At 42.6% G+C, this 72,089-nt stretch overlaps 1 protein-coding gene across 1 annotated transcript; it reads right to left on the reverse strand.

Moving 5' to 3' along the window:
- Positions 1-7,429: 7,429 nt before the first annotated feature.
- On the reverse strand, positions 7,430-20,871 carry LOC114083590 (KN motif and ankyrin repeat domain-containing protein 4). Its single transcript, XM_027924871.2, is given in 8 exon segments — positions 7,430-7,507; positions 10,410-10,552; positions 15,635-15,742; positions 17,004-18,272; positions 18,275-18,445; positions 18,448-18,590; positions 18,592-18,898; positions 20,817-20,871. Coding segments are annotated over 8 exon segments (2,274 nt in total).
- Positions 20,872-72,089: the final 51,218 nt, after the last annotated feature.

A 72,089-nucleotide genomic window follows, 5' to 3' on the forward strand; every position in this document is an offset into this window, starting at 1 on the left:
TGTGTGTAAGACCCTGGGTTCAATCCTTGCAATTTATATTGCAAAGCATGGGCAGAGAATGTATAATTGTAGGTTTTTGCTCTAATGTGTTTTGTGGTCAAAATAAATCCATTTAAAGCAATTTTCCCCCTCATCATTTGCCCCAACCTCTTCACCTCTGAGCAGCATCAACCAGCATGAATGCTCTTGCTCTGAGACTTAAAGCAATAGCATAAAGAAGTTTTCCACACCATTTCTGAGGACAGCCTTTACGGGTTATAAACTGGATTCCAAAACTTCCATCAGCAGTTTGTTGTGCAGCACCTCCAGGAGGTAGGTTGTAGGATGATTTCTGCTTTGATGATGAAACCGGGGTCCCAGGAAGATTTGTGACTCACCCAATGAGTGCCATGCAAGTTAGCATTCCAGCCATAAGAAAAACTCATGCTTTCGCGTTTTCAGCAGGAGGCTCACCAACCTGGATGTCTCTTTTCTTTTTATATAAAGGGGAGTTTTGTGGGGGTTTTTTTGGCATAAGAGATGTTCAGAAAGAACAATTCATATATAATCTATGTGAGCTACTGAATATGTACCATGCATGTGTGGGGCTAGAGAACAGGGAATTCTCAAGAAGGAATTGTCCAGTGGAGAGAGGTCAGTGCGGGGAGGGCCCTGCCCTGTGCACCCACTCCTGCTGCAGCTATGCCTCAAGGGCTTTTCAGCTAGGAGCCCTGACACCTCAGAGCAGATACTTGCTCACAGGAACAGCACTGGGGATTACTGTGAGGCTATGGATGAACGTGGTGGCTTCTGAATGACAATAATCCATCTCCAGGATCTCACTCAGATTCGTTTCCTCCATGGGCTGGGAATAGCTGATAGAACTGGACCCTGCCACTCTGTGATGCACATCATTGACTTGGACTTCCTGATTAATTCCATTTCTAGGGGAAGATTGGAGCCACTTGATGACTCAGAAATGGTCAAGAGTGTTATAGCTGGCAATGATGCCAATATGCTTCTTCCCACCTTGTCTGAATTCAAGATTCCTCTGTCAAGCCCCAAATGGGACTTGCTCATTTTCACCTGACTTCATGGTGATTTCCCAAAGGTCCTCTTGAGAATGATTCAATCCCTTGCCATCCTCTATAGACATGCATATTCAATGAGACATATATGTATATAGTTGATTATAAACAAAATGAGAGTGCATTTTAAAACTCCTTGTAAAAAGTATTGCTTTTCTAATGTGCGAATGTGCTCCTGCCTGCCTGCCACACAGTGTTGCCAAGGCAGAGTCACAAGGAATTCAAGGCTGAAGATGTTTGGGATTTGGGTCAAAGCTAATGCACCTGTACTCTGCACCTTGCACCCCACTCTGAAACCCATGTTGTTCTGGGGCTTGGCCTTAGGCATAAACTACAAAGCATCCTAATGAGCAGAATTACACAACAGGAATGTATGTGCATATGACATAGTTTCTTCTCTTGAGGGGCGACCCTCAGGCTGTGACCCTGTCCTCTCCAAGGGCAGGGAGGAGTGCAGAGAAGGAGCCTTTTCTTCCTGGCTGCTGGTTCCTCTGCAGCCTCTACAGTCAATGCAAGTAAGCCAGGTTACAGAAGCGGGACAGTGCAGTCAAGCGGAGGGAAGCCTAACCAATCACTGTTAGCCCAGTCACCCCAGTTACAGAAACAGAGCCCCATTACCCCAGTTACAGAAACAATACCCCATTGGGTAGTTCCGTGTTCCTAAAGGTTTCTATAGCAAAAGGAAAAGAACATCTTGCTCCAGTCATGACTCTTCTACTTGGCATGGTTGTTTTACAGGATGAAGTCATAAAACAAAATGGAGTCACATTTGCTCCTACTATCACATTCCCCACTTGTTTTAGTAGGCTTGATGTCAATCTTGCACATCATTAGGCCTCAGTTTTTGTTTCATCCTTCTGTGTCTAAGGGACTATACTGGGCTCGCAAGACCATAAGTCTGACCCCATCTACATTCTTTTGTGTATATGGTTTAGGAGGGTTTTTAAGAGGCAGGGTCTTACAGTAATACCAATCAGGTGAAGGACTAGGAGACCAACTATGGCTGAAATGATGGTAGTCAACCAAGGGGACCATAAGAATAAGTTTTAGAACCAATTGTCTGAAGTTTCCAGTGCTTCATCTCTTTTCTTTAACCTGTTTCTCACAAGCGCCAAACTGCTTTTTATTATCCCAGAATGGTTTGCAGAGAAACAAGTTTCTCCTGGAGCCATACAAAGTCCTCCTTGTTTCAGAAAGAGACCATCTAGACCTCATCTGTTTTGTAAGACTATTTCTGTCAGAGAGTCTAGTGAAACCTCTAGTTTGGAGATTGACCTTTCTAGTTTTCCTAAATGTATATTTATTTGATGGCTGAGGGACTTAAAATTTTTAGAGCTTGTGATAAGAGCTGTAGTTCCCAAAGCAGTAGATACCAGCCAGGAGGGGAACTAAAATGGGGGTAGCCAGTCTATGTTGATAAATCAGTGGGCCCTGGCCTTTTAATAAGTCCAGGTGTTCTTTTCCCTTTACTCCACCAAAATAGTAGGTTACATAGTTCAGAGTTATTGACAGTTTGGAGATATAGGCAAGGAGTTCGAAGTGGGACCTGGGAAGCACAATTTTTGGTGAATGGGGAGTTTTCCCACTTATAAGTTGGGTTGTGGAAGCAAGTGTCTCTTTCTGGGAGATCACCCAGGGTAATCTTGGGAGTAGTTTCCCAGGTACATCTTCCTGAGCTAGACATATTGGCAAACATCTATGTTGATCGTAATTTTTCCTCTAGTATTAGGGACCTCCAACTGCCATAAGGGAAAAGGGCGATGACCGTTCTTGCTACTTCCAGCTGAAAGAGGGGCGATGTGCAGTGGGCAAGCAGTTTGGAGTCCCTTTTTAGAAACTGAGTGGGTCAAGGAGTCCATGTTAAAAATCTGGTTCAGGAAGAACAGGATGTAAAGTCACCTGGGGTGGGCACTTCTATGAGAGAAACAAAAAGACATGAGTGCTGAAGTAAGATTAATACAAAATAGCAGTTTTAGCATAGGGAACCTGTCCATGAATATCATGAAAATGACAGAAATTAATAATTGTTTACCAGGAGGTGGAAGACCTGAGAAAATGTCCCAATAAAAAGGCCTAACAAAGCCTAATAAGGCACTTTTTTAGGAAACATAAATCTTTAACATTGTCAGAATTATCAGGAATGTAGACACAACATTTAGTTAAATTAGTTAATGTCATTTGGTTTTTGTAAAAATATCTTTTTGGCATGACCTCTGTGTTCAGTAAAGATCCCTTTGTTACTTAGGGCTAGATAATTATATTAATAAACATTGATTACATCTACGTGTGTAGGAAGTTAGGAAGATCTGTAGGCCTTGAACTGACAAAAAACTTCTGGCAGTTTTTTATTGATAGTTATCAGGCATTTTTGCCTAAGAATTTTTCTTTTGTCTCCTCCAGTCTTACTTATTTTGGGGATTCTAACACTAGGGTACATTTTAAGTTACATTAAAATAACTGTTGTTTCTTTTTAAATGCCCAGGAATGGCTGTGCTTTGGTTTTAACTGTTTTTGCTAGGTGTTTAAGACCAAGCTGGTCAAACTGACCTTGTTTCTATCTATTGGTAAGAGTCAGCTGAGTTTCCTTGGAGGACATTCTTGGGGAACGTGTGAGTAGCATTTTAGCTCTGTTAGTGTCATCTGCATTAGGATGGGTCAAGGTCTTGCTTCCCTTGGAAGCATCAGGCATGTCTCCTTTTTAAATGACCCTCCTCTTTTGCAGCATGTACACTCATTGGCTTTCTGTTCTCCATTGGTCTCATTAATCTCCCTTACCGGGAGTTTATGTGGCCCGGAGTTGCAAAGCTTTTTCCCCTGTCCTGGGTTCAGGCTGACTTAGAGGGCAAGAGCCAAATATTGGTTTCTTTGGCCCTTTATTTTAACCTTAATATTTAAATTTGGCCTTAAACATCCAGCAAGTCAGTTTTACCAGTTTTAACTTTAATCTTTATAACTTTACAGTTTATTTTAATGCTGAACATCTGCCTGAAGGCAGAAGATGACACCTTAGTATCTACTGTATGATCCAATCACTGTACACCAACAAGGCAGCTTGCAGATCCAGAGAGCCCATTAGATTTTGGCTATAAAAACTCTCTCTTGCAGGTCCTCCTCTCTTGCTCTCTCCTTTTTCTCTCACTTTCCCTGTCTCTCATTTACCTCTCTCTCTCTCTCTCTCTCTCTCTCTCTCTCTCTCTCTCTCACTTTTTTCTCTCTCTCTTGCACTTTATCTCTCTCTCTCTCTCTTTGTGTGTTAATCAGACACTGTCACAGTAAAGGTCTCTTGGTTGCTCTAAGTGTACTGGTCACTTTTTTAGTTATAATGAAAATACAAAGTAAAATTAACAATAGTAAAAACATATTTAGCTTGTATATAATTTTGAACCTTGGCTGAGTTATACATTGTATTTTTTATTTGAGATCACAGTAATCTTTTTAATAAATTAATCTTTGAATATAACTTTAAATTAACTGAAATCTGGCCTACTTTGAAGTTATTTTGACATGCTGTAAGGTGGGAGGCAGAGCCTTATCTCAGGTAAGGCAGGGCTCTTCACAATCTTAAGTAAAGTGTTTTAGTTCTAAAGCTGATCTTTGTCTCTCTTTTTAGATATCATTTTATAAAGTTTACATATATTGTTTTTTACTCTGTATAAATTTTAGCTAGCACAATATGACATATATTTGAAACATTAATTAAGGAAAGGCTGAGAGCCCTTAACATTTTTTTTTCCTATGTGGAAAAGTGGCAAAATGTTTTATAATATTAATTTTTAAACAGATCAGGATTTTATTATCTTTTAAAATATCTTTACATTTTTATATCTTAGTGTAAAAGTTAACATAAGTTTTGGTTATGAAACATCAAATAATATAAATAAATCCCCAATAAAATCTATTAAATTACCATTACAGACAATTTTATTTTGGAGAATACTCACTTGATAAAATGTTTCTTTAAACTTTTTACCTTAAAGACTTGTATACCTGAAAGATATGAACACATTTAATCTGTAAAGAAGAGTAATGTTCCACACTTTTATTGATGTTTTTTATATTAACCAAGGTTAGCTTTTAAAGGAAAATCTAGACTCTGTGATGTAGGACAATACTTTAAAATAACAGTTTCTGTTTAGCCACAGATGTAAAAACCTTAGTTTCTCCAAGATTACTTGTTCTAGGGGATAAAACTTAACAGACATAATGTAATTAATATTTTTAGAAGTTTTTGTCAATTTAACATATAAATATATCAGTACATTATTATTTGTCCTTAGGGAACAACCTTGAATAGTTTTAACTATTTGTGTTACATATATAACCAACTTAGTTACATATAAATATTTTAATATTTGTCTTTTATTTATACACCTTTATATTACTTAATTAGACCCTTTTGTTGTTTACTTAGATGTATTATAATTATACTTTATCACATAAAGACTTTTTACCTGGAAACGTTTTTTTAATTAAATATATTTTTATATTTAGAACTTTTAATAATTTTTAACCCATTGATCCTTTTTTTAACCTTGAAATAACCCTTATAAATTTCTGAATTTAGATAAATTAATTTCTTTTAATAATATGAAATTTTTGTTACATACAGTACTTTAAGTAAAATACAGTTGAAACTTTTTGACTTCTTGTATGTAGAATTATATTGTTGGGACTTTGTAATTTAGAGTAACCTTGTTTTTATAATATCACAAAATAATTTTAAATTTCTTTTTTAGTTTACTAATTTATGAAAACACCAACATTGTTTAAATATTTTACCTTATGGAATTTAAGGATTTTAAAGTACTTGATATTTTATTTAACAGTATTTTAACTTTGTACCAATTAGATGTCTCTAATAAACAAATCCATGATTAATTTCATGTATGTTTAGATGAAATTTACATATCTTTTTTTAAAAACAAGGTATCACACAAGTGTATTGAATAGTATTAGTAATCTTTTTGTTGTTGTTGTTGTTGTTGAATAAAAATCCTAGAGACAATGGATATCAGACACATTATAGACATTAACATTTTAACAGCTGTTTAACCATCTAGAAACAAAGCTGTGTATTAGTAACTTTAAAGATATTTGTACTTTTATCTATTTCCCCAATTTAAATTGAACCTTTTAAATTATATTAACCAAAAGTATTTGGATCCATTTTTTAAAATTTTAATTTATGAGCTCATATGTCAATTTTTTGTACCAAATATATGTAGACTTGGCAATACATATAGACAGACAGTACATTGGTGCACCCACACAAAACAAACAGACAAACAAAAGCCTTGTAGCTTATTTTTAAAAACCTATTAGATTGAGAGTTAACCCTTGTAAATTGGCCTTAGAACAAAGCAGAGTGTAATCAGAAAAACATATTAACTTAGGCATATTGGATCAAAATTATGAGTTTAACAAATATAGAATTTTAAAAGTTTTCTGACCTTTTTCCTGAGGTGGTCCTGTTCATGAAAGCTGAAAAGAGTTGAGGGAACATAGACAAATGAAGGGGGTTTATTTTTCCCTGGAGGAACTTCCCAAAGACACAGCTTTATTGGTTTCCTTGGGAGAGTCCCTCAGGTTGGGGTCCTATTTTAAACTGGTTTTTCCGGTTTCTTGGATAGTGGCCACCAACTTATTTAGCCTGACATTGAAAAATCTTTAGACCACTTTTTAATAGTTGGGAGTTATTCATGCTTGTAAATACTGAGAGACAAAAGCCAAATTTCCTAGACAAAATTATGCTTTTTGTTATACACTTTAGGAATAATAATTTTATAAAACACTTTAGTTTTAATCTGTCCTCTATAGGAACTGACATGATTTACCCAGTTGGCCATCTGGCCCAGTTCCTAAATGAAGATAATCTCTAGAATGCCTTTTTCTTTTTACCTTTAGCTTTTACTTTTGATAATTTTTTAGTCCTGTTGGCAGCACTTTACATTTTAATGCAAGCTGTAGTGAGCACAGTTAAACCATTTTAACCATTGTTTTTCCATTAGAAACAAACTGAGGTAGAAATTAACACAGAACACAAAGGGAACAAACAAAAACAAACCAACAGACAAAGTCCTGAAAAGTGTTAAGAAAACAAGTTAAAGGGGTCCAGGTAGAGATCTCTGTAGCACTTCCTTGTCTCTGATGTCGGTGGAGCGAAGGAGTCCTGGTGAAAGAAGAGCAGTTATGAGAACAAGCAAAGGGCCCCACGCACAACACTCAGACAGATAAACACAAGACAAACGGCTGGGGAACAGACACAGGACAAATGACAAACAGCAAGAAGATGCTGGAGAAATGACAAATAGCAGAACAGACACAGGACAAGCAACAATTGCTGAGATCACCTAGAGAGACCTCTAATGGGGCAGAGACCCTGCAAACAGAACAAACAGCCGGCGAACTGACACTGGACAAATGACCAACAGCAGAAGACACTGGAGAAATGACAAACAGCAGAACAGACACAGGACAAGCAACAATCGCTGAGGTCGCACAGGAAGGCCTCCAGTGGGACAGAGACCACATCTCATCCTGCCCCCAGACAGATGAGGCTTCCCAGGGAGGCCTCCAGTGGGCCCCAGATACAGACAGATGAGGTCTCACAGAGAGACCTCCAGGGAGACAATGACAATGTCTTGTCCTGTCCCGGGGAAGGTGTAAGCGACTGTGTCCAGTCTGACCTTTTTCCCCAGAAGAGTCCACTCACCAGAACTGACAGCCTGCAGGAGGCTTTTCAGAGCATCCTAGGACGGATTGGAGTCATCCTTGGAGTGAGGCTGAGGAATGTCTCTCAGGAGCTCCCCTCTACTCCAGGGCCGAGGTCCAAAGGCCCGTTGTTGGAGGCAAATTTGGCATGAGGGTAGGGAAGAAATGGATCCAGGGTGAGCCCCCAAATGTTATAGTTAAAGCTTGTCCCAGGGTTTCATAAACTGACTTCCAGACCACTCACGTATAATCGAATCAAGCCTTTATTGAAGCACACCGGTGGCGGCTGACCAGAACATAAAGCTGTTCCCCTGATCAGCCCCGAACAATTGTAAGGGCACTCCTTATAAGCCTGAAAACTACAAAAGGGATGTTCAGGGTGTCTAGCCAATGCAAGCAAGCCAGGTTACAGAAGCAGGACAGTGCAGTCAAGCAGAGGGAAGCCTAACCAATCACAGTTAGCCCAGTCACCCCAGTTACAGAAACAGAGCACCGTTACCCTAGTTACAGAAACAATACCCCATTGGGTAGTTCCGTGTTCTTAAAGGTTTCTATAGCAAAAGGAAAAGAACATCTTGCTCAGTCATGACTCTTCTACTTGGCATGGTTGTTTTACAGGATGAAGTCATAAAACAAAATGGAGTCACATTTGCTCCTACTATCACACACCCAGTTTATATGATGTTTTTAAGGGTGTTTTTATAGCAAACAGTCCTGGAAGATAGAGGTGGTATCTTCTTCTAAGACATTGCCCAATATAAGAGATAAAAGGATGAAACAGGAGGATCTCAAATATGAGGTCAGCCTCAGCAACTTCACAAGATCCCGTCTCAAAATAAAATATAAGAAAGGACTGGGGAGGGGCTCGGGTTGTGGATCAGTAGTAGAGCACTTGCCTTGCACATGTGGGGTACTGGGTTTGATCCTCAGCATCACACAAATAAATAAAATAAAGGTACTGTGTCTATCTACAAGTAAAAAAAAAGAAAAAGAAAGGGCTGGGATGTGGCTTAGTGGTTAAGCATCCCTGTGTTCAATCTCTGGTATTAAAAAAAAAAAAAAAAAAAAAAAAGGATAAAATCTCAGGCACTTCACAGTTCTTGACAGTTATGCCATCATCTATATTCACTCCAAAGGGACAGGAAAGGGCTGGGGTTGTGACTCAGTGGTAGAGTGATGGCCTAGCATGTGTGAGTCCCTGGATTCGATCCTTAGCACCACATAAAAATAAATAAATAAAACAAAGGTATTGTGTCCAACTACAACTAAAAAATAAATATCTTTTTTTAAAAAAAAGGGAGACAGGGGAGTTGAATGTACCCTATTCATTCCTGTGTGGTCAAAAGTGCAAGTGACCTTTGAAGGGCTCCCCAATATTCTATGCAGAACCTTGTCCAATTCAAAGCCCTGCTAGGTAAGACCACTCCCATGCCCTGTGTTCTCAAGAAGAGGATTCCAGGCCCCAAGGCTCTGATTGCCTTGAATACCTTTGTTGTTCACAAGATCTCTCTTGGTGTGAATCTCAAACAACTTCTACCTAATCACTCTATGAAAAGTTCAGAACACTGATTTTGGGTCACTTTAAACATTTATCAGAGTTGCTTGGGGTAACAGACAGGCTGCTTGAGAAGAGCACAGGGTTTCTGATATTGGAGGTCATGGGCTCAGAGAGCATTATAATGAAGCTGGAGGCTGGATGCCCTGGCACACGCCTGTAATCCCAGCAGCTCAGGAGGCTGAGACAGGAGGATATGAGTTCAAAGCCAGTTTCAGCAATTTAGCTAAGCCCTAAGCAACTGGGTGAGACCCTCTCTCTAAATAAAATACAAAAAAGGGCTGGGGATGTGGCTCAGGGGTGAGTGCCCCTCAGTTGAATCCCTGGTAATAATAATAATGATGATGATAATAATAATATGAAGCTGGAGATCATCTGGTATTTTACAAATTAAAAAAAAAGGGGGAGGAAAAACACTGAGGTGACTTTCAAGTGTTGTTCTTACCAGAGGCAAAGGTACCCAGTGAGTTAGTGGGCCCATGTGTCCTAGTAGACCCTAATGTCCTGACTTCCTGGCTACTATCTTTGTTGTAGGGCCCTTTTGGCTCTAAATGGATGAATCGACACTATCGTGTTAAGTGGAATAAGCCAATATCAGAGAACCAAAGGTCAGATGTTGTCTTTGATATGTGGATGCTAACTTACAACAAGGGTGGAAGGAAGAATGGAAGTTCAGTGGATTAGACAAAGTAGAATGAAGGGAAGGGAGGGGAATGGGAATAGGAAAGACAGAAGAATGAATCAGACATCACTTTTCTATACTTATGTATGAATACATGACAAATGTGACCCATATCATGTACAATCTCAAGCATGGGATCCTAATTAGAGTAAGCTATACTCCATGTATGTATAATATGTGAAAATACACTCTACTATCATGTCTATCTACAAAGAACAAATAAAAATTAAAAAGAAAAAAAGAAAACCAAATATTCAGGCTTTGGAGGCCTAGCCTTCTTGGGTGAAAAATTCTCCATGAATCTGTATGGAATTTCGTGCCTTACTGGCAGACTAAAACTTGAAGGTTTCCCACATCTATTAAACAGGAGAGAGATCTCCTTCACGCCACCTACCTGAGTTGCTTGGATGTTCACATTTCCTTCTCTGAAGAGCTTCCAAACAACAGCCTTGTCTTCATCGGTCTCCGCAGACGCCAAGGGAGTGATCATCATGGCAGTATAGCCAGCTTTGTTCTGGTGGTCGACATTGTAGACCCCTGCAAGATGAGCAACCAGGGATGGAACAGCCCCAAGGGGCCAGAAGCCAGCCTCCACTTTAGCCTGGTCAACAAGACGCTGCTTGCTGGTTAATAATCCAAAGAATAGAGCCACGCCATCCACAGCAGGAGTCACTAGTTTACAATTCTGGCAGCATTTAAAGGTGGCTACCTTTCTTTAACAAGTTTTCTGAGGATACCCAGGAAAGGAGGTCCACAGTAGGCCAGAGATGGCCAAAGGGTCAATGACCATGACTTTACTTCCTAAACCTGAGCATATTACATTATTCTCATTTTACAGATGAGGACTCTGAGAGGCTAAGAAGATGCATAAACTATTCATGTGCAGGTGAAGCAGAACAAGGGCTCAGGACTGTCTGGGACCTGAGCCCATCTGTCACCAGCCACATGTACCCACAGCTGTGCACTACAGGTCTCACTCTCACTAGCTCATGTCTGTATGTAACTCAAGCTGGTGTCTGGGCATGTAAGTCCTTTAGGATAAACATAGAAACTCTTCCAGAAATGACCATCTCACTTGAAAAACAGGGAGATAAAAACACTATAACTTTTGAATAAAACAAGAATCAACCTTTCACAACATAATGAAACACTGTGCGAAAAATTCTCCAACATGCACACACACATTTTAAATTTTCTGTTTGTTTTTAAAAATATAACTGTTTTTGAAAAAGGGTCTTGCCAAGTTGTCCAAGCTGGAATTGAACTTGTGATCCTCTTGTCTCTGCCTCTCCAGTCACTGGGATTACAGGTGGGTGCTACTGTACTCAGCTAAAACTGGTATACTTTTTGAGATGAAGTAGTAAAGAAGAAATGAAAAGAAATTCTTGGTTTGTGGTCCTGAGGCTCTCCAAAGGAGAGGTAACGATTGTGAGACACAGATGTCTCTTACATAAATGATGTCACTTCTCCAGGGTAGTATTGTGTGCAAAACCAAATTGTCCCTGTGCAGTTGCTCATTGGAAAAGCCTAGGTGGCTCTTTTGGGCAAAATAACAAAATTATCTCAGTAGATCAAGACAGTCTTTCTTAGGCTGCCCTCCTCTGTGGAAAAGACTGAACTACAGAACCTACCTCATAGGTTTATTGTGGAATTTATAGTTAATGTATTTATTTATTTTTATTTTTTAATTTTTTTAAAGAGAGAGAGAGAGAGAGAGAGAGAGAGAGAGAGAGAGAGAGAGAGAGAGAGAGAATTTTTTTTTAATATTCATTTTTTAGTTTTCGGCGGACACAACATCTTTGTTTGTATGTGGTGCTGAGGATCCAACCCGGGCCACACGCATGCCAGGCAAGCATGCTACTGCTTGAGCCACATCCCCAGCCCCTAGTTAATGTATTTAAATCTCTTAGAGCATTCCTAACACATAGTAAAAGCTTAGTGTTAACAATGGTCATTCAGAATAGTATTCTTGTAGATTAGGAATTCATCAGAAGAAATCTAATTTATGGAACAATGTCAATTAGGGCTACTTACAGGTTCTGTGCAAGGAGAGAACCCAGCATTTGTTTGATATTCCCTCTGCTCCACCCCAAGCATTTTTAAGAAGTGTGCCATTGTTATACCTGAGTGCCAGTGGATCTGCAAACCTTGGTGTGGCTGACTCATTAGCAGTTTTTCCTCTCAAGCCCCTCTGACCATGGCTGTGATTGAGTGGGTTACGAACCTTGAATGATAACCCAGTGCACCACCTCAGAAGCCTGTCCTGATTAGGAGTGAAGGTGGACACTGCTGTGTTAACAATTTTTGTTTTTACCCCTACTTTAAGTTTGCTTTAAGATGTGTGAATAGGCCTCAGGTTACCAGTGCTCTTATCTCTTCAGAAACATGATGTGCCCCACCCTGGAGTGAGGTCCTCACCAGGGTCCCAGAAAAGGGCTGAGGATCCACATTCATGCCACATGCTTCTGAAAGGCTCTCCATTGAGCATGCTCTACCTCAACAAACTTGCACCACTAGGGACCCAGCTTATGGAGGTATACTCTGTGGTTCTATTCTCAATAACAATGAGTCACAGCCGGGCTGGTGGTGCACACCTGTAATCCCAGCAGCTCGGGAGGCTGAGGCAGGAGGCCCGCGAGTTCAAAGCCAGTTTCAGCAAAAATGAGGTGCTAAGCAACTCAGTGAGACCCTGTATTTTAAATAAAATACAAAATAGGGCTGGGGATGTGGCTCAGTAGTTGAGGGTCCCTCAGTTCAATCCCAGGTAATAATAATAAGAAGAAGAAGGAGGAGGAGGAGAAGGAGGAGGAGGAGGAGGAGGAGGAGGAGGAGGAGGAGGAGGAGGAGGAGGAGGAGGAGAAGAAGTCACTTTCTGTACAGCACTTTACAGTTTGTAATGTGCTTTTCATATGCTTCACAATGGCCTCTGAAGGGAGCCCAGGTTTGAGAGTGTGACAGATCTATCATTCTCAACACCCTTTCTACTGATGAGAGAAAGTAATGGCATTTTGGGCCTGTTCTCCACAACCCTTTTCACCCTCTATGCTAGTATATCAAAGGGGAAGCTTCCAAACCACCATAAAGTTGATGAGTATTGGCTGGATGTCTAATCAATGGTAGCAGAAATTTACAGCACCCAAATCTTAGGGTGTCTGCTCGCTGTCCTGGCCTAGCCCACCTAGAACTCCTAATAGGCTACAAGTCTGGGAGCTACTTAAGACAGGGCTCCATGTTACTGGTCTTTGGATTCTTCACACACATATTAGGTGCTCTCAAAGCCTCAGAGTATCCCTGTAAACTACTTGAGGGTAGTAGAAAAAGTCTAGATTGGGAGAGTGACAGATCTTGGTTTGAATTCTGGCTTTGTGACAGATTCTGGGATCTCAGCCAAATTTACTGACATCTCTGGGCCTCAGTTTCCTCACTTGGAAAATGCAATTAATATCTGTTTCACAGTCTCCACAAGGATTGTATATGTGAACATGCATGTCATACCTAAACCAGTTTCTGGGATGGGGAAGACACTCAAAAGACTCTAGCTACTGTTCTTCATGTTCTCAACTGAAGGCCCAGAATACTGGAAATGGTAAGTGGAATACAGAGGCATGCTCCACTGAGCCATGTGCCTCCCTCAACTGAGCTACCATGTTGATGGTACCCAGGAATCCATGAATAACTGAAATCAATAACATTGACTCAATCTTAGAACTGAAATTTAATTGCTGGGGATTGAATCCAGGATCTTGTGCATCCGAGGCAAGCACTCTACCAACTGAGCTATATCCCCAGCAACAATGGAATTTAATTTCTTGATGATGTGAGAATTAGATAGAAGTTTAGGCTATTTTTACATATGTCACCTTTCCGGTTTGGAAGAGCCTCAAGGCTGCTTAAAAGAACAGTGGAGAACTGGAATTACACTGGAGTTTAACTGAACTCCGCAAAGTTAAAAAGGGCCATGGGCTAGTGATGGGAGGAAGAGCTGCTTCAATTAGGACATGGGTTCTTAACCTCAGCTGCACATTAGAGCACTTGGGGTGGGGGTTAGCATTCCCAGTAGGTGGACTGTCTCCCAGACTAATTAAACCTGAGTCTTCAGGATGGGGATCAGGATTATTTATGCTCCCGCACCCCAGGAGGGGCTCAGTCTAAGCAGGGGAAGCAAATACCAGGGCCTTGAGATGGGCCTGAGCTCAGCATGTTGGAGGGAGGTGAGGCAGGAGCTGAGGTGGACGAGAAGGCTGAACCATGATCTAGTTCCTCCAGGTTTGGGCACAGAGGGGGACTGTGAAGGGCATTTAAGCTGGGCAGCAGCGTGACCTGCATTAGGCTTGGAGATCAGGCTGATCCTCCTCCTTTGCATGTGAACTGGTGAAAGCACAAAACATGGTTCTTCATGGACCAGAGGGTCACACACCAGAGGAAGTGAGAGCAGCAGCCCACCTGACAACCTGCTTCATCATTTCTGACGTTTCCTTCACAGAAACTACAACAATGATGCCACCCCCATTCGCGACTAGTGTTTTGTGTGACTTAAGTTTGCAGGATCCCCACTTTTTCTGGGCAGTCTCCCGGACACACCGCCTGCTGGGCTAGATGCCTCCTTGGGCTTCCACAGCATCCTGTGTTTCCTTGACTAATACAACTGGTCTTGGCACGTCAGCATTTCTCCCTTGTTTCTTGAGGTATCTGAGAGCTAAAGGTAGGGACCTTGATCTATTTGACTTTTTTTTTTTTAATACCCACCACCTAGCATATCGTTGGCATTTAATAAATGCTGAATGAGCGATTTAGAAAATACAGTCATGTGCTTAGTGACATCATAGATGTTTTGACTTTTGTAAGTACTTTGTGGTGTCCCATAGTGACAAAAATTGTCTAATGCTGCATTTCTTAGAGGTATCCCTGGTTGTTAGGTGACATGTGACTGTAATTTTCCTTCTTTCTTTCTTTTTGGCACTGGGGAATGAACCCCAGGGCATTTTAACACTGAGCTACATCCCAGGTCCTTTTAAAAAAATCTTTTCTCTTAAGACAGGGTCTCACTAAGAAGCGGAGGCTGGCCTCAAAATTGCAATCCTCATGCCTCAGCCTCATGAGTTGTTGGGATTAGAGGCATGTGCCACTGTGCCCAGCTGTATGACTATATTCTAAATCCAATGTTTAAGTCCCTAGACTACAGAAGGCTTGGTTCATGTTCTTTATCAATAGACTGGTTGTTTCCCTTCATTGCCCAAAACTTGGGTTTGGTTTGCAGAAATTAAAGGAGAAACATTTTAAACACATACAATTGTACTAGTTTCAGTGTCATGGTTCAGGTTAAAGACCTTCCTCAAAGGGTCCATGTTCCCCCAAACTCCCAGAAACCACCCAGAGTCCTGTCCCTGGGGGAGACTAAAGCCAAGTATATTAAAAGCAGAGGTTCCAACAAACCAGCACGTCTGGCAAAGAGCCAAACATGTGCAAACCCAACATGGAGTTTTAAAGGACCTTGGAGATTAATTCCCTTGCAGAAGAACAAAAGCCAGATGCTTCCCCCTAGAAAAGAGAGCACCGAGGACAACAGCAGGAGAGGTAGCAGGGAAGGCAGTCAGAGCTTCACAAGCGATGCTTACCCACCGTTAACCCCAACAAACTGAAGGTTCTTTTTGGTCCCATTACCTCCTGCATGGAAGCCATAGTCTTTCTTTTTCATTATGGATTTAAGGCTGGTCGGCGGGGAGCTCTCTAGGTAGATACAACATCACAGGTTAGAAAGATCTTGGAGTAGCAAAAGCAGGGCTTTTCCTTTAAGGGGATACAGGTTACAGGTATGTGAAAAGGTAGACAGGGACAGAAACCAGATAATGCAAGTCAAATGTTTTGGGGACTTTGGGCAGAAGTCTGGCTTTCTGATGACTGTCAATAGAATGGTTCCTGTTAATGATGCCCCTCTCTATGTGGATGTGTAGAGAGACTGGAACATTCTCGCAGGGAACCACATGCACATGTCATTGTTGTCCCTATGTTATGGCTAGGAAATCTGAGACTCAGGCTTCCTTGGGGAATGGCAGAGCAGGAATAGAACTGAGGTCTGTGGACTCATGGTCCAGTACCCTTCTCCATTCAAGCGCACCTCAGAAGTCCTTTCTAGTTCATGTGCACATTGACATTTGTGATATGGGGGTAGTGATGACACTGGAAACATGTGAGCAAGAGCACAACCTCATGCTGTGCTCAGTGGTATGGGAGGCATTTCCCAAGGGACAAGATAGATGGGAACTAGCACCAAAATGAGAAGGCAGCCAACCTGTGACCTGTGGCAGGAAGCAGACTTGCATGCTGCCCACTGAGCCAAGCATGGTAATGGCTCCACTCTCCTCAACAGTGAAGAGTGTGAGATCGGTCAGAAGAGGAGGAGCTGCTCTGGCCCATGTGAGCCCCTGCCCCCATGCATGCGCACAGAAAATACTCAGTGAACAATTCCCAATCTCTATATAATGCTCATCCAAAACCAGGCTAGAGAAAACCTCTGATGTGGGAGGGCCAGAAAGGGTTTTTCCTGTTCCAGCAGGAATGCTAAAGCCCAGGAAACCGGCAGGGAGTCTGGGGGGAGCACCCAGGGCAGGACCACCCTTGGCCAAGTCTTTGCCTTTGTGTGATGAAATGAGAACAGCGCCCCCTCTGGGTAGACCCAGTGCTGCAGGCACATGGTTTGGCAAAGGGAGCGTGGGCTGGATTTCAGCTGTTATTTGCCCTCCCTGGCTGGCATCTTTGTGGCTGACACTATCTGTACAGCTATATGTGGTGGCCCTGCAGTCAGCCTTACACCTACACAAGGAGAGTAGAGGTGCGGCCCCCATGCTTACATAGGTCAGTTTTTATTCCACTAGGCTCCTGGAGGTGCTAAAATCTTTTTAGAAATCTACTCATGTAACCAAAACCCCCTTTCCCTTGGATTTGTCATATAAAGGAGAAAAGGTTCCCTGCCTTGGGCACCAGTATTTACCGGTTGGAGGGGAGGAGGGCGGGGCTGCAGGCTCCTATGGGGGAGTCTGGGCTGAGTAGGCAGACAGCAGCTGGTTGAGGGAGCTGAGCAGCTGGCTCTGGATGCTGCTGAGCTTGGAGGCAGGCTGCTTGATGGCGCTGGCCAGCTCCGGGTACCCGTGCTCCAGGCAGCTCCACTGCTCCTGCAGGAGCTCCTGGATCTTTTTCACATATTGCCCAATGGTGGCATCTGTTGGAGAGCTTGGTGGCCTTCCTGGGTGCTCCTTCCCTGGGAGCTCCTCCCTGGACCCTGGGGCAGCCTCTCTGTCACTGCTCCGTGAAGAACCTTGTGCTGCCCTGGCCAGGCTCTCGCCTCCTGCCTGCAGGCCTCCCTCGTGCTCAGAGCCTGCTTCTTCAATCCTGAGTTCAGTGGGGAGGCAGCAATGTAAAGGGTTGGCAAGGACCTTCTCAGGTCCCTGTGGCAGTGAGAGCTGGGGCGGTAGCACAGGCTCTGTCAGTCTCTGACCCGCTCGAGTGTGACCATTTTGCCCCCATAGGAAGTCATTCTCCTCTCCCCCAGCCCCCCGGCTTTCAGAGTCTGTGATGCTCAGAAGGTTGACCCCGATGCTCTTGTCACATGACTCCCCTGGGAAGAGGCCACGGGGAGGGTCAGTGTTCACCATGGCATCAGCCTGGCCCTGGGCATCTCTGGACGTCTCTTGGCTAAGCTTTTCTTTCAATTGGGCTACAGTGCACTCCAGCTCTCGAATCCTCTGTTCCCGCGTCTTGATTTCCTCTTCCTGCTGCTGAAGGGCAGCTCGGACCTGGGTCAGTTCCTTGGTTCTGCCAGACAATTCACCCTCAAGGGCTGAGACCCGCTCCTCCAGGATGGAGATGCTGTTGGGGTCCACCAGGGCAAGGCCCAGGCTTTCCTCAGTTACCCGGATGCCGATGCTTCTCACATCCAACTCTATGGGCGGCGGGGGTGGGATCTCACTGATGTTGAGCTCGATTTCCTCAAGAGGGAGCTCATTCTAAGGGATGGGAGATGGCAGAGGTGGGGGGCTGGGTGTTGAGGAGCAAGGAGTGAGAATGCCCTCTGCTTCTCTGGTTTGGGGTTCGCCTTCCACATCCTCTAGGAGTGCGTTCTGGAATGCGGGAGGAGGCCCTGGGAGAAACAGGTGATTTGAAGCCTTCACTTCCCCCACTGCAGGCTCAGCCCCCTCCTGGACTAGCTCTGGGAGCCCTGCCACCAGGTCTCCCAAATCCTTGACTGTCACTTGGGCGACATTCGAGGGCTGGAGCTGTGAAAACCTGCAAATCCTTCCGCTGGGCCAAAGGTGCCATACCAGATGCTGCTGTCCCCCTGCAGAGGAGGGAAGGCAGGAGGTGCTGGAAGACCCGCGCTTTAGTTTGGCTCCTCCGAGGCCCTGTTTTGGGGCAGCGTGGCTGGCATGCTGGAGCTCTCAGAAGCTGGGGCCGTCCACTCCCAGAAGTGTGCTCGGCTTCCTCTGGAGCAGCAGCCTCCAGCTGCCTGGAGGCCTCCGCCAATAGTGCCTTCCTATGATAGCTCACCTGGCTCCCGCTGGCTGAGGCGTGGGGAGGATCATGGCAGTGATTGGGTTTGCTCCAGTGTCCTGGGTGACACCTTCCTTGGAACTGCTGGAGACCAGTTTTGCTGGGGGATAGTAACATGGGGGTGAGCCCCACTGTCAGGAAGGCTGAAATTTCAGGGCAACGTGCTAAAATTTGCTCTTCTGTGGATAGCAATTCTTTAGATGGTGTTCCCTTTCTCAATGTCATCTACGTACTTGAGGAAGTCCAGGTCCAAGTGAAAGCCATATGGGGTTTCCACAGAGTATAGGTGGCTCCTTGGAGGGTCTTTCTCTTCATCCCCCAGAGAGAACTGGTCTTTGGCTGAGAGGAAGAAGAAGAAGGAGGAGGAGGAGGAGGAGAAGTGGGGAGAGGGAGAGGGGGAGGGGTGGAGGAGGGGGCAGTCGGGAGGAGGGGGGAGGAGGGGGGAGGAGGGGGAGGGGAGGGGGAGAAGAAAAGTTAACAAAATTTACAGGGTGATGAAACTTAATATCTGTGATTTCAACTTGACAATGTCACATGAGATTTCTCCCAAATGTTCTAGCCTCTAAATAGTGCTGAGAAGATCACAGTCCTTTTGGCTGTACTGGGAAACCATCTTATTAAAGCAATGTGTATTTAGCCAGTGCCTGCAAGGGAACAGGTAGAGGGAATGATTTCTAATTTGCAGTATGTCATCTCAGATGATGTGGAATCTGCCTGAAGACCAGCGAAACAAATTATCTCACACCTTTTTTTCCCGGTTGGAGTCATGTAACCATTGAAATGAAGTGGCCAGGAACTGGCACATCAGGGGGACTAATTGGCAATTATGGATATGGAAGGTTTTGAAGGATGAGATACACAATTTTCTCAGCATAAAAAAGAAACTTGCATTACTCAAATAAGAATTAGTAAATCTTGCTACACCGGAGATATCAATGAGTTATGCCCTCTACATTATTGAAGCTTCCTCCCATGCCAAAGCATCCAGTTACATGAAGATCAGAGAGAACTGGAACAAGTGAGCCTGCATAGCTAATGCTGTTTCCCCCTGAAAACTGCTTAGTGCTTAACAAGTGATCATGCGTAGCTGAATTCCACTTTCAAACACCATGGCCTGTAAGGGAATACATTTTTCGTAGGTTGGAAAAAAGGCAGGAAGGGAGAAGGGCCAATAAATGTCAAAAGGAACACAGGCTGATATTCTCCAAGAGATATGGACCCTGTGGACCCTGTGGCTTTTAAGGCAGCCTGAACTATGGGAGACACCATGGGGAACTTTGCACCAAGGTGCCATTGGGCTCCATGCAACATCGACCTACTGGCCCCCACAGAGGCCTCTAAGAACAAGTCAGTCCTTCAACTGTTGGAGTCCCTAGGGACTTCTCTCCAGGCATCCTCTTCTTCAGGTCAGAAGAAGACCAGGTTCTTCCAGCATTCCTCATGTGGTACTATTACCTCTGACATTCTGCTGAGTATACTCTGAAAAAGCTGAGCTCAGAAGAGGTTCAAAAAACAGATTCTAGAGCTCCATCTATTTCTCTGCTCCTAGTCTTGCTGCATCTCATCATCTGTAAAGTGGGAAAAATAATATGTAATATAGCATTATTATAAGGCCTAATTAATGAATAATGAATATTAGGTGCCTGACACAATGCCTAGCACATAATAAACACCTGATACCTGCTCAGTAGTGATTATCTTTGTGGAAGACCAAAATATTGAGAACTGAGGCCCCAGGATAGAAATCAACTTGTGTGATTCACTGTTGCATATTCTGAGTCTACAAGTTCTTTGTGACCGATTCCTTAGCTCTAAAGGGAGGGGGGCCCTGGGTGGAAAAAGTAGCATAGCAACAAAGTAGCAGTAATTCAATTCACTTCCCTCAGCCATGATTTATTCAGCTCCCATGGGTCAGTTGCTAAGCTAGGTCTCAAGAGCATAAGGATGAGTCAGGTATAGCTGCCCTGCCCTCCAAGGATTGATGTGATCCAGTAGGAGCACTGCCACACATACAGTACAGCAGGGTAAGGGGTGCCAAATCAGGCTCAAGGTACAGTCTTCCCTGACTTATTTTTCCAGTTTCTCTAAAAATGATTTTCTTAAACATGGAAGCTAATTTTGCCTTGGTAAGAGAGAGTAGAAATCACAAAAGTGACATAGGACTGGGTGTTAAATGAACAAACAGGAATTTATCAGGAGAATAGGAGGGTAAAAGATATTCTACCAGTTATCTCCAGATGGTACCATCAATTCCTACCCTCTTTAGACAAGCAAGCAAATTCCACATTGAGAGGTGGAGTCTGGTTCTCCATGTCTTTGGATCTGGGCTGATCTGTGACTGCTTTGACCAAAAGAATATGGCAGAAATGATGCTGAGAGAATTCTATGCTGGGTCTCTTAGGATGCCCAGTTGGTGGGAAGTTGGCTGCCTTATGAGTCCAACTTCATTTAGGCTGCTGAATGGTGAGGAAGCCCACAGAGGGAGACGGGTCCTGCAGAGAAAGGAAGAATGATGTCTCACCAGCCCCCAATGATTCTAGCCATCCTAGCCCAGGTGTTAGGCAGGAGAAAAACAGTCACCAACTCAGCTGGGCACAGATGGCACAGGCTTGTAATCCAAGGGACTCAGGAGGCTGAGGCAGGAGAACTGGAAGTTTAAACCTCAGCAACTCAGCAAGACCCCATCTCAAAATAAAAGTGTAAAGAGGGCTGAGGCTAAATATCAGTGATAAAGTGTGACTGGGTTCAGTCTCCAGTACTGCTAAATAAATAAACACACATAAATAAAATTCACTAGCTGTCATCCAATGTCAACTACAGGAAAGTCCCCAAGTGAGGAGCACTCAGTTGAATCTGCATCAATATTAAATTATGGTGGTAAACTACCAAGTTTCGGGAGGGGGGCGGTTGTTATCCTACAATAGATAGCCCGGACAGATATTCTAGATAGACACCAGTATGTGCAAAGACATGAGACATGGAATTGCATAGTGTGCCAGGGCTCTGTAAATGCAGCTCATATGGCCAAGAACCTAAAGTGTGGAAGAGAAGAACAAGGAGCAGAAAAAGAAAATTGGAAAGGGAAGCAAGCACCAGGTCATGGAGCAACCTACATACATGCCAATAAGTTTTGATCTTATTCTCTAGGTAACAGGAGTCACTGAAGGGTTTTAAACAAGGGAATGGGGGGCTGGACTTAGCTCAGTTGTAGAGTGTGAGCTCAGCATGCATGAGGCCTAGGATTTGTTCCCCAGCATCCCAAGAAAAGATTAAACAAGTGTGATTTCAAAAGGAGCATCTTGCAGAGGACTGTTATTATTATCATTCTGTGCTGCTAGGAGTTGAACCTATGACCTTGTGCATGCTAGGAAAGTACTCTGCCCCTGAGTGACACCCCCAGCCCTCTCAGAGAACTGAAAGAAGGATAAAACTAGGGACCAGCTGGGAGACTGCTGATGTGGTCAAGGTCAGAGAAACTAAAGGTAATGGAGGGAAAGGGACAAGATGAAAAAAGGTGCAAATGATGGTGCTACCTGGGGCACACTGGGGCTTGATTTTCCCTGAGAATGATGATAGATTAGGGCTGAGCTCTTCCCATGTGCCTGCCTGATAGCTGCTTCTTCTGGCTAATGCCACATGTGGGCCAGGTGGCTCTCTGTGCTTAGGGAAGTATAGTTGCCTCCCAAAAATGAGACAAAGCCAACTAGACATATGAAGACTGAACTCGTGAACATGGACACAACGGAGCCTGCCAGCCATCATTGCTGAGCAGAGCCACAGGCCTGTGGGCAACTATGTCACAAGCACGGTAGGGAACACGATTGCATTGCTGATGATCTATACCATGGTTCCTGTTGGGTTTTAGAAATTCTGTAGCAGCTTACTGGCCTCCAGGTAGATAAGGAGCAAACACTCTTTCAGCACCCCCCAAAAACTCCTTATCACTTCCCTTTCACCCACACAGTTTTTCTTATACCAACTACATCTCCCCTCCACCCCAAAGCAGCAGGCTGGCTTCTTCAGTAAATGAGAGCAATGTTTCCAATTACACTCAGCTATATTCTTAAGTCCTTTGGTTCACTCAGAAGCCTCCTGGAGTACAAGGACAGGCCAAATCAGAGAGGAGACATTTGTCTCAAGTTAAGTGGAAAGCAGATTTATGACCCAGAAAGCAAAGACCTCTCCTAAAGGAGAGTCTGCATTATTTACCCTTATTGCCTCTGTTCAGTAGAAATGCACTGATTTGCCCAGAGGCCTCTGGGAGCAGGTTCAGAACACAAATGCAATAATGACATCAAGTAAGAAACAGAAGGTTAAGAGGCAAAATCTTCCACAGGGAGGCAAGGGGAACCAAAGGAGTCAGAGAGTAAGCAGTTATCATGGATGAGAGGTTTAATAGGCACTTTCTTAAACCCGTCCTCATGTGCATGCACACACACACACACACACACACACAGAGTCTCACTCGTGATCCATCACGCTGCCCTGGCTGCCACGTGCCACTCTTCAGCCCTTTTCTTTTTCCCAGTGCAGGCAGAATGTTGGACCTCCATGATGGAGCTTGAGCTGATAGGCAGGGAGACCCAGCCTCACCACATGCTCCACTCCTGTTAATTCTACCTGGTGACAGGTATGCAGGAGCTCACAATTCCAGGCATGGGGCCAGGACAAGAATTAATTAGGAGAACTGTCTGTAATCAAAATGACAATTGGATCAGATAAGCCAAGCATAGCTAGGCTGGCTGGATTTGAATTCTGGCTGTCATCTCCTACCTGTGAGACTCTAGGCAAAGTATTTCATTTCTCTATGCCTCAATTTATCCATATATAAAGAGGAGATAATAATTCTTAGAATTGTCGCAATATTAAGGCTCATGGCACAGAGTAGGTAATCAATGAGCATCCTAAAGGTAGTGGAATGGTGGGGGGCAGGGGGCTTGGCTCTGAATAGGTGGGGGAGGATTTACTAAAGATTCTCTCCCTAACTCTGTGAGGACTACAGCCTCAGGAGGGAATGAGAGCCCAAGGAAATAATTCTGGAGAAAAAGGAAAAATGAATTTTTGGGGAAAAAAGAGTAAGATATAGGAGGCTTGAAGCTACCCGGAACTGTCTTTTTCTGAAAGCAAAGCCAAGGAGTAGATGCCTGGGAAGGATGTAAAACACAGCCATCAGCCTCAGAGTCACACACAGATGGGAGGAAGAGGGCTGGGAAGGGACAAGGTAAGGAGGAGTGCCACAGAATCATCTGGAGGAACAAAAGAAAGTTCAGCAGGTGACTAAACCAATTAGAGGCACTGAAAGTGAGAAAGAAACATTCAAAAGTCTGTAATCAGTGTCTGGAGGAAATGGGAAAAACAGAAACAGGAGAGAAAAATGGCTAAAAATAAAGCCAGAAAGAACGGGAATTAAGTCAGCCTCTTCAAAAGGCCAAGGCAGCCAGGGAGGCTTTCCTGCTTGGCCTTTACTCTGAGATGCTGTGCATGCAGAGAGGAGCGCCTCTTGGGAGCTGCTGTGGGTACCTGTGGAGATGGGTGATGCTGAGGATGCTGAGCAGGGAACAACGAGGCCAGGTGGCAGGATGACAGGCCCCCAGGCACTAAGGTATTAGCTGGTGCTCTGTGGGACCACTTCCAGTGATGCACTGCAAAGACAGCTCTCTGGGGAGAAAGGTAGGCCTTTGAAATATATGGCAAAGCATCTGGGAAAAAGCAAGAGGCAGCTCTGCAGCTGCTGTCTGCTCCCTAAGTCCTGGGCGAAAAAGGGGCATGTGATGCCACGGGTATTACAGGCTCTCCTATTTCTAACACCAGGTGATCTGGAAAAAGAATTTCATCCGAAGTCAGAAGATCAGGGTCTAGACTATGACCTTCAGCAATATTAAGGCTCATGGCACAGAGTAGGTAATCTATGAGCATCCTAAAGGTGGTGGAATGGCGGGGGGGTGGTGGGTAGGAGGGAAATATGGGCTCAACTGCACCATCTGTTGACCTTCTGGGACAGCATGCCCACTTGAGATGTGTTGAGAGCCACATTTGAGTTGGAATGGCCCCTGGCATTTTGCCAGAAGTAATGGTTGAGAGGCAAGCCATTAAGATGATGCTGGATTGATTCAATTGTATATAGACCCCTGCTGTCCACCTGGGCGTCAGCTACTTTGGAGTTCTCCCTGGGATTGCCTGGGGAGTTCACATTGGTTGGTGAAGTTCCAGTGGAGGGAGTTCCGGTTGGTGTGGTGTGCCGAGAGGGGCCAGGGGCAGTGTAGGTGGCATTTGGGAGAGTTCCTGGGGAGTGTGTGTGGAGTGCTGTTGGAGTTCAGGCAATAAAGTTTCCTGTTTGAGCATACAAGTGCTTTGTGGCAGCTCGATGATTTGTGCCCAGCCAGACTGCAGCATTTGGTAGCGTGTGCAGGGGACGCCTGAAGCTTGGGGGTAAGTAAAATTGCTCGTCCCTGAGGAAGAGTGAGAGAATGGTTGACCACTTCAAAAAACCATGTGTTCTTGTTTTGATTTCTTTTGTTTTTGTTTGAAGGTGCCAGTCCCTAGAACTTTCTCAGGCAAACTGGGGAAAATGGTTGGCTCAAGGTTTGAAGTTGTTCACCCCTGAGAAAGAGATAGAAATAGACCACGAATATACATTTCAAGAAAATGGGAAATTTGATACAATGCATTTTTGTTCCGTTTTGGTTTCATTCTGTTTCGGTTTTGTTTTGTGTTATCTAGTTGGGTCGCATTATCTTTATAGTAGATTAGAAATTAGTAAAAAACAAACCGAAAAAGTGTTAACTAAATTGTTAGAGGTTCAGACTATGGTAGAAAACATGTTAGATCAAGGAAAAGTGAAGGTCTCTCGAGCTAGTCAGACAGGGGAAGAAAATTTAAAGGAGGAAGGACTATCAGATAAAAAGTTACAACAGGAGGCTGCTACTAACACCTTTCTATCACCAGAGGGCATAAGAGCAGTACTAACTCCAGAGATGGGAGCTCAAATCATTCCCACAGGGGTAAAGGACCTCTTCCCAAAGGAACAGTAGGCTTATTATTGGGACACAGTTCTTCTACTCTAAAAGGACTTATGATAAGTCCTTGGGTAATTGATCCCGATTAGGAAGGTGAAATAAAAATTATAGCCAGTTCTCCAAAGGGTGTATCAGTATTTTCACCAGGAGATAGAATACCACAGTTATTAATAATACCCTGCCTACATGATAAATTTTCCAGTCATACTGTAGAAAGAGGTCGAAGGGGATTAGGCTCCACAGGTGTAGATTGGGCTATGCTTTCTTTAAATTTAGATTCTCGCCAAATGCTAAAACTAAATATTCAAGGACATGAATTTAATGGGCTACTAGATACAGGTGCAGATCTTAGCATCATCTCTCATCAAGAATGGCCAAAACATTGGCCATTACTGCAACAAGCCACTCAATCGCTTCGAGGCCTAGGAGTGGCGACTAATCCCCATAGAAGTGCAATGGTATTAGATTGGAAGGATCCTGAAGAATGTGAAGGAACTATACAGCCATATGTATTAGATCATCTTCCCATAAATTTATGGGGACAAGATGCCCTAGATCAATTAGGACTAACATTAACAAATAACATCAATCCAAATGTGTCCACTATTATGGCTAGACAAGGTTTTAGGAAAGGAAAAAGATTAGGAGAACAAGAACAAGGTATAGCAGCACCAATACAAATAGATCAAGGAACAGACAGACATGGATTGGATTTTCAGGAGGGGTCACTGAGACAATAAAAATTACTTGGAAATCAGAAAGACCAGTATGGGTTCCTCAGTGGCCCCTGACTAAAGAAAAGATACAAGCAGCCCATGACCTGGTCAAACAACAATTAGCAGAGGGACATATACAACCTTCTGTATCTCCCCATAATACTCCCATTTTTGTCATCAAAAAGAAATCTGGTAAATGGAGATTATTGCAAGATTTAAGAGCCATTAATAATGAGATGGTTATTATGGGACCTGCTCAATCAGGGATTCCCCAACTGTCTGCTTTGCCAAAAACCTGGTATGTTTTAGCTATAGATATTAAAGATTGTTTTTTTTTTTTTCAATTCCAATTCATCCTGAGGATAGTCCACGTTTTGCATTTACTATCCCTGCACTGAATCATGAAGGTCCTGATCAGAGATATGAATGGAAAGTACTCCCTCAAGGGATGGCTAACAGCCCAACTATGTGTCAAATTTATGTTAACAAAGCAATCCAGCCACTTAGAAATCAAAATCCTGAACTACAAATATTACACTATATGGATAATGTATTGTTAGCACATAAAGATAAAAACACATTGCTAGAATGTTATGCCACACTTACAAATTTATTAAAAAAATTATAATCTAGAGATAACAATAGATAAAGTACAATTAAATTTTCCAATTAATTATTTAGGAGTTCTATTATCCTCAACCATGGTCCGTCCTCCAAAAATTCAAATACGAGTAGATCAACTCAAATCACTTATCAACTTTCAAAAGTTATTAGGAGACATAAGTTGGATAAGGCTTCTTAACTAGGCATACCAACAGGAGAGTTGGGACCTTTATTTGATATCCTCAAAGGTCCATCAGATCCAAATTCACCCCAAATGTTAACGCCTGAAGCAAGAAAGGCATTAAAAATCATTGAAACATATATGGAAAATATGCATTTGGATAGGATTGATATAAGTTTCCCTTTATTATTTATTGTACTACCAACAAAAAATATTCCTACAGGAGTATTTTGGCAAGAAGGTCCATTATTGTGGATACATTTATCTTATTCTCCTAACACTATTCTTACTAGGTAACCTGACACTGTAGGACAATTAATACTCAAAGGAATAAAAGAAGCAAAGGGAGTGTTTGGGATTTCTCCCAATAAAATTATTACTCCACATACTATGGATCAAATTGATGAGTTAGCTAATGAGTTAAATACTTGGGCAATAATCATGTGCAAATCTAATGTTTCATTTGATAATCACTTACCATCTAATCCTTTATTGTCTTTTTGGTCTTCGCATCCTGTAGTTTTTCCAAAACTGACAAGAAAAACACCTATCATGAATGCTCCAAATGTGTTCACTGATGGTTCAAATCATGGTACAGCAGCAATAGTTACACCTGATCAAACCTTTACATTTTTAGTACCCAAACAATCAGCTCAAAAGGTAGAGCTTAATGCAGTATTACAAGCTTTTGTGATGTTTAAAGATTCTGTATTTAATTTATTTTCTGATAGTCAGTATATAGTTAATGCTATATTATCCCTTGAAGATGCTGGTAGGATTTCTCCTTCCTCTACTGTTTTCTCTTTGTTTTCCACTATACAAAGTCTAATCTGGGACTGAAAAGATCCATTCTTTATAGGACATATCAGGGCACATACAGGATTGCCTGGAGCCCTTAGTTTGGGCAATGATTTAGCAGATAAAACTACACATGACATATATATTTTTTCTACACTAGAAGAAGCTACAAATTTTCATAAAAGGTTCCATGTCAATGCTAATACTTTACAAAAGCATTTTTAAATAACTAAGGAACAAGCTAGACAAATAATAAAACAATGTCAAAATTGTGTGACCTTTTTACCACAAGTTAATCTTGGAGTCAATCCTAGAGGACTGATACCTAATCATATTTGGCAGATGGACATCACACACTTGCCAGAATTTGAAAAATTAAAATATTTGCATGTTGTAGTTGATACTTCTTCCAGATTTTTGATGGGCTCCCTTCATGCTGGAGAAAAAACTAAAGATATTATAGTTCATTGCTTACATAATTTTGCCACTGTGGGCGTTCCAAAACAGTTAAAAACAGATAATGGTCCTGGTTATACTTCTACCTCTTTTAAACAATTTTGCTCATCATTTGGCATTACTCATATAATAGGAATCCCATACAATCCACAGGGAGAAGGCATAGTTGAAAGAGCTCATCAAACTATTAAAATGTACTTATTAAAGCAAAAAGAGGGAATTGGAAAGGGGTATATATCCCCCAAAGATAAACTTAAAATAACCCTTTTTACTCTAAACTTTTAAAATTTGGATTCATCAGGGCTTAGTGCTGTGGAAAGACATGTGTATCCAAAAAAGGTACATAAGCCTAAGGTACTTTGGAAGGATATTCTAACAGGACAATGGAAAGGTCTTGACCTAGTGATTGTCTAGAGTCGGGGTTCTGCTTGTGTGTTTCCACAGGGAGAAAAGCAGCCAATTTGGATTCCAGATTGACTAACCAAAGTGATTTCTACAGACCAAAATGAAGATGATTTGACTCAAATCCATAACAGCTGATATCCAGAACTCCAGCTTGGCCATTCTTACATCTGTGACAGTGATTAACCAGGATGCTTTTTTCAATAGAACCTCACCCCACCGCTGGTACAAATACCTCTCCACAGGTGTGGCTGTATACTGGACCGGTAGTCAGTGACGGGTAAGATCCAATTGCAATGGTACCAACCTAACGGGTAAGGACCATATGTACTATTGGACAACCTAAGGCAGGCACGGTCCCTAAGCCACATGCTTTTTGTTTAAACAGAGAGGGGGAGATGTTGAGAGCCACAGCCGAAGGGGCCACAGCCGAAGGGGCCCCAGCAAACTTCCAGCTGCCAGTAAGCTTCCAGCTGCCAGCTGATGATTGGCTCACAGCGGCCCCAGCAACATCTAGCTGATTGGCTCCTCTGCGGTGATGCTCATTGGGCTGTTTCCCTGCCCTTTCAGACCACGGAACTGCTCATTGGGGGACTTTTTTGGCTCCGCCCACGTGACCCAGCCAAACAGCCTCAAGAGCAGGAGGATTGTGGGAGGTGGAGAGAGAGGCTTGTGTTGGAGAGAGAGGCTTGTGGAAAGCCGGTGGTGGCAGTTGGGGCTCTGAGGGTTTTTCCTGAGAGGCTGTTTTGTTTGGCGTGTGTGGTTCTAAAAATAAAGTTAGTTTCTTTTGACAAGTGGCTCCTGATTGTGCCCAGCCAGACTGCGGCAAATCACAAAGAACCAAAGACTAAATTTTTTCTAAGTGGATGCTGATCCACAATGGGCAGGGGGCAAAGAATGAAGGGAGGAACTATAAATTGAGCAGAGGAGGGGTGGGAGGGGAGGGTAAGTGGAGGTAGATGGTTGAATGATATGGACATTATTACCCCTATGTATGGGAATAAATGCACAAATTGTATAACTCTACATCATTTACAACCAGAGAAATGAAAAGTTGTGTTTGTGTAAAAAAATGAATAAATTAATAAAAATTTGTTTTTAAAAAAATGTCAGGGCTGGGATGTGCCTCAGTAGTGGTACAAAATTTGTCTTACATGTTTGAAGCCCTGGGATCAACCTCCAACACCAGAAAAGAAAGACAAATGAACAAAGGCATAGTATTTGCATATAACCCCCACATACCCTCCTGGACACTTTCTTAATTTATTTATTTTGAAGTGCTGGAGATTGAACCTCTCATATACTTTGTATTTATTTATTCATTTTTTGGCACCAAGGATTGAACCAGGGGCTCTTAACCACTGAGAGATACAGGATCTTGTTAGTTGCTTGAGTTGCTTAGTGCCACGCTGAGTTGCTTAGGCTGACTTTGAACTCATGATCCTCTTCTCTCAGCCTCCTAGGCCTCTGGGATTACAGGCATGTGCCACCGCACCAGGCTCCTATATATTTTAAATTGTCTCTACATTACTTATGCGTAATGCAATGTAAATGCTATGTAAGTAGTAATTTTACTGTATTGTAGAGGGACTCATGAGAAGGAAAAAAGCCTATGTGTTTAGTACACATGAAATACGTTTTTCTAAACATTTGTCAATTCACAGTTGGTTGAATCCACAGATGTGAAGCCCTCAGATGTGGAGGGCTGGCAGACCTGGGGAAGTCAAGCTGCTAAGCACAAGGCCAGGTCTAGGGGAAGGGAAAGCTCTCTGCGGAGCTCTGCCCTGAGCCAAGCACTGTGCTGAGTGCTCTAGCTAATTAAATGCTTGCAAGACAGAGGAGGAACTGCCATCCCAGTTTTTAGATCAAGAACCTGAATGGCCAAGTGGCCCAACTGGGATCCAACACCTGAGATGTCTGAGTAGACACCAGGCCTAGGTTGGCTTCCGCAGGCTGCATATCCAGAGGGGACATGGGAAACCCACTCACCTAGGGCAGTTACTGAAGGCAAGGGAGGTATGCATTGGAGCCTTCATGGAGCAAGGGTTGCCCTGGTCACATCAGGAAGTAGTCTCTCACCACTGCTTTGCCCTGAGCATCTGCTCCAGTCTTTCCATCTGAAGAGTTCCTGTGGCCCTCAGCCCACATGGCTGATCCTGGCACCAGTAATTTCTGAGATCCACATGTTACAACCTGGACACCAGAAGGGGGCTGAAGCCCTTTTCTAAATCCCAGCTCCTAAGTTCATGATTGGCACAGGTAGTGTGTGGTACCTGTCTTTTGGGGGCCAGAGGCCAGTTAGTTTTCTTGCAGAACAGGGCAGCTTACTGGTGCAGTCCTGAGATGAGGGATGGGTCTAGGAAGGAGGTTTCCAGGCCAGGGGAACTTGGTAGGTAGTCCAGGAGGCAGCTACTCCATAAGCTTATTCTTTGCTCTTGATCTGATGCCCACTCCTAGTTCCTTCTTGCTCCTACCTTCAATTTGTCTTGACCTCTACTCATGCAAATTCAGCTTCTGTCCTCATGTCTCTTGCACTCTGTGGTTGCACTCTCTGACAATAATCCACCGCTATTGCCTGAAACTACATGTTTTTGTATTCAAAATGCTCAGATAATTCAATGGCTTTTCACAGATTTCCACTCCAGGAAATTTCAAACTCATTGATTGGTTTAAGGACTGGCTGCATTAGGGGTCCCAGCTTGTATTCAGGCATCTGCCAGGTGACCCCTTTCTACAGGTCTTTGGGCTGAATGCTTCCACTGTGGGCATGAACAGGGGATGGTACCAGGAGGAGACATCCACCGTACCTAGCTTTGCCATGATGCTCCTTCCAAAAGGCTTTCCTAAGCTTTTCTTTGCTGAAGTCCACTTATGGTACAGCATTAGACCCTTGAGATTGCCACAGGGTGCTGAGGACATTTGTCCAAATCAACAGAGATCCAAATGTACAATGTCTTAAACAAGTTAGAATATTATTCCTTGCTGAAATATGAAATAGGGAATGAGTAGTCCTGAACAGATTGGATGGGGACGAAGCTGCTCTGACTCACTGTTCCATCGTCCCTCAGATGTGGGCCTCATCTTCATGGATCAAAGTCTCTGGTTTCCATATTCCAGCCAATGGGAGGGGGAAAATGCATCCCCTTCACTTTAAAGGCAGGAGCCAGAGTTTGCACCCTTTGCCTTGCTAATAGCTCATTAGCCAGAACTTAGTTGCTTGGCCACACCAAACTGCAAGGGGGGCTGGGAAATGGAGTATGTCCCCTGGGTGGTTAGGTGCCCAGCTAAAATTTGGGAGTTGTGTTACTAAGGAGGAAGAGAACATAGATATGGTGACAATGGTACAACCATTCTCCTGTCACCCATTTCTGATGCCTCTCCACCGTTTAGTATGTCACCCCATCTTGGCATGCACCAGTTCCTGATTCCTTTCCTGCAGGGGTTTTTCTTCATCCCCACCCAAATTGCTCTATACCCATTGTCTCATAAGAACCTTCCAACTGATCCCTTTTCTTTCAGTCTCCCCCTGTGATCATCAGAAGAAACAAATCTGATCAAATGGCCCCACTATTCAGAAATTTTTCATTGGCTCCCACTGCCCAAAGCAATTTACGTTTTTTTTTTCCTCTGTACTGGGCTTGAGCTCAAGGCTACTGAACCTCCTAGCTACATCTCCTGTAGTTTCTGATGATTTGTCTCCAAACATTGGGGTTCACTTATTCAATTGTTGATTCATTTGCTGATATGCGGTAGGCTCTCTAAAAGGTGCAAAGATTCACCTATGACCTAGAGATATGCTGCTTCCATGGGACAACAACCAGGATGATAGAAGAGCTGGATGTTGGACTCAGGAGTTCAAGGGAGGTGGGTTCCACCAGCTGTATGATCGTGGGTACTTTACCCCATGCACCTTACTATTTAGGACCTCAGTTTCCTCTAGCAAAATGGCAGCAGTCATCGTGGGGTTAAATAATTTGGGCACAGGTTAGTTATCATCATCATCATCATCATCATCATCATCATTATCATCGTCAATGTCCTCACCTTACCTAGACCTTTATTTAAGAAGCCTGGGTCTGGCAGGGCTACTTCGCAGGCTGGCTCAGTGGAATGGGCCAGTTTGCAGAGTGGATCAGTATCAGAGAGGTATTTCCAGTTTCACAACTAGAGATGACTCTGTAAAGTTTGCTCCTTCATCCAGTTGTCCAGAGTTGTGGGGTTTCCAGCCGTCAGGTTCCAAGCACTGTATTGCCTCATTAAATCTACAATAGCCTTGTGGGGTTGATTTTTTCTGCTACCATCATTCGGTTCCCTGGATTCTGCTGGCCATCGAGGCACTTTTCAGGACCAGAAGTTAAACACTAACCTACTTGTTAACTGCCCATAAGTCTCACCTTATCAGTCAGGCTGCTGTCACAGGCCGGGTGGGCCAGGAGCAGGCGCAACAGGTCGGCATTGCCATGGTGACAGGCCAGCATGAGAGCCCACAATCCATCGTGGTCCTACAGGTTGACCTCTGCCTGGCAGCTCAGTAGAACTTGGACCATGTCCTCCTGGTTGTGGTTGACTCCCAACATCAGGGCCGTCTAGCCTCCCTGCACACAGGGCAACGGGGATATGGTAAGGCTGTTGCTGGTGCCAGGGTTCTCAGCAGGGACTCCTCAAGCAAATGACCATTCCTTCCAACGTGGCTTTCCTTCTCTGTCTGGCAGAATTCTACTTCCCCAGGGTGCTAGTCAGGTACTCCATTTGCTCTAAAGGCTTTCCAACTTCACCCCCACCACCACCCAAGTTGAATTCATCACACTGGGCATCACAGCTTGTCAATCTCTCCTGTTCTCAAGGACTGTACAGTTGTTGGTGGGACTGTCATCTTTGTCTCTGTCTCCACAGTACCTAGCACCCAGCACTGATACATGTGGAGCCATGGGGGAGATGAAGGTTGAGTGTTTTAGTGGCCTGCCTTCCTATCACCGCCCTGGCCCAGCCTTCCCCAGGACGCTTTGGTCTGCTCCATGCCTCTGGTCTTTTTACATAGAAGCCTTTGATTCAATAAGATCTCATGTTCCTGTGGCTAATTCTAATTTTTAGCCCTTGACACCCCTGTGATCACCGGCATACACAGCAAGAGAATCAGAAAGTGAGTCCCATCTCCAGCTCTGCCAGCCACAAGCTGGGACTGTGGCTGCCTTGCTGCCTTCCCTGAATCCTAACTTTGTTTACAAATGAATGGCCTTTCTGTGTGTATCTCACAGGAATTTTGTGGGAATCACATAAGATAAAAGATGTAAATAGAGTAATGTGTGGTGGTAATTTTTCTGATTAAAAACTGACAATTTCTTATTTCCTATAGATTTTCTTGTATACAATATTTAAATATTTTATTGATTCTTTTTAGTTTCTCATGACAGTAGAGCTTATTTTGACATATTATACATATATGGAGTATAACTCCCCATTCTTGTGGTTGTACATGATAGGAGTTACACTGGTTGTGTATTCATATGTGAATGTAGGCAAGTTATGTCTGATTCATTCTACTCTTTCCCATCCCCATTCCTCTATAATATACTATTTACATGTCAATATTTTTCTATAGCCCTCTTACAGGAATTGATCATATTTTGTCCCTGTGGTTCTCATGAGTTCCAGGCAGGTCAATGCTTTCTCTCAGATGAGATTCTGGGCTTTGTAACATGGCAAGAATAAGGCAAAGACTGTGTTTTCTTTCCTTTCAAATTCCTCGTGGCTCTGAACACTATGTCTAAAAAGTGCTGAGGAGTGTTTGCTGCTGTGCTGGCTGATTACAACTCCAATCTGCAGTCCCTGTGGATTGTGCTGCCCTGTTCAGCACCCTGGGGCTTTGAAAAAAGAAAGGGGGCTTGGAATCAGAAAAATCCAGGCTCTACCAGTTAGGACCCACATGAATGTGTGCAAGACATCCTCCATATCTCTCCCTGATCAGGGAAGACAGGAATGACCAGTATTCTTGGTCTGGTGGACTTGTGGTGAGAATGGGGTCCTCAGCAAGCCCTGGGCATGGGTTACCTGTCAGGTTCTTCATGCAGGTTGGAGATGGTATATGGTAATTGCCCAGTTTGTGGTGTGCATTACTAGATGTCCTGATCCCCCACTTCTCTGAAACCCAGACACATCTTTCCAAAGAATCCTGTGTGCATTTTTGGTGTGTTTTACTCAGCCCCAAGGTAAAGGCTATTCTTTGGATTAACCCAACCATGAATTTCCATACAGACCCCTCTTCCCAACTGACAGTTATGCCAAATGGCATTTGCAGCTTGCCTTCCCATCTGCCCCTCTGCTTGATGCAGGGTCCCTCCTTCCCTCACTCTCTTTCTGGTCCAGCTCAATACACTTTAATTCAGTGGTCATTCACAGAGTCCTACTGGTCACTGGGCTCTTCGCTGACCCTTGAGATCCACAGACAAGAAAGTAGCTTATTTCTAGGAGGCTCCCAACTCCATTCCATTTTACCTAGCCTCTCCTCCTGTCCTCATATGTAGAGGCCCCAGGGTAGCTGCAGTGGACCTATGAATTTCCATCCCTTGTTGGGGGAGCTGGAGCAACTCCTTTTCTCTCCTAGAGCACAGGTGTTTCCTCTGGAAAAAGAATAGGTTGGCCTGGATCACTGTTGAGCATTGGTCTTGCAAGAGGCCAAGTTAGAGAAAAATTCACATTTATGGGAAGAATATTATTTAAAATGAAAATATTTATAGGAAGTCTTCTGCAATAGGAGTTGTAAGTGAGTGAAAATACTTTGAAAACCAGAAAGTTACCTACAAATATCTATATGTGGCTATCAAGAGGATAGCTATTGAATGAACAAAGTGTCCAAAGTGGCTTTGCCATCAGGTTAGATCCCTGTCTGCAGTTGTGTTGGGGGAGTGGGGAACAGTGGATCTGAGAATATTGTTGGGAGTCAGTTTTCTGTGGGGTTTCTTGCCTTTCTGCATATCTAGACTCAGTGATTATCTGCTTATTCTTTTTTTTCTTTTTCTTTTTCTGGTACCAGGGATTGAACCCATGAGCCCAGGAGCATTCTGCCTCTGAGCTACATCCCCAATCTTTTTCCTTATTTTACTTTGAGACTCTCACTAAGTTATCCAAGCTGGTCTCAGATTGTCATCCTCCTGCCTCACTCAGTCTCCTGAGTTGCTAGGATGACAGGCACGTGCACCAAATTTAGATGATGTTTTTAAAGGTGTTTGTATAGTAAACAGCCCAGAAAGATAGAGGTGGTATCTTCTTCTAAGATAAGGTCAGACTTGCTTACTACCTATTATAAGAGATAAAAGGCTGAGGCACGAGGATCCCAAATTTGAGGTCAGACTCAGCAACTTCAGCAGACCCTGTCTCAAAATAAAAAATAAGTAAGCACTGGGTAGGGGCTAGGGTTGTGGCTCAGTGGTAAAGCTTTGCACATGTGGGGTACTGGGTTTGATCCTCACATCACATAAATAAATAAAGATTGTGTCCATCTAAAACTAAAAATAAAAAATAAAAAGAAGAAAAGTCTGGAATGTGGCTTAGTGGTTAAGCATCTCTGGGTTCAATCCCCAGTACAAAAAAAAAGGATGAAGTCTCAGATACTTCACAGTTCTTGACAGTGATGCCATCATCTATGCTCACTCCAAAGGGACAGGGAAGGGGCTGGGGTTGTGGCTCAGTGGTAGAGTGCTGGCTTAGCGCATGCAATGCCCTGGGTTCTTAGCCCAACATATAAATAAATAAATAAAACATTGGTATTGTGCCCAACTACAACTAAAAAAGCAAATGACCTATGCAGAACATTGTTCAACTCAAAGCCCTACTACCCTGTGTACTCAACAAGAGGAATCCTGGCCACAACACTCTGATTGTCTTGAATACTTTTGCTGTTCACAAGATCTCTCTTGGTGTGAACCCCAAACAACTTCTACCTAATCACTCTATGAAAAGTTCAGAACACCAATTTTGGGTCACTTTACACATTTATCAGTGTTGCTTGGGGTAATGAACAGGCCTTGAAAAGAGCATAGATTTCCTGACATTGAAGGTCATGGGCTCAGAGAACATTATAATAAAGCTGGAGGCCACCAACATGGCTCAGGCCTGTAATCCCAGCAGCTCAGGAGGCTGAGACAGGAGTATGGAGTTCAAAGCCAGTTTCAGCAATTTAGCCAAGCCCTAAGCAACTGCGTGACCCTGTCTCTAAAGAAAATACAAAAAAGGGCTGGGGATGTGGCTCGGTGCTTACACAACTTGGGTTCAATCTCTGGTAAAGAAGAAGGAGGAGGAGGAGGAGTGGAAGAAGAAGAAGAAGAAGAAGAAGAAGAGGAGGAGGAGGAGGAGGAGGAGGAGGAGGAGGAGGAGGAGGAGAAAGAAGTAGTTCTCCACGTATTCAGGTATTTAGGTTCAAGGAGAAGGAGGAGGATTTCTCCACATATTTAGGTGTTTAGTTTCATTTTAGAATCCATGAGCCTTCAGCTGCTCTTTCTTGACAACACCATCCTCCCAGAGACACTGGCAAATGTTTTTTCTTTGGTCACCTTAAAGCTGAGCAACCTAGCCAGATTGGGTTTCTTTTTGCTCTAATCACCTGCAATGCCCTTCCTGCTGCAGGTTGCTGGATTCCAATAAGAAAGTCATCCTCAGTCCCAGCCTAGAGTAAGTCAGAGGGGAGAGGGAGGGCAGCACACATGTAGTAAAAGTACACAGAGAGGAGAAAGGAATAACCCCAGAGCCCAGGCTGTATAGAAAAGCTTCTCAACCGCCGCTGCCACCAAGCCTCAGGATGTTGGCGACCCCTCCAACCAGGTTGTTAACAGACAGGTGTTAACAGATGTTCTGAGGATCATCTAAGTTTGAGTACTTTAGGCCCCCATTGCCCTTCTACTTCCAGTTTGTGGACATTCACAATTGCCAGGAAGTTCACACTTTTGAGAAGTGCCAGTGGACATCAATTATAGAAACACAGGTAAACCCTAGTCATGGCCTTACAGTGGAGGTATGTCACACTGGAGAGCAAGCATCACATTGAATCTGCCAAGTATATCAACATTTATTAGCAGCAGGAACAACATACAGCTCCCTCCTATTCAGAAAGCTCAGTAAGCCACCCACCCTGTTTGTTTAAGGCAGATGTTTTTGTTTTGTTTTTTTCCCACCAGTACTGGGTATTGAACCCAGGGGCTCCTGTATGCTAAGCAAGAACTCTACCACTGAGCTGAACCCCCAGACTTTTTTTAATTTTTTAAATTTTTTTTTTTTAGATAGGGTCTCACTAAGTTGTCTAGATTGACCTTGAACTTGTGATCCTGCTTCAGATTCCAAGTAGGTGGAGTCTGTGCCACGACACCTGGAAAGACAGTGATTCATAGCCTTAGACATGCATTAAAATCACCTGGGAATATTTTAAATTCCCATGCCCAGGCTATAACCCAGACTACTCAAATGGGAACTAGAGAGAGAAAGAGATGAAGAATTTTTGTTTTGTTTTCTTTTAAGCTCCTCAGAGGATTCTCAGGTGCAGCCAGAGTTGGAAATAACTGTTTTAGAGCATCCCACAAACACCTGGCTTAAAGACTTGCAGGCAATTGCAACAGTATTTTCTATCCAATCAGGTATGAGGATGTGGGCCTTTGGGAAAAGAAATGCAGAACTGAGGGTTTCAGATCTTGAAGGTTTTTGGTTCCTTTGTGCCAGTTCAAGCAACTTCACAGGGTAGAGGGGAGTCCAGACAGGGGCCATAAATCCCCACAAACTTTTCCAAGGACCTCCAGTTGGGGTGTCATCCCCAGCTGCAGCCTGAGATGCTTCATAGGGCCACACAGGGGTGCATGAGAGGTGCTGCATTTCTGGGTCCCTGGAATCTAACCAGCCAGCTGGAGAACAAAAAGTGCTTTTAGCTGAGTCCTCAATGTGAAGTGGCACCCCCTCTCTTCACAGAAAAACCCTCTTCACCATGGCTGATTTTTTGACTGTCAGCAAAAGAGTCTCTGAAAAAGAGTCTAATGTAGATAAACTTCCAATTTTTGTGTCACCCTGTTTACTTGGCCACTGGCCGAGAAGATACCAGCACTCCAGGTGCTGGACACCCCTTACTAGTTTTTCACAAACATATCCAGTATAGTACTTTGTACAAATGTGAAAACAAGGCTTCTGGCCTTGAGCTGGGCTTCACAGAGATGTGTACATTTTGAAGATAAGTTACAAATGGGCTCCATGGTAACAGCTGGCAGGGGGAGGAAAGAAGGGGGAGAAGAAGATCTCCCTTTCTTGGGTATTGTCCTTGAAGGGTTAACTTGCCCAAAACAGTGAAAGAAGAAGCTGCGTTTATGTGAAATTCTGCAGACTGTGAATTTCTGAGCCCCTCGGCTTACATGCTGGGTATAAAACTCTGAAATTCCCTGAATTTGGAGTTCAGGGGATTAATTGATTACAGCAAAAGCTGTGCCCTCTGAACCTGGCTGCAGCCAAATAAAACTGTTTCCTGCTATTTTTGGTGCCTTGCCTTATTTGTCCCTACAACAAATGGGAATTGGAAAGGAGGGGGAGGGAGGGCATCATGCATGTGTAGTAAAAGTACACAGAGAGGAGAAAGGAATGGCCCGGAGCCCCAATGGTAAAGAGAGGCTTCTTGACCTCCTGTGCCACCAAGTTGCCCAGCCAAGTCATTAAATGACAGTACAGGAAGGTGGCCATGATCTTCATACTTGTGGGGTTCCATTGCCTTCCAGTCTCCATTTTTCCATTAGTGATTTGGATCCATTTGTCGGGCCCTTGACACTGAGCACTAGGATACAAATGTGAGGCTTCAGGACTTGGGCATGGATTTCAGTCCTCAGGTGTCACCATCCCCAACTTTCTCCTGTCCCCTTCCAAGACCTGAAAGAACTATTTATTTATTTATTTATTTATTTATTTATTTGTGGATTTATAGCACAAAGTGCAATTGTAGGTGCGCTGAGGAGGAGGAGGAGGAGGGAGAGGTAGAGAAGGATGAGGAGGGGGAGAGGAGGAGAGGGAGAAAGAGAAGAAGACTGGGATGTAGCTCATTGGTAAAGTGCCCCAGGGTTCGATCCCCAATACTAACAATTGAACAGTAATTAAAACTGATCTTTAAAATCCAGAGACTCCTATGGGGCGTGGTGGGGCATGGCTGTAATCCCTGAGGCTCTGGAGGCTGAGACAGGAGAATCATGAGTTCAAGGCCAGTCTCAGCAACAGCCAGGCACAAAACAGCTCTGTGAGACCCTGTTTCTAAACCACAAAATAGGGCTGGAGACATGGCTCAGTGGACAAGTGCCCCTGAGTTCAATCCCCTGTACCACCATCATCTACATCTCTTCCACCCCAACCAATCAACCATCCAAACAAACAAACAAACAAAAAGAGACTCAATTCCAGGTTTGGTGATCCTTGCCTGTACTCTTCACATCTTGGGAGCCTGAGGAGGTAGGATCACAACTTCCAGGCCAGCCTCAGCAACTTAGTGTGGCCATGAGCAACTTGGCAAAAGACCCTGTCTCACAAAAAAGGCCTGGGGATGTGACTCCGTGGTACAATGTCTCTGAGCTCAATATCCAGTGCTCCCCACTAAAAAAGCTAAAAACACATAGGAGGTACAGCACATTTTTTTTCATGCCTTAAGTAATTTATTCAAGGTTGACTATGTGTCAACTTCAAGGGATACAAAACTGAGTAAGACCCATTTCCTGGGCTCAGCTTGCTGAGTCATCTGGGGAGGCAGATGGGAAACAGGGATTGCAGGAGAGGAAGACAATGCTATTAGAGAGGATCCTGGAATACAAAGAAGCAGGACTAGGGAGCATGACTAAGGAGCAAGGGTCAGGAAAGCCACCTGCAGAGGCTGCAGAGCAGTAGGAGTTAGCCAAGTGGCCAGAGAAGTGATGGGGGTGTGCTTCCACATGGTGTCCCTGGAAAACAGCAGCATTTGAGAAGAGCAGGTTCCACAAACCACCCAAAGTCATATGTGCCTCCAGCATGAGATGTGAGAAGTGGGTCCTCACAAGGAGCCTGCAGTTCACCCCTGCAGCATGATGGGGTCACTGAGGTGTCTTCATGTGGGGAGTTTTAGTCAGATTTGCCCTTTAAAGAAATGAAGGATTGGCCTTCATAGCATTGTTTTGTGGTTGTTGTTTTGGGATGGTTATTTATTCATTGATTGATTTTGTTGCTGGGAATTAAACCCAGGGTCTTGGGCATGATAGGCAAGCCTTCTACCACTCTACCACTGATCTACACCCTCAGTCCTAATGGTATAATTTTTTTCCTGAGAGTGTGTTCCATAAACAGTTCCCATTAAGATCCTGGATAGGGGCAGGTGCACAATTAGACATCAGAATCTCACCTATCATGATGGCACACTCCTGTAATTCCACAACTCTGTAAGCTGAGGCAGGAGGATTGTCAGTTCAAGGCCAGGATCAGAAACTTGTAGGAACCTTGTTTCAAACTAAATAAATTAAAAGGGGGCTGCAGCTCAGTGGTAGAGTTCCCCTGAGTTTAATCCCCAATACCAAAAATTAGAATCTGCATTTTAACCTACTTCCTCAGGTGATTCTTCATTGACAGTTTACACACAAACACACACAAACACCAAATTATCAAAGAACCTCTGATTTAGCAACTGGAAAAGCAGAGGAAACCCTGCATCTAATAATTGAAGAACCAGAAGTCTACAGAAAATGTCACATCTACATGACCAGAAGATGGTGCAGATTTTCCATTTACCTGATTTCATGTGTGGCTATAAAGATGGAAATCTTGTTCAAAAGACATTGCTTGATCTCCCTGCCTAAATCCAGCAGAGTGTCCTCCCCAGACATTGTGATGACAGACAAGAAACTGGAAACACTGTGGGTGTTTGGGTGTGCTGGGGATTCAACTCAGGACTACCTGAGCACTAAACACGTATCTTGCCCCTAAGCTGCACCCCAGCCCCAGAAAAACTCTTTCATAACAGGTGGGAACAGCCATTCATCTCCACAGAAGCCTCTTGTTTAGAGAAAGATTACCTCATAAAGACCTGTCCTCTAGGCTACAATACTACTAAGCTCCAAAGGAAATTTCTAATCTTCTTCTACTTAGGCTGCAGAGTCTGAGTGAGAAGAGGTGGGTCTCCATAGAATTTCTGGCCTCCAGCCCTGGAAAAAGAAGAGGCTTCTAGACCCAGGGCAAGTGCAGATGGCTCCACAGGGTCCCTAGTGATCCCTCCCCACCAGTTTTTCCTAGTTCCTATTTGAGTCCTGGCATCCATAGGGCTGGAAGCAGAGCCACCACCTTGACACCAATGCTGAGGAAGAGGTAAGTAGTTGTGGGTGTGCAGCAGCCATATCTGTGCAAAATGCCTTGTTCCTCTGCACTCAGCACCCTCTTTTTTTTTCTTTTTCTTTCTTTCTTTCTTTTTTTTTTTTTTTTTGTGGAGCTAGGGATCAAACCCATGGCCTTGTTCATGTGAGGCAAGCACTGACCAGCTGAGTTATATCCCCAGCCCTTTTTATTTTGCTTGTTTTTTTATTTGGTACTAGGGATTGAAGCCAGGGGCACTTAACCAATGAGCTACATCCCCAGCCCTTTTCTTTATATTTTATTTTGAGACAGGGCTTAGTTAAATTGCTAAATTGCTGAGACTGACCTTGAACTCATAATCCTCATACTTTAGGCTTCTGAACTGCTGGGATTACAGGTGTGACTGCACCTGGCTCAGAGCCCTCTGATGAATTCCCAAAACTCTTATCCAGATATCCCTCCCATGTTCCTTCTGCCTATCCCACTATGAATCAGCCTCCTTATATCAAAGAAAACATTTGACATTTGGTTTTGGGGGATTGGCTAACTTCACTTAGCATTATCTTCTCTAATTTCACCCTTTTACCTGAAAATGCCATGATTTTATTCTCTTTTATTGCTCAGTAATATTCCATTGTGTATGTATGCCACATGTTTTTTATTCATTCATCTATTAAAGAGCATCTAGGTTTGGTTCTACAATTTAGCTATTGTGAATTGTGCTGCTATAAACATTGATGTGGCTGTATTTCTGTAGTATGCTGTTTTTCAGTCTTTTGGGTATAGACCAAAGAGTAGAATAGCTGTATTATATAGTGGTTCCATTCCAAGTTTTCCAAGGAATCTCCATACTGCTTTCCATATTGACTGCACCATTTTGCAGTCCCACCAGCAGTGTAGGAGTGTACCTTTTCCCCACATCCTCATCAACACTTATTATTGTTTGTATGCATAATACCTGTCATTTTGAATGAAGAGAGATAGAATCTTAGTGTGGTTTTGATTTATATTTCTCTAATTGCTAGTGATGATGAACATTTTTTCAAGTGTTTCTTGTTTGATTGAACATCATCTTCTGAGAAGTGTCCCTTCTGAACCTTGGCCCATTTATTGATTGGGTTATTTATTTATTTATTTTTGGTGGCTAGCTTTTTGAGTTCTTATATACCCCAGTGATTGGTGCTCTATCTGATGTATGAGGGGTAAAGGTTTGCTCCGAAGATGTAGGCTGTCTATGGAACCAGGGGCATCTTCCCCCATGCTAGATGAGGTTTTTACCATTGAGCACGAGTCCTAGGGGGTAGTTTTGTTTTGTTTTAGAGACAGGATCTGAATAAGTTGCTTAAGGCCTAGCTAAATTGCTCAAGCTGACTTTGAACTCATGATCTTCCTGCCTCAGCCTCCACAGTTGCTGAGATCACAGGCAGCCTCCGCCACCTCACCTGAGAGTCTTCAATTTTTTTTTTGTTTTTGTTTTTGTTTTTTTGGAGGCATGGGCTACTGGGGATTGAACTCAGGGGCATTGAAACACTAAGCCACATCCGTAGCCCTATTTTGTATTTTATTTAGACACAGGGTCTCACTGGGTTGCTTAGCTCCTCACTTTTGTTGAGGCTGCCGTTAACTCAGGATCCTTCTGCCTCATCCCCCCAGCTGCTGGGATTACAGGTGTGTACCCCCAAGAATAGTCCAGTCTTATATTTTTGATAATTTAATTTTGACCAGAATAATTTTGATTCTTTCCTATTGAGATGTAAAACAAAACTGTAAATGGAATTGCTCTGATTCATGAATATTGTAAATGTTCTCAAATGTAGTTAATTTTAAAATATTGTCTTACCATTAAAAAGTAACAACTTGGGGCTGGCATTGTGGCTCAATTGTAGAGTGCTTGCCTAGCATGTGTGGGACACTGGGATCGATTCTCAGCCCCACATATAAATAAATAAAATAAAGGTCCATTACTAACTAAAAATAAAAAATAAAACAAAGTAACAACTTTTCATCTTCCAAGCCTAAATAATGGTTTTCATGAATGTCCCAGCTGATAGTCTTTTCTTTGCTTTTTTTTTTTTTTTTTTTTTTTTTTTGGTGGTACTGGGGATGGAATTCAAGGTGCTTTACCACTGAGTTCTATACCTAAGGGTGCTTAACCACTGAGTCACATCCCCACTCCTTTTCATTTTGAGATAGATTTTCATTAAATGGCTTAGAGCCTTGCTAAATTGCTGAGACTGGCCTTGAACTTGCAATCCTCCTGCCTCAGCTTCCCAAGCCTTATTGGGATGATAGGTGTGCACCTCCATGCCCTTCTCAGACTGATGGTTTTAAGAGTATCAATGAGCCAGTGTATAACTCACACCTGTAATCCAGGTGTAACAGTGGTCCATTGATGGTTTGGATATAGCCTTGCTGCTTTGCCACTGTGACTGGGTTTTATTGATTGATGTATTTTTAAATGGACATACATGTTTTCTTTCTCTTCCTGCTCCTCCCTAATCTCATCCCCCTCCCTATTCTCAGGGAAACAGGATTCCTGGACAGTTTTCTGTCCCCGAGCACACACCCACCACAGGAACAAAGTAATCCAGACTTTGGGGATGGCAACAGAAGATCTCAGAAATTACTATCTCCCAAATTTTAGTGGATTACAATTCGAGACAGAAGACTTGGAATGTACACTTTGAATCACCTCTTCTCTTTTTTTAATCTTTTTTTCAGTTGTAGATGGACACTGTGACATCAGGCAAGCCGAGCAGCTATCAAAGTTGGCAGATTTAAAAAGGCCACTGAACAAGGCTTTATTCAAGATATCACTCCCAGGGGAAACTCTATCAGACCCACAGAGTGGACAGGAGAAGGGTCTGAGGAGAAACCGCATGGGAGCTTGACCAGACTGGACTTTTATGGGGCTTACAGCAGGAAGGGAAGGGATTGGGACAGGAAAAGGTGGTTTTAGTGTCCCTTGTCCCATTTGAGTTGGTTGGGTGAGCTGGCTATGTTCCAGGATTGGCCAGGGGTCCCATTGATTGACAGGAGTTTCCCTGGTCACCTGATTGTTTCTTTCCTGAGCCTACTGCTGTGTTCTAAGTCACTGCCACCAACCTGACAGACACAACATCTTTATTTTATTTATTTATTCTTATGTGGTGCTGAGGATGGAACCCAGTGCCTCACACATGATAGGTGAGCACTCTACCACTGAGCCCCAACCCCAGCACCTGAATCACCTCTTTAAAAGCCCCCTGCTCCCCTTGATTGGCAGAATCCTCTAGGACCAGAGTCCTCTGTGCTTGTCTTTTGCTACCAAAGCAACCAAACTTCTTTTTTCCTTTTTCTCAAAAGTGTATCATCTTCAGGGACATGGGCCGAATATTTGGACACATCAGGATCTCAGAAGGTAGAGGCGAGAGAGCCCCAAGTTTGAGGTCAGCCTAGGCAATTTGAGAAGACCCTGTCTCAAAAGAAAAAGTAAAAATAAAAAAGACTGAGGATATAGTTCAGTAGCAAAGTACCCTTGGGTTCAACACCTAGTCCAAAAAAAAATCAATGATGCAAAGATGAAAAGCAAACACCAGATTTTTTTTTCTTTCTTAGTTGTAGTTGGACACAATTCTTTATTTTATTTATTGATTTTTATGTGTTGCTGAGGATCGAACCCAGGGCCTTTCATGTGATAGGCAAGAACACTCCCTCTGAGCCACAACCCCATTCTGTTTTTAATTTTCTAAAAAATTTATTTATTTATTTATTTATTTAGTTAGTTAGTTAGTTTAGTTATTCCCATTTTGTTGCTTGGATGAATTCAGGGCCTTGTACATGCTAAGCATATGCTCTAGCAGTGAGCTGCACCTCCAGGTCCCAACATCAGGTTCTTTTTGGGCTTGATCACAGGTTGTTGCCTGGTTTCTGTGATGATGAGGTATAGCATCAAGGAATTTGAAATCACTGATGACCACAGAGCTGGGAAAATTGTGAATTTACAAGCAGGATAAACAGTTGGGGAATCCTCAGCTCCAGACTTGATGTGCAACTCAAAGATCTAGAAAAACAAAATAATGTGTTCCCATCCTGTCAGGTTGGCTTCACTGTACTGATAATTTCAGGGGAAACATGAAGAAGCAAAAGGAAAACATAAGAGGGGGAATCCCTGGACTCTTCCTAGGGATGCAATATATACCAAACCAAAGCACTTCCTGTTTTTTGTTGTTGTTGTTGTTGTTGCTGCTGCTGTTTTTGGTACTTGGGATTGGACCTAGGGGCATTCAAACACTGAGCTCCATCTCTAGACATTTTGTATTTTATTTAGAGAAAGGGTCTCACAAAATTGCTTAGGGCCTCGCTATTGCTGAGGCTGGCTTGGAAATCTTGGTCCTCCTGTGTCAGCCTTCTTAGCCACTGGAATTACAGGTCATGTTCCACCAGGCCCAGCTGGCCTAGAAATATTGACCTTCCTGATCCACTGGAATTACAGACTTGTGTCACTGTGCCTGGCAAAACAAAATATTTCAATGGACAAAATATTCAAAAATCTGTTGCCAAAAGCTCACTCCTTCTCCCCATTGATGCCAATCCAATAACAAAGACACAGTTTTGAGAAAAAGAAAAAGAAGGTTGATTGCTTTACCAGCAAAGGAGAAACACAGGGGGCTGCTGTCCCAAAGGCTGTGCTTCTGCCCATCAGCAGGAACAAGAGACTTTTACAGAGGGGATTCAGAGAAAAGGAGATTAGGGAAGAGAGATCATGAAGGAAGTGAGAGGTTAGGGAAGAGAAGATCAGAGAAGTTCAAGGAAAAGAAGATCAGGGGTGAGAACATCAGGAAGAAGTTTAGGGAAAAGAAGATCAGGGAGGAGAAGATCAGGGAGATGAAGACTGGGGAAAAGAAAAATTGTTTCAAAGCCATAAGGGATATAGTCAAAGCACCAAGTGAACCCCTGTTACAAAGCTATTCAGGCCCTTTACTTCTGGAGGGGTCAGTGTGTCCCACAGACAGCACACTGCAATTTGAAGACCTCTGCTCTAAGGAGCCATCACCCCAATGGCAGCCTACCCTCAAGCCAGCTGGCTGTATGGTAGGTGCACCATAAACAGGCTGATTAAAGCTGACAGGCTGCCTTAATCTCTGTAGAGAGGTTGAGGGGAAGTCAGACCAGTTGGGGTTATTTCAGTGATCAGAGGGAAGATGGGCTTGCACAGAGTTGGTGCATAGGAGAGGGATGGAAGAGGATTTAGGAATGGATGAACTGTGGGATTAAAGAAAACAGAAATCCTGAATGGACTGAGCAGTTAGTCATTGGGAGGTGCTTTTTAAAATTATTATTTTTATTTTATTTGGTACCTGAGATGGACCCAAGGGGCGCTTTACCACGGAGCTCCATCCCCTGGCCCATTTTTATTGATTATTTTATTTTGAATCAGGGTTTCACTGAATCCCTAGGCTGGCCTAAAACTCATCATCTTCCTGCCTCAGCCTTCAGAGTCGCTTGGACTACAGGCGTGCAGCCACGTGAACAGGTACCTTTGTGGAGACACATGTCTGCAGGTAGGATAGGTGGGGTGGAGATCTCAGTGGCAGGCTTAGGGAGAGACTCTAGGGAGGGGCCTTGGCTGGGATGGGATTCCAGGGAGGGGAGGAATGCAGGTCAGGAGGGGGTTGGACCTAAAATCTCAAAATCCTCAGGAGGGGAGGAGCCAAGGAAGAGGTGAGCAGTGAAATAGCCTTGGCTGAGACAGTCTCCAACCTTTGTTCACTGCGCAGTGCTGCTGTAGTCATCTCCTCCCAGGTAAGCCTGGCCCATGAGCAGACCCTGCAGTTGGGCCCTCTTGTCTCTTGCCTTGCTTCGTTCCCTATGGGTTGTGGGGTGCTAGGAAACAGCATTTTTTAAATCTCTAATTTCAAAGTGGGGGTAGTTAACTAGCAGGAAGAAAATGAAGCATGTGAAGAGGTTTATACAGTTCCCATCTGAAAAAAGTTGGTGCGGTGGGGGGTGAGAACTTAATAGTGTCTTTCTCAGGAGCAGTGTAATAGCCAGAGCTGTGGAGCAGGTGCCTGGTTTTCCATCTTCTCCATTGCCCACTGGGGAACTTGAACTCTTTTTTTTTTTTTTCCACTGAGAATTGAACCGAGGAGCACCCGACTATCCCCAACCTGTTTTATATTTTATTTAGAGACAGGGTTTCCCTGAGCTGCTTAGCACCTCCCTATTGCTGAGGCTGGCTTTGAACTCTCCATCCTCCTGCCTCAGTCTTCTATGCCTCTGGGATTAAAGGCATGTGACACCGCGCCCGGCTCCTGTCTTTTTAAGGAAATATAAGTAGACAAATAACTTTTCTTTTCCTTGTTGATAAGATGGTGATTTACTGCACAGTCAAACTTATTTCTTGACTTCAATATCATGGACTTGACTTCTAGGTAGAGACTACTGCACACATCGTGTAGATCACATCTGCTCTGTGAAACTGGTCCGTTCCTAGCAGAGGCACCCAAGTGGGTGAGTAGCTGAGGCCTGGCCAATGGTTTGAGAACTGGACAGTGGCGGGCAGGTCTGCAGGGTTAGGGGAGTCCGTGGTGGGGGAAGGGTATCTTAGAGTGAATCAGGTGAAGTGACCCTTTACAGTCTCAGGAGTTCTAGATTAGAACTTTAGTGCCTAGCTCCATGGCACACACTGTAATCCCTGTGATTTGGAAGGCTGAAGCCAGGGAATCAAAAGTTTGAGGCTAGCCTCAGACATTTAGTTTGATCCTCTCTCAAAAAATGAAAAGGGGCCGGTGGCAGTGGCGCAAGCCTGTAATTCCAGCATCTGGGGAAGCTGAGACAGGAGAATGGTAAGTTCAAAGCCAGCCTCAGCAAAGGTGAGGCATTAAGCAACTGGGTGAGACCCTGTCTCTAAATCAAATACAAAATAGTGCTGGGGATGTCACTCAGCTGTCTAGTGCCCCTGAATTCAATCCCTTGGTACCAAAAAAAAAAGGTTAGGAGGGGGGCACTGAGGATGAGCTCTCCCCCAAGGATCAATGCCAACCTACTAGCCAAAATAAATAAAAGGAGTTTAGCTTGGGGCTGGGATTGTGGCTCAGAGGGAGAGAGCTCTCCTGGCTTTCTTGAGGCACTGAGTTCAATCCTTAGACCTTAGCACCACATAAAGATATTCTGTCCACCTATAAAACTCAGTTTAGATACCAAGTTTATAATGATTAAATATAAATTCTAGTTTAATTAATGAAAATAAATGTGATCAGTGATCAATTTCCCACTCAAGATCTTAGCTACTCTGAATTCATCCCACAGGCACTCTGGGTGGAGAGTCCATAGGAAAGCAAGGTAAAACAGGTTGAGCAAAATTTCTGGTTAGCATTATAGACTTAAGTGAAGCTGAGGCCGGAGGTGTGGGTTAGCATTATAGACCTAAGGAACTGAAAAACTGAGCTTTATTTTTAAGCTAATTTTCTTAGTAACTATGCAATAGGAGGTCTCTGTTGCCCAGGTGTTTCTGGAACCTGTGGGTTCAAATATTCATCCCACCTCAACCTCCCTAGCAGATGGGATCACAGGCATGAAGGGCTACATACCTAATTAATTCCTACTACTTTTGAATTTACCCTGATCTCCATTCCATGAACAACTGAACCCCTGTAAGGTGGTGTGTTTTTTTGCTTTGTTTTGTTTTGTTTTGGTTGTGTGGGGATGGAACCAGGGCTGAGTGCATGCTAGGCAAGCACTCTACCAATTTTTACCTATTTCCCCAGCCCAAGGATATGATTTTTGAACAGCTTGGGGATTGTTGGTAGTGGTGAACTGTACTGATAAGACCTGAGTACCCACCAGGCCACAGACAGGAAGAGGGTGGTACACATCTCTGCTGTCAATCAAGCCAGTTGTTCTGTGCTTTTCCTCCCTTGTGCCTGTTAGCTGCCAATTCAGGAACAGAGTGGCCTGTTGCTGAGGTCAGGCACTTGCACAATACAGTGTATATAATGATTAAAACCAAAGGGGAGCGGCTGAGGCTGTGGTTCAGTGGTAGAGCACTTGCCTAGCATGTGTGAGGCACTGGGTTTGATTCTGAGCATCACATATAAATAAATAAAGTTCTATGAACAACTAAGAATATATATGTATATTCAATTTAACTGAAGATCCTTAAGCAAAGATGGGTGTGTAGGAGGTGGGAAGAAGGATGTGGTTTACTTCTGCATTGATATTTTAATATTTGTACTCTGGAAAAATAATATACTTCATTGACTTGGCAGCTAATTTTAATTTTTATTTTATTTTTTAAATTTATTTTGGGTGCTCTGGGTTGAACTCAAGGGCATAGAACCACTAAGCCGTATCACTATTTTTTCTTTTTGACTTTTAATTTTTAGTGGTAGGTGGACACAATATCTTTATTTTTTCATGGTGCTGAGGATCAAAGTCAGTGCCACACATGCTAATCTAGTGCTCTATAACTGAGCCACAACCCCAATATCCTATCCCTTTATAATGGCCTTGAACTTATGAGCTTCCTGCTTCAGCTTCCTAAGTGGCTGAGATTTGAGGTTGACACCACCACATACAGTTTGTCAGCTGATTTTTGAGGAATGGTCCTAATGTTACCAATCTCTGTAATTAGAAAGACTTCTCTTCCTTGCTTTTGTGCAGGATTCCATCCAGGTTGGTATGGTACCTTGTTAAAAAAATGTTTGTTTTAGTTAATTTGTTTGCTTGTTATGCAGAATGTGAACTGAAAAACTAATACTATGGGAAATCAACTAGTTCCATTAGTTTTAGTTATCAGCTGTCAGGCTCATCTGTTTTTCATCCTGTGCTGGGGAATGAACCCAGGGCCTTGCGTATGCTACACTGTACTGTGTCACTGAGCTACATCCCCCACACTTTTTATATATATATATTTTTTGAGACAGGATCTTGTGAAATGTCTCAGGCTGACCTTAAACTTGTGATCTTCAAGTTCCTGAGGAGCCTCAAGTTCCCCAGCTTCCTGAGTAACTGAAATTATAATATATGCCACCACACACAGAGTGTCAATTGGTTTTAATGATCATGCACAAATTGTGAATACTGACTTTTCTCATTTTAGTGTTATATGCTCATCTCATTAGTAGCCTTCTACTAATTTTTATGGAGTACACATAGTTAATGAAGTTTATATTACTGAGTTTCTCAGTGAAATTCATTGGTGAATAATTTTCCATTTCTCTATATTTCAGATGAGAGTTTTTAAAGAATTTTAGATTCCTGGAACCTAGCCAGTGTGCAAGAACTAAAATTACTCTTCAAAAGGGAAAACAATACGATCTGGACAATATAGACACCCTGTCAACTGTACAGTCAAAAATGTCTAGATTTGCAAAGGAACAGGAACAAACCAACTGTGTCAAAAGAAATTATCTAAGAGATAGTGATGAGGAGATACCTCAGATGTTAGATTTCAAGTATAAAGATTATATATCAACAACTATTGTGGAGAAATTTAAGGTCTTCTTGGAAATGCAGGACCTGATGTTTTTTGAGATGAGGGAAACCCTGAAAAATGACCTAAAGGAAATGCTAGTAAAAAGTGAGATATCTGAAACAAAAGATAAAGAGCACTGTGGTAGCAGGGAAGTGAGGCAGGAAGAGAAAGATTTAGGGTTACAGAGTTTCAGTAACAAAGAGAAGACCATCAAAGCATCAAGAGAAGAAGAAACTCTGATGGATGAAGGAGCCGTGCTCACCCTGGCTGCAGACCCTCTGGCATCAACCACCTTGGAAGTCAGTAAGCAGTGGGGCGACATCTTCAACATTTTGAGAGAAAATGGCTTTGGCCCTGAGTTTCAGTGTGAGGTCAAATTAGCATTTAAATATGATGATGAGATGAAGACATTTTCAGACCTGCAAAGCTTACAACAATTTACCAGCCAAAAACCTGTCATAAGGGAATTACTGAACCATATGCTCCAACAGAAGGAAAAACCAAATCATGGAGGAGGATATGGGCTCCCCGTAAAAGGGGTAAGTATATTAATATGTCAAGTTATGTGCAAAGTGGAAGTAGTAGTTGGTGCAGTTATTCTGGAGAAAATTAATATTGTGGGTTTTTTTGTTTTTGTTTTTTTGGTGCTGGGCTCTGAACCCAGGGCCTTGCACAGGTGAGGTTAGCACTCTACCAACTGAGCTGTATCCCCAGCCTGGAAAATCAGTATTTATGAAACAATACCATTAAATAAAAAGCATGACATTAAAAATAATTACGTTGACATTTATTTACAATTTTTATTTACATTTACTTATTTGGGGTGATGAGAACTGAGCCCAGGGGTACTTTACCACTGAATTACATCCCACCCCTGTTTTTGTCTTAAAGTTTTTAAATTCTTTGTGTGTGTGTGTGTGGTGCTGAGGATCAAACACAGTGTCTCACACCTGCCAGGTGAGTGCTCCACAACTGAGCCACATTCCCAGCCCTTTTTTGTATTTTATTTAGAGGCAGCTTCTCCATGAGTTGCTTAGGCCTCAGCTTTTGCTGAGGCTGGTTTTGAACTTACATCCTCCTGCCTCAGTCTCATGAGCCTCTAGGATTATAGGCAAACACCACTGTGCCTGGTTACAAGGACTTATTGCAATAAACAGACAAGTGATGAAAATAGTAAAAAAGCATCAAGGGATAGGAATGTAGAAGGACCAAGGTAGGCATAATCATAGAGACACTTGCCTTGCTTGGGGACTAGGCCTTCACAAACATGTAATTACTTCAAGGCCCCAGGTTTGATCCCCAGCACCACAAAAAAAGAAAAAAAAAAGAAAAAAAAATATTGAAGTAGTTCTCCCAGTACTTGCTCATTGTCAAAGTGGTAGTCATATGAAATTTAGAGAGTTAAGTGAAAATTTTTAATTCTGTAAGAGACATACAATTAAAAAAAAAATTTTTTTTTTTAAACTTTCAGGGTAACGCTCTAGTGAATTCAAAACATGAAGCTGGAGGAACAGCAAGTGATGGCTTGCATTTCTTATCCACCAAAGAGGTAAAAGTTGCTAGGCCCGAAGTGAAGAACTTAGAGACTCGGGAGGAAGAGTTTTCAGAGTGGAAGGATAAAGGAATCCCTACCTTTGAGGTGACAGGAGAAGACTCAGAGACCCACAAGGAAGACATCTTTTATGTGAGGGCAGAAGAGGAAGAAGGGGCCTGTGCAATGGAAGAGGAGGAGGAGTGGTGGGAGGAGGAGGAGGAGTGGTGGGAGGAGAAGGAAGAGTGGTGGGAGGAGGAGGAGGAGGGCGAAGATGACTCAATATTATGTGAGAAACGGGACTCAACCTGTCGCCTTGTTCCTGCGACAAGTGTGATGGGAAAGATGGGAGCTGATGAAGAGATTATGGTGTTCAGTAAGGTACGGAATTCTGAGAAAGAGGAGGAAGAGGAAGTAGGAGGGTTTTCCATGCTGAAGACTCTTCAAACACAAACATCCAAAGAGGCAGACCTAATCCAGGAAAAGGAAAACAACTTTAGAACAACTGTGATGGGTGTCCTCAGAGAGATGGGAGAAGAGATTGGAAAAATTAAAAAATGCCTTCCAGATATCCTGGGAACTAAGAAATCAATAGATGATCTGAGGAGTAGAATAGACATCTTTGAAGAAAGACTTTTCAATATAGATGAGGAAGTGGCACAATTCTCTGAGGATTTCATAGATATTTTGGCCTATCAGATAGCAATTAAACACTAAGGGAGAGGGAGGATCGATTCAGAAGGGCCAATCTCCGTTTGATAGGAATCCCAGAAAAAGAGAGTGAAGAGAATGAAGCAGAGGACATACTTCAGGAAGTAATTGAAGAAGATTTTCCAGAACTTTGGGATTCTAGTCTTGGAATAGTGAGGGCACACCGAATCCCCAGTGTGATTGACAAAAACAGACTGACTCCGAGACACATCTTGGTGAAGTTTTTGAATTGTAGTGATAAAGAGAAAATCCAAAAGGCTTCTAGAGAGAAAAAAGAAACACCTACAGAAAGGCTTTCGCCATAGAATCCTGTATCCAGCCAAATTGGCATTTGATTTCCAGGGTCAAACAAAGATATTTTTTGATATGGAAGAATTTAGAAGTTCATTTCTTGTGTACCCACTTTGAAAGAATTATTGGAGAAAACAAAATAGGTGGCTGCAACTTACACTCTCCTCACCCCAACATAGATCTAGAAAATTGACGAATACAACATCATGTCTGTCCAGAAGAGTAGGAGCTAACTGGGAATGAGGCGAAAGGAGTGGTCTTACCCAGATGTTAGGAAGGTTAAAGTGCATATTTCAAAAATTTAGTGATAGGCATTGTAGTTTACCTAGGGTGAAGATTTTGTACTACTGAGCTGGGAGGAAGGAATCTGTCCATGGAACAGACGGGGAAAGTAATAGAAATGTGCAGGGGTAAGGTGGCAGGATAAAGTAGAAAAGAAAAAATGAAACTGCTGAATGTATGGGGAAGGATATTTCATAATCTTATCATGTGTCAGTGAATCTGCTTTTTCCATTTGAATATGCTCATTTTGCTATTAAATGTTTTACCTTTTCCAACATACCTACTGTATGTAGTTTTTGAATTTTACTGCCAAACTCCATACAGATCAACTCTCTTCCCTGTGTTTTCGATACTTGTGCTTTTATTTTTTGCAGTACTGGTGGTTGAATCAGGATCTTGCCCATGCGAGAAAAGCCCTCTAGCATTGAGTTGCACCCTACTCCTGATGCAGATCTTAGAAAATGAGAAATCACAGAGGGTTAAGGCATTTGGTTCGAGTAGGCAGTTGGGAAGATGGGCCCCTTAGTCAGAGTTGCACCATTATCTTTCCACCCTCACAATTTTGCCCTGACATCTTTATAGAATTCCCATGCAGTTTTAAAACATTTCTTACAGGAAGTTGCAAAAAATAATGTCCTGCATACTACTCAGCCTGATTTCCCATAGTAACATCTTCAATAACGTGTGACATTGTTAACTAGATGTTTAGGTTTCTATGGTCCTAAAGAAATTAATAAAATTGAAAATAAAAATGGAATCTCAGGTTTGGGGGCCAGAAGTGCAGCATCATTATCATTTGACTGAAATCACTATTACAGGCTTCAGGGAGACTTTCTGCCAGCTTCTGGTGGCTGCTGGAATCCCTTGGCTTTTCTTCAGGTGCCAAGTTACTGCTGTTTTCACTCTTGTCACCCCAAGGCTATTCTTTCCAGAGGCAGTAACTCTGTCCCTCTCATAAGGATACTTGCAACTGCATTTAGGACCTATGCAGATGATCCAGGATCATCTTCTCATGTCTAAAAGACCATTTGGACAAATTTGTAAAGTCCAATGGTGTGCCCAGATTCTCAAAATGGGGGCGTGATTACTCCCCCTCCAATACTATGGATTTGATTATGGGATTCTCTGCACTGAGCTACACCTCCAACACTTTTTAAGACAAGGTCTTCTAAGTTGCTGAAACTGTCCTCAGTTTGTGAGTCTCCTGCCTCAGTCTCCCCGCTGAATGATTTGAATAAGAGAATGGCTTGTGTCCCTATAGGCTGTGGGAGGTGATAAAAGGTTGATAAAGCCACCCTTCACACATCTCTAGTCATCCTCTGTGAAAGCTGAAAGGGTGGGTGGTTTTAGATTAAATAGCATCCTTCCTCCCACCCCCAAGTCACTTGGAATCTCAATTTGACATTGAAAAGTGGTGTGATTAAGTTAATTGAGATGAAGTCATACTAGATTAATTGTCCTTAAGGCAATCACTGGTGTCCTTGAAAGATCCACAAGACTATGTTGAGGTGGGGTAGCTTGAGTTATAGCTCCACTAACCAAGGGACACCCTGTATGCCCAGAATCCAGAAAAAGCTAAAGGGCGAAGAAGGATTCTTGTGTTACTCTGTGAGCATGATCTACTAGCAAGTACCCTGACCTCCCTCCAGGATGAACAGTCAGGCAACTGGGTATCCCAACCTCTCTGTGAAGGTGTGGGGTGAAGTGTGTGGAGACTCATGCTTATTGTTATCTTTAGAGCTTAGCAAACTATGGGTTTAATTACAATGCCCTTCATAAAAAAAAATGTACACACAGAGGCTGGAAGAATAACTTGGTAGTAGAACATTTGCTGATCCTGCACACATGCAAATGGCTCCACCCTGGGACATAAGATAAAAGCCAAACTTTCCTTTTCTCATACACAATTTATTTTTGGGGGGGTGAGTTACTGGGAATTGAACCTAGGGGTGCTTTACCACTGAGCAACACCCAGCACTTTTTACTTTTTATTTTGAGACAGTCTCACTCACTAAATGCTTAGGGTATTGCTAAGTCACTGAGGCCAGCCTGTGTTCCTCCTGCCTCAGCCTTCCAAGCTGCTGGGATTACAGGTGTGCACCTCTGAGCCCAGCCACACATAATTTTTGCTTACTGGCCTTGTAGACTAAAAAGCATGACCTTGAATGCCATTGCGTATAATTTGTAAGCCAATCTGCTACTATTGGACACATGGGCTGTTTCTTCAATGGAGACAGCCTAGGGAGGACCCAGGAAGTGAGAAGGTGGTGTCAGCTGAGCCTTCCCTTCATGGTAAACACTGGGGTGCTTTTTATACACACATCATTTCACCCTCACTAAAGTCTTCTGTGCCATTATCTGCCATGTTATAGGTGAGGAAATAAAAAATCATGCAAATTACTTGCCCAAATTTACAGAAGTAGATAGCAATATGAATTATCTAAAATTTCAAATGATCCATCCTTTCCACACTTATGCTATTTGCATTTCTGTACAATTCCTCTAAGTACTTATGATTTTATTTATTTTTGTGGTGCAGGGTATGGAATATAAGATTCTGCATGTGAGGTAAGCGCTATACCACTGATCTAGCACAGCCATAGTTGTTTTTGTTTGTTTGTTTGTTTGTTTTTTTAAGATAGGGTCTCCTAAAGAGGCTGGCCTCAAACTTGCAATTCTCCTGCCTCAGCATCCTGAGTTGGTGGGATTACAGGCATGTACCATGATGTCCAGAGCCACAGAGTTTTCATTTTGCCAATTTGAAACTCTGCCTGTTAAACACAACTTCCCTCCCACTCGCCAGAAATTTCAACTTCATGTTTTTATTATTTGGACTTTTCTAGATACCCCATGTGAGTGGGATCATAGAATATTAGTTCTCTTGTGACTGACATTTCACCTCCATAATATCCCTGAGGCTTATCTGTGATGTAGCAGGTGTCAGCGTCTCCTTGAAAAAGGCTGTGGAATATTCTATTGTACAAATGTACTGCATCTACATTCATCATCCATAGATGGGCATTTCTGTTTCTTTCACGTCTTGGCTATGGTGAATAATGCTGTAATCATTATGAGTGTGTAAAACTCCCCTTGAAGTCCTGCTCTGGATATATATCTAGATTTAGAGTTGTTGGTTCATATGATAATTCAGTTTTTAGTTTTAGTTTCTTTTGTAGGTTTTTTTTTTGGAGAAATTTCCTTATCATTGTCCATAGTAGTTGTATTTTTTTACATTTGCAACTGTATCTGGATTTTTATTTTGACACAGGGTCTTGATAAGTTGCCGAAGGACTTGCTAAGTTGCCCAGGCTGGCCTCCAACTTTAAAGCCTCCTGTCTCAGCCTCCAGACTCACTGGAATTACAGGCATGCACCACTATGCCTTGTTTAAAGAAGATTTGAAGCATAATTTTTTCCTTCTCCTTCGTGGAGGTTCATATGCTGCTGCTGGAGCCCCTGAGGCTCTAGCTTCTGGCTCAGACTGCAACCAGGCCTGGCCACCTGGCCTGCCCATGTCATTTGCAACCAGCACCACTGCTGCACCCGTGCACACACCTTGACTTCACGTGCGCCCCACAAGTTGGGGCCAGAAGGACTGGGGTATCTGGCCCATGCTTTCCTAAGCCTAGAGACTTCTGCTTCAATCTCCTTCTTTTTCATCCTGTCCTAAGGAGGCTAACTTAGTGGGCCTCCAACCGTCACCTCCATCAAAAGCAAGCAAGTTTCATATGAAAGCACATTTTGGTTGGAAAGCCCACTGCTCTACCAAATAAAAGACTTGATTACCTGCCTCCAAGTAATCTGTGTGCATCTTCTTTGGATAGTGCATTGTAAGAGGGGAATCTCACTGCTGATCACAATTTCTCTCCACAACATTTTTTCTTCCTTCCTTCCTTCCTTCCTTCCTCGCTTCCTCCTCCTCCTCCTCCTCCTCCTCCTCCTTCTTCTTCTTCTTCTTCTTTCTCTCTCTCTCTCTCTCTCTCTCTCTCTCTCTCTCTCTCTCTCTCTCTCTCTCAGTGCTGATATTAGATCTGGGCCTCATACATGCAGGCAGATACTCTACCACTGAGCTACACCCCTCAGCCCTGCTTATTGAATTACTAGCTGCTGATGGGATCCTCCAGTGTTTACCAAGCTTGATGCAAATTTACATTCCTTCGACTTAAAACTCTTATTATAAAACACCATAAAACAGACAGACTCAACACTGAACCACAAAGGAAGCTATCAGGGAATGAAATCAAAAGCATTAATATAATATTATCCATGATGGAGTTTAGTAGCTGCTCACAGAGTGATTATTCCGAACCACTGAAGAACAGGCACTTTTGAATTTTGCATACCTTTTTCAGATCAGAGTTTGGTACGGATTTCTCTCTTGAAACCAATAGAAACCTTCCATCCCTGAGTGTCAACAGAAGCTGCCGGTATTGGCAGTGGGGAGACAGTGACCTAGATGGTGCTGACAGCAAACTCCTTTCTCCACCTCTCCAAGTTGAAACACAATTCACTTGTTCCTGAGAACATGTGGACTCAATCTATTGAAACATTTTGGCCTTTGCTAGCAAACTGTTGAGAAATTAACATGCAATTTCCTGATGCAAAACTCCTAAGCCTCCCAGCAAGATGTGCTAGGTCCCATAAGATGAAGGGAGTTGGGATCTGCCTCATCAAATCCTCTTCTTTATTCCTACACTCTATCCCCAAGCCCGGAGCTTTATAAGTGGAGGCCTCTGGGTTGGGTGCATGGTGCATGCTTGTAGTCCCAACAGCTAAGAGGCTGAGGAAGGAGGATTGAGAGTTCAAAGTCAGCCTCAGAAGTTTAGTGAGGCCCTAAGTAACTCAGTGAGACCCTATTTCTAAATGAAATATTTAAAAAAGGGCTGGGGATATGGTTCAGTGTTTAAGCCTCACTGGGTTCAACCCCTGTATTAAAAAAAAAAAAAAAAAAAGTGAAGTCCTCTGTGTTCAGAGCACAGCCCAGGTGCACCAGGGGCAGAGGGCTAATAAGTTTTAATTGTAATATGTTTGTAATCTAATTCCAAATGTGGGTATGGCTGCCCTACAGTAGGTCTCTCTAGACTAAGAATAGACTTGTTATAGTTAAAGCTTCATCCCTGGGTTTCATAAACTGACTTCTAGACCACTCACATATAATCAAATCAAGCCTTTATTGAAGCACACTAGTGACTGACCAGAACATAAAGCTGTTCCCCTGATCAGCCCTGAACAATTGTAAGGTTGCTCCTTATAAGCCTGAAAACTCAAAAGGGTTGTTCAGGGATCTAGCCAATGCAAACAAGCCAGGTTAATGAAGCTGGAGAGTGCAGTAAATAGGTGGGAAGCCTAACCAATCACAGTTAGCCTAGTCCCTCCAGTTAGAGAAACAGAGCCCCATTACCCTAGTTACAGAAAAAATGCCCCATTAGTTAGTTCCCTGTTCTTAAAGGTTTCTGTATCAAAAGGAAAAGAAATATTGTCCCATTCATGACCTTTCTACTTGACATGGTTGTTTTACAGGATGAAGGCATAAAACAAAATGGAGTCACATTTGCTTCTACTATCACATCCCCCACTGGTTTTAGTTGCTTTGATGTCAATCTTGCACATCATTAGGCCTCAGTTTTGTTTTGTTTTGTTTCCATCTTTCTGTGTCTAAGGGACCACACTGGGCTCGCAAGACCATAAGTCAGACCTCACCTACATTTTTGTGTATATGGTTTAGGAGGGTTTTTAAAAGGCAGAGTCCTACAGTAATCCCAATCAGGAGAAGTACTAGGGGCCCAACTACAGCTAAAATGATGGTAGTCAACCAAGGGGACCATGAGAATAGGTTTTAGAACCAATTGCCTGAAGTTTCTAGTGCTTTCTCTCTTTCCTTTATCCTGTTTCTCACTAGAGCCAAGCTGTCCTTTATTATCCCAGAATGGTTTGCATAGAAACAAGTTTCTCCTGGAGCCATACAAAGTACTCCTTGTTTTAGAAAGAGAAGATCTAGACCTCATCTGTTTTGTAAGACTATTTCTGTCAGAGAGTCTAGTGAAACCTCTGGTTTGGAGATTGACCTTTTTAGTTTTCCTAAATCTGTATCTATTTGACAGCCAAGGACTTAAGTTTTTTTAGAGCCTGTGATAAGACCTACAGTTCCTAAAGCAGTACATCCAGCTATTCCCAAACCAGTCAGGAGGGGAACTAAAATGGGGACAGCCAATCTATGTTGATAAATCAGTGGGCCCTGGCCTTTTATTAGGTCCAGGGGTTCTTTTTCTTTTACTCCATCAAAATAGTAGGTTACATAGTTTAGAGTTATGACAGGTTGGAGATTTAGACAAGAATTTTGAAATGAGACCCAGGAAGCACAATTTTTGGTGAACAGGGAATTGTCCCACTTATTAGTTGGATTGTGGAAGCAAGTGTCTCTTTCTGGGAGATCAACCAGGGTGGTTTGGGGAGTAGTTCCCCAGGTACATCTTCCTGAGCTAGACATATTGGTGAACATCTATACTGACCATATTTTTTCCTCTAATGTTAGGGACCTCCTACTGTTGTAAGGGAAAAGGGTGATGACCATTCTTGTTGCTTTGAGCTGAGAGAGTGCAATGTGCAGTGGGCAAGCAGTTTGGAGTCCTTTTTAGAAACTGAGTGGGTCAAGGAGTCCATGGTAAAAATTTGGTTCAGGAAGAACAGGATGTAAATTCACCTGGGGTGGGCACTTCTATGAGAGAAACAAAAAGACATCAGTACTGAAATAAGATTAATACAAAATAGCAGTTGTAGCATCTGGAACCTGTCCCTGAATATCATGAAAATGATGGAAATTAATAATTGTGTACCAGGAGGTGGAAGACCTGAGAAATTGTCCCCATAATAAGGCCTAACAAAGCCTAATAACACACTTTTTTTTAGGGAACATAAATCTTTAACATAGTCAGAATTATCAGGAATGTAGACACAACATTTAGTTAAATTAGTTAACGTCATCTGATTTTTGTAAAAATACCTTTTTGGCATGACCTCTGTGTTCAGTAAAGGTCTCTTGTTACTTAGGGTTAGATAACTATATTAATAAACATCAATTACTGTGTAGGAAGTTAGGAAGATCTGTAGGCCTTAAACTGAACGAAAACTTCTGGCAGTTTTTTATTGATAGTTATCAGGCATTTTTGCCTAAGAATTTCTCTTTTGTTACCTCTAATCTTACTTATTTTGGGGGGAGCTAACACTAGTGTATATTTTAAGTTACATTAAAATAATTGTTGTTTCATTTTCAATGTCCAGGATTGGCTGTGCTTTGGTTTTAACTGTTTTTGCTAGATGCTTAAGACCAAGCTAGTCAAACTGACCTTGTTCCTCTCTGTTGGTAAGAGTCAGCTGAGTTTTCTTGGAGAGCATTCTTGGGGGAACTTGTGAGCAGCATTTTAGTTCTGTTAGTGTCATCTGCATTAGAATGGGTCAATGTCTTGCTGACTATATGGCCTCCCTTGAAGCATCAGGCATGTCTCCCCTTTTCAATGACCCTCCTTTTTTGCAGCATGGACACTCCTTGGCTTTCTGCTCCCCAGTGGTCTCATTAATCTCCCTAATGGGAAGTTATGTGGCCTAGAGTTGCAAAGCTTTTTCCCCTGTCCTGGGTTCAGGCTGACTCAGAGGGCAAGAACCAAATATTGGTTTGTTTGGCCCCTTTATTTTAAACTTAATATTTAAATTTGGCCTTAAACATCTAGCAAGATAGTTTTACCAGTTTTAAAGTAAGAATGCTGAGCTTTAACGTTAATGTTTATAACTTTACAGTTAATTTTTACATAACACAATATCCTTATTTTATTTATTAACTTATGTAATGCTGAAGATCTGCCTGAAGGAAGAATAGGACACCTTAGCATCTACTGTATGATCCAATCACTGTACTCCAGCAAGGCAGCTTGCAGACCCAGAGAATACATTAAATTTGAGCTATAAAAACTCTCTCTTGTGAGGTCCTCCTCTCTTGCTCTCTCCTTTTTCTCTCACTTTCCCTGTCTCTCATATTCTCTCTCTCTCTCTCTCTCTCTCTCTCTCTCTCTCTCTCTCTCACACACTTTCCTTTCTCTTTCTTTTGCACTTTCCTTGCTCTCTCTCTCTCTCTCTCTCTCTCTCTCTATCAGACACTGCCACAATAAATATCTCTTGATTACTCTGAGTGCAGTGGTCACTTTTTTTTTTTAGTTATAATGAAAATACAAAGTGAAATTAACAATATTAAAAACATATTTAGCTTGTATATAATTTTGAACCTTGGCTGAGTTATATATTATATTTTCTATTTGAGATCACAGTTATCTTTCCAATAAAATTAATCTTTGAATATAAGTTTAAGTTAACTGAAATCTGGCCTAATTTGAAGTTATTCTGATATGTTGTAAGGTGGGAGGCAGAGCCTTATCTCAGGTAAGGCAAGGCTCTTTATAAATCCTAGGTAAAGTGTTTTAGTTCTAAAGCTGATCTTTGTCTCTCTTTTTAGATATCATTTTATAAAGTTTGCATATATTATTTTCTGACTCTATGAATGTTAGTAGTACAATAGGACATCTATTTGAAACATTAATTAAAAAGGGCTGAGAGCCCTTAACATTTTTTTTCACATGTTAAGTGGCAAAATGTTTTATAATATTAATCTTTAAATAGATTAGGCTCTCATTACTTTTTAAAATATCTTTAAATTTTTGTATTTTAGTGTAAAAGGTAACATAAGATTTGGTTACAAAACATCAAATAATATAAATAAATCCCCAATAAAATCTATTATCTTTATAAATTTAAATTACCATTACAGACAATTTTAGTTTGGAGAATACCAGCTTGATAAAATGTTTCTTTAAACCTTTTACCTTAAAGACTTCTATACCTGAGATATGAACACATTTAATCTGTAAAGAAGAGTAAGGTACCACAATTTTATTGATGTTTTTATATTAACCAAGGTTAGCTTTTAAAGGAAAATCTAGACTCTGTAATGTAGGACAATACTTTAAAATAACAGTTGCTGTTTAACCACAGATGTAAAAACCTTAATTTTTTAAGATTACTTGTTTTCAGGGATAAAACTTAATAGACACAATGTAATTAATATTTTTAGAAGTTTTTGTCATTTTAACATATAAATATATCAGTACATTATTATTTGTCCTTAGGGAACAACCTTGAATAGTTTTAAATATTTGTGTTACACATATAACCAACTTAGTTACATATAAACCTTTTAATGTTTGTTTTTTATTTATAGACCTTTATATTACTTAACTAGACCCTTTTGTTGTTTACTTAGATGTATTATAATTATACAATTTCTGAATTTAGATAAATTAACTGATTTTAATAAGATGAAATATATGTTATTTACAGTACTTTAATTGAAATGTAGTTGAAACCTCTTGACTTCTTGTATGTAGAATTATACTTATTGGGACTTTTAATTTATAGTAACCTTGTTTTATGATAACACAAAATAATTTCAAATTTCCTTTTTAGTATACCAATTTATGAAAACACCAACATTGTTTAAGTATTTTCCCTTAAGGAATTTAAGGAGTTAAAAGTACTTGATATTATATTTAATAGTCAGCATTTTAACTTTGTAAACCAATTAGATGTCTCTAACAAACACATTCATAATTAATTTTATATACGTTTAGATGTAATTTACATATCTTTTTAAAAAAACAAGTATCTGACAAGTGTATTGAATAATATTAGTAACCTCCAGGGAGAACAGTGACAACGTCTCATCCTGTCCCAGGAAAGGTGTAAGTGACTGTGTCCAATCTGACCTTTTTCCCCAGAAGAGTCCACTCACCAGAACTGACAGGCTGGCAGGAGGCTTTTCAGAGTGTCCTAGGAAGGACTGCAGTCATTCTTGCAGTGAGGCTGAGGAACATCTTTCAGGAACTCCCCTCTATTCTGGGGCCGAGGTCCAAAGGCCCGACATTGGAGGCAAATTTGGCATAAGGGTAGGGAAGAAATGGATCCTGGATGAGCCCCCAAATGTTATAGTTAAAGCTTCATCCCTGAGTTTCATAAACTGACTTCCAGACCACTCACATATAATTGAATCAAGCCTTTATTGAAGCACACTAGTGGTGACTGACCAGAACATAAAGCTGTTCCCCTGATCAGCCTTGAACAATTGCAAGGGCACTCCTTATAAGCCTGAAAACCACAAAAGGGATGTTCCGGGGTCCAGCCAATGCAAGCAAGCCAGGTTACAGAAGTGGGAGAGTGCAGTCAAGTGGTGGGAAGCCTAACCAATCACAGTTAGCCCAGTCACCCCAGTTACAGAAACAGAGCCCCATTACCCTAGTTACAGAAACAATGCCCCATTAGGTAGTTCCATGTTCTTAAAGGTTTCTATAGCAAAAGGAAAATAAATCTTGCCCCAGTCCTGACCCTTCTACTTGGCCTGGTTGTTTTACAGGATGAAGTCAAAAAACAAAATGGAGTCACATTTGCTTCTACTATCAAAGACTTTGCTGGAAAGAAAGGCAAATGTCATACTCTGTTATTCTGGAATTTGTGTTCTAATTCAGGGAATTTGAATTTTAAAAGGTGTATATATTCAAGAGACAGTTAAAGCAAGTTTCAAAATTAAGTCTAGGCAAGGAGTGAAGCCAGGGGCACTCTATCCCTGAGCTACATCTCCAGCCCTTTTTATTTGGGGACAAGGTCTCCCTGAATTGCCCAGGCTGGGTTCTGACTTGCAATCCTCCTGCCTCAACCTCCCCTGAGTAGTTGGCATTGCAGGTTTGTGCTACAAGGCAAGAGAGATTTCTAAAGAGACTAAGCAATATCTCCCATCTTTCATTCCATGTCCCCCACTGACACCTATGGACTAGGAGTTCTGAGTAAACTGGGTCCTTCCCTCTACTTGATTCTCCTTGGGTCCCACATTTGCAAAGCCCTTCTTCCCATCCTCATCTGGGAATTCTTTCCACTTCTCAGCTCTTGCCTTCACCAGGAAGCTGTCTCTGGGCCCCCAATTTTAAGATAAAACAGCCCTTTTCATTCTCTTTAAATCAGCTACATTGGACAGGAGAGTGAGAGGCTGAGGCTCGGAGGCTGAGACTGGAGTATCGTGAGTTCAAAGCCAGCCTCAGCAAAAGTGAGGTTTTAAGCAGCTCAGTGAGACCCTTTCTTTAAATAAATAGAAAATAGGGCTGGGGGTGTGGCTCAGTGGTTGAGTACCCCTGAGTTCAATTCCTAGTACATCTCCCCTCACCAAAAAAAAAAAAAAAAAAAAAAAAAAAAAAAAACTAGCTACACTGTAGAGTCACATTGATGAGGCTGGAAGATTGATAGTCTCTTAGGGACAGCAGAATACTGGATGGAGCTTTTTCAATTTTCTTGACAAGCAATTAAAAAAGTTGATCTTTGAAATTAGAAAATCCAAACTCTTTCCTGTATTCCCAATATGATTTCTCTACATTCCACACGGAAAAAAAACAAAACAAAACAAAACTAATGTATAAGGTATTTTGGAGAGAGCCCAGCTCACCATGTATGCAAATTATTCCATCCTGAGTGATGTTTGTATTCATGTACAAAATATAAGGGATGACCCTGAATTGGATTTAACAAGAAATAGACAAGTGCTGGGCACAGTGGTGCATCTTTGTAATCCCAGAGATGCAGGAGGCTGAGGCATGAAGATACCAAGTTAGAGGCCAGCCTCAGCAAATTAGAGAGGCCCTAAGCAACTTGGAGAGATGCTGTGTCAAAATAAAAAATTAAAATGGGCTGAGGATGTAGCTCAGTGGTATAGGCCCACTGGGTTCAATCCCCAGTACCACCAAAATGATGAAAATTTTAAAAAGGAAAAAAAAAAAAAGAGGACTGGGATTATGGCTCAGTGGCAGAGTGGGTTCAATCCTCAGCACCACATAAAAAAAATAAATAAGTAAACAAATGTATCATGTCCATCGACAAAAAAAAAAAAAAAATTAAAAGAAAAAGGAAAAAGAAATCAAGAAGCAGGATACCATGGAAGTGGCCCTGAGCCACTTGAGGAAGAAAAGAAGAGGATGTTTTCTGTTTCTGTGAAGGTCACTATCCCTTCCTACATACCTTGCTATACTGAGTTCTGGATGAAATGGCAGAACAGCCTAAAGGGACACGGAACCTTCTTAGTAGGAATGGATTGAGGCCTGCACAACATCTCCTATTAGAAATCCATATTCAGGAAATGCTGTAGGAGTGGGTTATGGTGCCTTGACATACAAGGATTCCAAAGGGGAAGTCACATTGAGTAGGCAGGTGTTGGGGCTATGGAGGGGACCCCCCAACCACCATATGTGGCTAAAGCTGTGTGCCTCATTGGCCCAGGACAGGCTGGCAGAATCACCTCTTCCTTCTGCTTTCCTTCATTTATCTGAATATCTTAAATATATTTCAATATATTTTTCAGATTGCACTAATTGATTTATTTTCCAGGCATAGTTTCTCTCATTTGGTACATAGACTGTGGGCAAAAGGCGATGGACTTCTTCAAGTATGATGTAATTCTTGCTGGAGAGGTTTCTCAAGCGACTTATGTAGTACAGGGGGGTTCAATCCTCCATACCAAGCAAGAAGAAAAAGGAGAACAATAATAAATTAATTAATTAATTAATTAATTAATTAAAACCAAAGAATATCTCCTTCTTTTCTAGTGCATTAAGCTGTTTCTGTTTTAAGATTATATATTCTGTAAGTAATGACAGATGGTTTGGTTTGATTGGTTGGTTTCTTGTTCTTGGGGGTTAACCTCAGGGGTGCTCTACCACTGAACTGACATCTCCAGTCCTTTTTATTTTGAGGCAGGATCTCACTAAGTATTTGAGGCTGGCCTCAAACTTGCCATCCTTCTGAGTGTCCGTCTCTGGGATTCAGGCCTGCACTGCTACACCTGGCTAGTAATGACAGTTTTGCAGCCACCTACTAATTATAATTTTCATTAAGTCCTTGCCAAGAGTGACTTGGAAAAATTTCTAGAAGAAGGTTCAATAATTTTTCTCATGTCAGGCATCATCTTACACCTGATATTATCAAAAATGCTGCACTTTAGCATTAAACTCATCCTGCCTTGGATTTAGAGAATTATTTCCTGTGGGCTAACCTGCACCACTTGTTGATCTTCAATGGTATCACACTCACCAGAGATGGCCTTTTGGAATTCATAAGGACAATTTATCATTTAAAATATTTTGTTATTTAATAATATGTTGCTGTGAACAGAATGTGTTTACTCAAAATTCATGTGTTGACGCTCCAATATTGTCATATTTGGAGGCTGGGTTTGAGAGGTAATTAGGTTTAGATCAGGTCATGAGTGTGGACCCTAATGATGTGATTAGAGTCCTTAGATAGAAGAAGAAGAGAGGACACACTGAAGAGAGTCCAGGGGAGCCCGAGATGGGAAGGCAGCTATGTCTATGCAGGTCAGATGTGTCTCACGCCCATCTTTTTTTATTTTTACTTTAAAATGTTTTCATATCTAGTTACAAGTAAAATTGGTCTGTAGTTGTGTTTATTAGGTTCCCAGATGAGTGACATGTTGATTTTGTAAAATGCATTCAGATAGTTCCTTTATTGTTGTATTGTTTTGAATAGTTGAAAATGCAGCAAAATATCTATTCTTTGACTGTTTAAAGAGTTGCATGTGAAATTATATCAGACTAGGGTTTTTGAGGAGAATTTAACATTTTCTTTCATATTCTTCAGGCTTTATATTTTTTTCTAATCTAATTTTATTAATACACGTATTTATACAAGATCATGCATGCGTGGGCTGTCAAATTTATTAAAGTAATACATAACAGTCTCGAGTTTATTTGTATATTCTCTACATATGAAAAAATTTTCCCTTTATTATTTCTAATTTGTGTTTTTGCTCTGTCCTTTTTCTTCTTCCCCCCTTTCTTTCTTAAGCTAGTTATCAATCCCCATCTTGTTCAGTGATGCAGATTTTATATTTACTAATTAAATTTTCATATTTTCTTAATCATTAACTTCTGACCTATAACACTATTGCACTCTTTCTTCTGCTGTTGGGGGGATTTAATTATTTATTTATTTTGTGGTACTGGGGATTAATTGAACCCAGAGGCCCTTAACCCCTGAAACATATCCCCAGCCCTTTTTAAAAACATTTTGAGACAGGGTGTTGCTAAATTGCTTAGGGTCTCACTCACTTGCTGAGACTGGCCTCCACTGGTGATCCTCCTGCGAAGCCTCTGGAGTCCCTGAAATTACAGGCATTCACCACCAAGCATGGCTCATAATTTATTGTGTGTTTTTGTTTGTTTCTTTCTTTGCTTTTTCTGTTGTGGTACTGGGGATAGAACTTAGGGGCTCTTGACCACCAAGCCACATCTCCAGCCCTTTTAAATATTTTATTTAGAGCTAGGGTCCCGTAGGGCCTAAGTTTCTGAGGCTGACCTTGAACTCATGATCCTTGCTCCTCAGAGTCCCGATCTGATGGGATTAGTGATGTGCACTACCTCCCCCAGCTGTTTCTTTCTTTTTTTTTTAACTTCTTCAAATAGGTAAATTATATTTTCTTTTCTTTTCTCTTGGGGGGTAAGGGTTTGGGTGGAGATTCTTGTTTTGTTTTTTTTGTTTGTTTGTTTTCCACTTTTGTTATTTTCTAGTGGCAGTTTGTGACTTTCTTTGAGGTAGTGGCTATGGGCTCTACTGCACCATCTGTTGACCTTCTGGGACAGCATGACCACTGGAGATGACCTTTTGAAACTTGACTACTTTTCAAGGTATTTTGGAACCTATATTCAAAAGACTAGAGAATCCTGGGCAAGATGGGAACATGCAGATACTGGGCTTGGAGACATCAAAGAGGCAGAAGACACCATAGGGGAAACTCTTAGAGGAGGGGAAAAGGAGCCTCACAGTCTAGCAGGAGGGAGTGACCCACTTGGGATTGGTGGGTGTTTGGAAGTGGGGAAGCTGGGCCAGACCACAGTGGAGTGTGAAACCAAGGCTTTAGTTCAGAGAACTTCTGTAGGCAGCTGGGAGCTTTTGATGCAGCTATTGAGGGCAGGATGCCATGAGCTGAGAGGGGTTCAGCAGATGCAGTGGACAGCTGGGCGGTGGGCACTCCTGCCAGGTCAGTTCTCAAAGTCAGGGTGTGCTAGAACTCAGGAGCACTTTGTCCTTGGGATGAAAGTATTTGGAGAGGCTCTGGGTCCCTAAGGGAAATGAGCTAAGAGAATGAAAACTTTTCAATGGGTAGGAGGAGAGAGGATCTGAGATGGAGCCCTGGGGAGGAGAGCCAGGGAGAGCAGCATGGCAGAAGCCCAGTACAGAGCAGCACTAAGCTCAGGAAGTCACTGCATTAGCACTGCACATGGTGGAGGGAGGGACAAAACAGAGGAAGAGAGAATGGGAGAGACTGTTCCCAGCAGAGGGCTCCCTCATTCTGGCACCAAACCTGTTAAGGAGCAAAATGGAAGCACTGATGGGAAGTAGGTTCTAGAAAGAAGGGGTTCTTACTGTTGTTGGGTTGTCAGATTATCATTGTCTGGCTGGATAGCACATACTTGTTGAAAATATTGACCGGTGCTTTCTTTCTTTTTTTTTTTTTTTCAAATTGTGCTGGGGCTTGAACCCAGGGCCTTGTGCATGCTAAGCAAGCACTGTACCAACTGAGCTATGGCCGCATCCCCTGGTGCTTTCTTTTAAATAATTAATTTTGTCAAAGAGTGTTGAGGGCCACAGCCAAGTTGGAATGATCATTTTGCCAGAAGTAGTGGTTGAGAGGTGACACCAGCAAGCCATTAAGATGATGACTTTTGAGTTCTTGCGGAGTTCCTGTTGAGTTCCAGTTGAGCTCTCGTGGGGATTCCTGGAGATTTTGCATTGGTGGGGGGAGTTCTGGGGGAGAGAGTTACAGTTGGTGTGTGTGGTGTGCCTAGGAGGGCCGCGTTGGGTGGTGTTCGTGGGAGTTCGGAAAATAAAATTTGTTCCTGCTTGAGTGGCTCGTGATTTGTGCCCAGCCAGACTGCAGCAAAAGAGAATTCAACTAGATGAAAAAATCAAAACCAAGGAGTATTTCCTTCATGTTAGAGATTTGCTTCAAATTTTCTATAAACAGAGTTCTCTGGAAAAGTATTGGGAATATTTGATTTACACAGATTGTGAGCATGTTTTCCATGCAACTTAGGTCTAACAAATACCTGTGGGCTCTCAATAAATGGTAGTACCCCCACCTTCCACTCCAAGTACTTTCTAGGTAAATCAGGCTCAGTGTTCCACCCTAGGGAGGTAGGTTATTCCTGATTAGAAAGGAGATCAAGTATGCACCTGGGAGCCAGACATGTCTGCTTCTCTCCCACCTCCAGGCCGTGTGCTTACCAGCCTGGTTTGACCTTTCCAGGCCAGGCACATCAGCATTTACTTCTGATAAGCCTGCTCTCTTCTTTGTATCCTTTTTTTTTTTTGGTATCAGGGTTTGAACCCACAGGCACTTGTTCACTGAGCCATGTTTCCAACCCTTTTTTATATTTTTTTGAGAGACAGGGTCTCACCGAGTTGCTTAGGGCCTTCCTAAGTTGCTGAGGCTGGTTTTGAACTTGTGATCCTCCTGCCTCAGCTTCCAGGATTCCAGGCATGCTCAAGGGTGCCTGGCTCACTTCGTCTGTTTGCAACTGGGTAATCACTTTGGAAGCTACAGGACAGTCCTCTTGCTTCCAGACTGCACATAGTCCAGGAGGCATGTGGAAAAGGTCATTGTGTCATCAAATGTGACTTGTCCTCCAAGAAACACTCATCCAAACCATGGTGGATTCTATCACATAAAAGTCTGTTCAGATCTTTAGTAACTCTCCTAGCCCATGATGGAACATGAATTCAAAGGCATCACCGTGTTGTGGGTGTGAGGCATGAGTTTTCACAAAAGTTACTTTCATAGTTCTAGTTCTTTGTTTCCAGCAGCTTCTGGCTCCAGGTTTCCCCTGCATGGTGGCTGCTTTGTTCCAATTCTGCCTCTATCCTCAGATGGCCTCCAAGTGTCTCTCCCCTGAAAGTCTTTTATATGAATTTGTCATTGGACTTAACTTCATCTGGATAATCTAGGGTCATTCCTTCTGGGATCCTTAATTTCATCTGCAAAGACCCTTTTTCAAATGAGATCACACTCACAGTGAATGTGAAATAAGATGTGGACACATCTTTTTAAAGACCACTATTCAACCCACTGTCCCAGTAAAATTGAATTGATAGGAAAATAAAATGAAAATCAGACATCAGAGAAGTCCACAGATTGTAGGCCTTTGAAACTGAGCCCTTAACCTGTGGGATCTGACTCAACTCCAGGTAGACGGTGCACCATTGGTAGCTCCTGGAGAATTGTTTGGTGGGTGGGTGAATGATTTCTGCACATCAGAGTGCTCTTTGACTGTGCAGGTTTTGAATTTGCTCTTGGGAGAGGAAATACTGGAGGAGGAGTTGGTTTCAGGGGTTTCCCCTGTGTTGAGCTCTTGATGTTGGTTTGGGACATGCTGCATTTGACATTCCCATGGGCTAGTCAGAGGGTAGTGTCCAAATGGAAGTGAGGCTGAACAGGAGTGGTGTGGTAGATTCATGGCCTTTTATCCAGGTGTGAATGTCAATCTCTGTCAATGCTGGTTCCAGCACATATAGGCCATATAGCTTTGAGCCTTATAGGGTTACGAAGAGGATTAATACAGGGGGAATGGCATTGAGTGGGGCTTTTCATATACCTTGGAATTGGTTACAGCCCTCAATCTGAGGA

Source organism: Marmota flaviventris, chromosome 10 (genome assembly GCF_047511675.1).
Source record: "Marmota flaviventris isolate mMarFla1 chromosome 10, mMarFla1.hap1, whole genome shotgun sequence".
In the NCBI taxonomy this organism is placed as follows: domain Eukaryota; kingdom Metazoa; phylum Chordata; class Mammalia; order Rodentia; family Sciuridae; genus Marmota; species Marmota flaviventris.